General features: G+C 36.9%; 6 protein-coding genes across 7 annotated transcripts; 2 read left to right on the top strand and 4 right to left on the bottom strand.

Moving 5' to 3' along the window:
* The first annotated feature begins 2,316 nt into the window (after positions 1–2,316).
* On the top strand, positions 2,317–3,265 carry LOC112315933 (olfactory receptor 51F2-like). Its single transcript, XM_053924430.1, is given in 2 exon segments — positions 2,317–2,747; positions 2,749–3,265. Coding segments are annotated over 2 exon segments (948 nt in total).
* Positions 3,266–7,321: 4,056 nt separating this feature from the next.
* LOC123477899 (olfactory receptor 51F1-like) lies at positions 7,322–8,301 on the bottom strand. Its single transcript, XM_045181818.3, is given in 2 exon segments — positions 7,322–7,882; positions 7,884–8,301. Coding segments are annotated over 2 exon segments (960 nt in total). The 5' UTR covers positions 8,283–8,301.
* An 11,520-nt stretch (positions 8,302–19,821) lies between these two features.
* On the bottom strand, positions 19,822–25,091 carry LOC112316048 (olfactory receptor 51F1). Its single transcript, XM_024572749.3, has 2 exons — positions 24,971–25,091; positions 19,822–20,987 (listed from the first exon to the last, which is right to left on the bottom strand). The coding sequence occupies exons 1-2, from the start codon at positions 25,051–25,053 to the stop codon at positions 20,000–20,002; spliced, it is 1,071 nt and encodes a 356-aa protein (XP_024428517.2). The 5' UTR covers positions 25,054–25,091; the 3' UTR covers positions 19,822–19,999.
* A 6,387-nt stretch (positions 25,092–31,478) lies between these two features.
* LOC112315934 (olfactory receptor 51F1) lies at positions 31,479–32,446 on the top strand. Its single transcript, XM_024572595.3, has one exon. It carries the CDS (start codon positions 31,479–31,481, stop codon positions 32,424–32,426), a length of 948 nt encoding a protein of 315 aa, XP_024428363.2. The 3' UTR covers positions 32,427–32,446.
* A 6,730-nt stretch (positions 32,447–39,176) lies between these two features.
* Positions 39,177–40,715, bottom strand: LOC112315935 (olfactory receptor 51F1). Its single transcript, XM_024572596.3, has 2 exons — positions 40,700–40,715; positions 39,177–40,170 (listed from the first exon to the last, which is right to left on the bottom strand). Exon 2 carries the CDS (start codon positions 40,126–40,128, stop codon positions 39,181–39,183), a length of 948 nt encoding a protein of 315 aa, XP_024428364.2. The 5' UTR covers positions 40,129–40,170; positions 40,700–40,715; the 3' UTR covers positions 39,177–39,180.
* Positions 40,716–54,366: 13,651 nt separating this feature from the next.
* On the bottom strand, positions 54,367–59,433 carry OR52R1 (olfactory receptor family 52 subfamily R member 1). 2 transcript variants are annotated; one of them, XM_045181980.2, is made up of 3 exons: positions 59,396–59,433; positions 57,168–57,262; positions 54,367–56,420 (listed from the first exon to the last, which is right to left on the bottom strand). In XM_045181980.2, exons 2-3 carry the CDS (start codon positions 57,176–57,178, stop codon positions 55,436–55,438), a joined length of 996 nt encoding a protein of 331 aa, XP_045037915.2. In that variant the 5' UTR covers positions 57,179–57,262; positions 59,396–59,433; the 3' UTR covers positions 54,367–55,435. The 2 variants fall into 2 exon arrangements, with proteins under 2 accessions (XP_045037915.2, XP_024428533.3); XM_024572765.3 differs by lacking the exon at positions 59,396–59,433 and adding an exon at positions 59,159–59,224.
* Between the last annotated feature and the right edge of the window lie 7,175 nt (positions 59,434–66,608).

The following is a 66,608-nucleotide window of genomic DNA, read 5'->3' as shown; positions in this document are numbered from 1 at the left end:
TTTTCTGGTTGGATGTTTGTTTCTTCCTTCTGGTCCACACCATTGATTTGAGTCCCAGTTTCCTTCTCATCACTATTGGTTCCCTGTACATTTTCCTTTGTTTCTCTTAGCATAGGCTTCATTTTTTCATCTGTTTTTCGAATAGATTCAACCAAGTCTGTGAGCATATTGATAACCAGTGCTTTGAACTGTGCATCTGATAGGTTGGCTATCTCTTCGTCGCTTAGTTGTATTTTTTCTGGAGCTTTGAAGTGTTCTGTCATTTGGGCCATTTTTTTTTTTTTGTCTTGACGCATCTGTTACTTTAAGGGGCAGAGCCTTAGGTGTTCACTGGGGCGGGGTAACGCTGGTCTGGTCGCTGCGCTGTGACGCTGTACGTGGGGGAGGGGCCGAGTGGGAGCAATGGCGCCCGCCTCACTCTCCTCCGGATTTCAGTCTTTCACTCCGCTACCCACAATCAAACTGGGCCCCTCTGGTGCTGGTTCTCGAGTGGGTGGGCCTGTGCACACTCTAGGCCCCTGTGGGTCTCTCCAACAACCTCTCCTGTGAGGCTGGGAGTCTCTCCTGCTGCCGCCCCAACCCCCAGGGGCGCTTTCAATCAGAGGTTTGAGGCTTTATTTCCCCGAGCTGGAGCCCTGGGTTGGGAGGTCTGCTTCGCTCCCCGCCGTTCGTCCTGTTTATCTGTGGGCGAATGTGGTGCCCACAGATAGAGGGTGCTACCCGCTGGGTTTATGTTCTCCGCCACTCTGAGTCTGGCCCTCTGGGTTTATCTGTGCAAATGTGGGGCCGCAGGGTCTGCTAGTGCTCGGACTGCCTTCGCCATTTGTCCCACACTCCGCCAGACTCAGTCCTGCCACAGCCACGAGAGTCCTCTCCACCCCAGTGCCCGTCTCCGCCCCTCCTACCAGTCTGGATGAATGTCCATTTTCTATTTCCTTGGTGTCGGTGCCCCCCGCTGTTCGATTCTCTGTCAGTTCTGGTTGTGCGAGGAGGCGCAGTGTGTCCACCTACGCCGCCATCTTGGTTCTCCTAATTCCAAAATTGATGGAAAAGCCAGGTGGTAGTGCTATCTTTGGAAAGAAGCAGGAGTTCTTCTTCTGAATAAGGGAAGAATTAAGAAAAGTTGGGAAAATCATAGCTGTGGAGAAATAAGAAACCAAATGAAGAAGAATTAATCAGGGGGCCTGCCTATGAGAAAGAATATTCCCATCTTTTCTCTCAACTATCAGATGATAAAACACATAAATAAGTGTAAGGAGTATGCAAATAGAAGTGTAAAAGGAAGTGTAAAAATGATTGTATAATGTTTTAACTTTAATTTTTTAAGTGGCAATAGCTAATATTTAGTGACCTTTTACATCACAGTGCAATAGCCAAGTTTTTCACATACATTAACTAATTTAACCCTCACAATAATTCTGTGGCATATGTATACTATTAATACTTTAGAGATGGAGAACTTCAGGAACACACAGTTCAGTGATTTATCATGTGGATTACTCGGCCAATGAATATATCACTTCATGCTTGAACCCGTAACAGTTTAGAATATATAATCCTAAAAAATTGATTTGGGATGCCAAATAAAAATTTGTAATATCAGAATATTCATAATACTGACCTTTGAGACCCTCTGTACTCAAATAGTTCTGTTTGTAATTGTCTTGATTGTTTAGACTTGTTACGTGGTATGAAAGTTAATTAGGTGCAATTCAAGTTATGATATTACAAATAGGATGCATGTTCATACAGGATATAATCACAACTACTAACAGCTACTAGGGGTTCAGTAAATGTTATCTTTTTATTATGATTAGATATAATCAACCGGATTGACAGAAAGTATCCTGGTGATGAAGAAAATATTCCTTTTTGGGTCACCAGAAGTTACCTTACGTTATTGCCTATATTGAATTACAGCATATACTGTTTGCTGTTCATCTAAAATGTCATACAACTCTATAGACATAATTCAACAATGTTCATTGACTGCCTGCCAAGTGAAGTCAAGAAGTAATGGGTATAATCTCCCTGAACAGACATGTGACTTTAAATAAAATGGGCCACTGTTAGATTTGTTTGTGTACAAATCCTGTATCCTCATATAATTGTTCATTTCCTATTTTCTGCTCCTTAATGAGATGTGGTCTTAGTTTTCTTTTTTTAACACTCTTTACACACTTTATATATAATATAGATATTATAGTTTTTGAATGTTTACCCAATGAAATAATTAATTTCAAGTACTGTATTATAAAGTGATATAATTTATCTTTGCAGGATGCTCAGTTTAAGATTCTACAGTTTGAGTTCAACATGACAGCTTTCCAGAATACCACATCCTCTTCCATCATTTTCCTGCTAACTGGTGTTCCTGGGCTGGAAGCCTTCCACACCTGGATCTCCATTCCCTTCTGCTTCCTCTATGTAACCGCCCTCTCAGGAAACAGCCTGATTCTCTTTGCCATTGTCACTCAGCCCAGCCTCCACGAACCCATGTACTATTTCCTCTCCATGCTGTCCACCACTGACCTCAGCTTGTCCATATCCACTCTAGTCACCATGTTGGGTATATTCTGGTTCAACGCCAGGAAGATCAGCTTTAATGCCTGCTTGTCACAGATGTTTTTCATTCAACTTTTTACTGTCATGGAATCTTCAGTGCTGTTGGCCATGGCTTTTGATCGTTTTGTAGCCATTTCTAATCCTCTTAGATATGCCTCTATCTTAACTGATCTTAAAACAGCACATTGGAGTAGCAATCATCACCAGAGGGACACTAATATTGACTCCTATGGTGCTGCTTCTTAAAAGACTGTCCTACTGCCGCAGCCATGTGCTGCACCACTCCTACTGCTTCCACCCCGATGTGATGAAGCTCTCCTGCACAGACACCAGGATTAACAGTGCAGTTGGGTTGACAGCCCTGATCACCACTGCTGGGGTAGACTCAGTCTTTATCATCCTTTCTTATGTTTTGATCATTAAGACTGTCCTCAGCATTGCATCCCCAGAAGAGAGGAAGAAAGCCTTCAGCACGTGCATCTCCCATATTGGGGCTGTTGCTGTTTTCTATATCCCACTGATCAGTCTGTCCTTTGTCCACAGGTTTGGAAAATGGGCCCCACCCTATGTACATACTCTGATTGCCAATGCCTACCTGCTGATCCCCCCAGTGATGAACCCCATCATCTACAGTGTGCAGACCAAACAGATACGTAGGGCTGTGCTGAAAGTTCTCCATCCCATGGCAGCAAAGAACTAGATGGTTTTTTAAATTTCCTATTTCTGGTCATTGCATAGATGAGTAAAATGCCACTTACAGCAGTTAAAATGTTGAGTCTCAGGCTTGGGACAAAAGCATTCTTAAAGGTCACTTTAGGTAAGAAGACTGGTCCACAGAAATAAACTTAGGTTTGAAATTCTCTATCCCTATTTTCTTCAGGTAGGCAAGTTTACCTGTGGCCTAAACTGTGGCAAAAATAGGGCTAGATTAGAATTAGAGAAACAGAAGTAAAATGATTGGATATTTTACTAGCGTTCTCTAATCCAAGACCTCAGAACTTTGGACACCCCGTAGAGTAGCCTCCTCTTCCCCTTCAGTATTCTCCTGTGCTTATTTTGGACTACAGTTTTGTCTATCAATGTTATTTGATCTTCTTTCTATATTTCACAGATTCCCCAAATTTATATCTTACTGATTATATTTGAACTTATATTCTGGTGTTAATATTAAATTATCTTTTTCCAAACATATTTTCTTTTTTTTTTAAGGTAAGAGTAGTTTGGGCACATGTACTCTCTCCGCCTTCCTCATGTAATCTCCAATATTCTTCATTTTTAACAATATATTACAGTTTTATTATATTGTAATTTAATTCACATAGTGTATAATCCCCCTATTTAATATGCAAAAGGTTAATATTTTATAGTATATTACAGAGTTGTGCACCTATTGTCACAGTAAATTTTAGATTATTTTTATAATACACAAATGGAGCTCTGTACCCATGAGCTGTCATATCTCATTACCTTCCATCATATCCAGCCCTAGGCATCTACTAAGCTACTTTCTGTCTCCATAAATTTGCCTATTTTGGACATTTTGTATAAATTGACTCATATAAAATGTAGTCTTTTGTTACTGGCTTTTTCAATTAGCAAAATATTTTCAGGGGTCATCCATTTTATGGTAAGTGCAAGTACATCACCCTTTTCATTGGCAAATATTCCATTGTATGAATCTCTCGTGTCGTATGTAGCTGATTTTTAGTTAATGAACACCTGAGTGGCAGCACCATTTGTTTATTTTTGTACTCTCAATTCTGTTCCATTGATCGCTGTGTCTATCCTATGAAGTACCACATTGTCTGCATGACTAGATTTGTGGTAAAATTTTAAATTGTTAAGTGCGAATCCTCCAATGTTGCTCTTTTTTTTCCATGATGATTTTAGCTGTTCTAGGTGTCTTAAAACTCCACAGGTATTTGGGACCAGCTGTCCATTTATGCAAAGAAACAAACTTAAATTCTGATAAGGATCGCATTACATCTATAAATCAGTTTGGTGAATATAGCTGTGTTAACAATATTAAGTCTTCAAATCCATAAATATGGCATATCTTTCCATTTACTTAGGGATTTAAAAATGTCTTTGAAACAGTTATTTTTGTGTGTCTGTGTGCGCATATTGTTCTTGGCATGAAAATGTTGCACCTCCTTGGCTAAATTCATTTGCAAGTGTTTTTATTATTTTTGATACTATGGTAAATAAATGTTTTTCTTAATTTTGGTTTTTGATTTGTTCATTGCTAGTGTATAGAAATATAATTAATTTTTTATATATTGCTATTGTGCAACTTTAAGTTATTTAGTAGTTTTATAACTTGAAGTCCATTTCTTAGAATGTTTTATGCAAAAAATCAGGTCATATGCTTATAGAAATAGTTTTACTTCCTTCTTTACAATCTGGATAGATTTTATTTCATTGCTTTTTCTAATTGACTGGTTAGAATGTATATAATGTGGAATAAATTGGTGAAAGTGGACATTCTTGCTTTGTTTATCATATTAGGGGAAAGCATTCAGTCTTCATCATTTAGTATAATGTCACTTGTAGATTTTTCATAGACATCTGTTATCAGATGAGGAAATTCCTTTTTCTACCTAGTTTTTAAATGTTTTTATCGTAAATTGATGTTGAATTTTGTCCAAAGGTTTTTCTGCATCTATTCACCTATTGGGATTATCATGTGGCTTTTGTCCTTCATTCTGTTGTTTCTGCCAATGTTAAATCAACCTTGCATTTTTGGGATGATCCCACTTGGTCATGATATATAACCCTTTTTATAAGCTGCTGGATTTTGTCTGCTAGTATTTATTTCACTGAGGAGATTTACATCTATATTCATAAAATATACAGGTTTCTAATATTCTCTCCTACATAAAATGGCTTCATAGAAGGATTTGGAGTGTGTTCCTTCCTCTTCTTTTCTTTGGAAAAGTTGTAAAAAATTGATATTTTTTTAGGTATTTAGTGAATTCATCCATTTAAACATGGTGAATCCATCCATCTAGATCTAGATTTAGTGAATCCATTTAGACCTGTGTGTTTCTTCTTTGGAAGTAATTGGTAAAATTATTAATTCAGTGTCATCAAAAGAACCAACTTTTGGTTTGTTGACATGATCTATTATTTATTAAATTCTCTATTTTATTAATTTCCACCAATATAGTCATTATTATTTTTTCCTTTTTCTTTACTTAAGTTTCATTTCCCCTTTTTCTCTCCAGTGTCTTAAAGTGGAAGTTTAGGTAATTGATTTTAGATATTTCCTTTTTTAATAGAGGCATCTATGACTATAAATTTTCCTATAAGCATTCTTTTGTTTTACCTTATATTTTTATTCATCTCAAACTATTTTCTAATTCCCTTTGTGATTTCCTTTTTGGACTATTAATTATTTATGAATGTATTGTTTAATTTTCAAATATGTGTGAAATTTTAAATTTTCATTATTGATTTATAACTTAATTTCATCTTGGCTCACTTCCCTTGGAGCTACACCCTTGCTTTACATGCATGGCACTAGACAGGATCACATGCAGTATTCTCAGCTTTTCAGCTGGCAGCTCTGCCTTGTAACAGAGCTGGGGAAAGGGTGATTGGCACTCCAGTGTTCTCTGACTGCCATATCTGGAATTGAGCCTCTGCTATATATATAAGTGGAGCTGAGTGGATAAAGAGAGCTGCTGACTTCTTGACTACACTCACCAAGAATTTAGCTTCCATAATTGGAGCTGGGATATGAGGAATGAGAAATACTGTGGCCTGCCCTTCCTCAGAGATTCTATAGCCATACACTGAGAGCTGGTGGGGGTGGGGGTGGAATGGCGAAGTGGGGAAGGAAGCCCTGTGTTCTTGGCTACACCTACTTGGAGTGGAGCTATCAATAGGCCGAGCTGTGGGGAAAGAGAGAGTCAAAAGCTGGCTGCAATTCAAGTGAACGAAGACTCTCGCTGTTCTCACGGTGATTTAACAGATTTTCTTAAATAAATAGTCTTTCATTCGCAGCATGCACTCAGGGCAATTTCCAGGGCAAATTCATGTACCTGTGTCTATATATAATGTTCGCTATTTATAATAGTTTCCCTGGGGATTGTCCCAGGTTGGATTACACTTTCCTTTTGTATATTCTTATTACTCCTTCTGCTCATATGTGTAAATTGTAACATGTCACCCAAGTACTTCAGATTTTGATTGATTACTGTTCTTATATACATATTTCACTAATTGTGACAATATCATGTTTGTCTCTGACACTTTACCATATTGTACAATGTTCAGAAATAGTAGACACTCAGTAAATTAAAAAATGAATTGATGGTAATTAAATTATGCACAAGAATTCTAAATAAGGATCTAATTTAATCTAAGATTAAATAAAACTTAACTCTTTATTATGTATACTTTAAGAAAACAAAACAGGACAGAAAGACATGAGTTAAGTATAGATTTAGAAGCTTGGTCTAGTGGGAAAGTGTTCATTTTATCCATTGCCATTCATGCTTTCAAAACTTTACTAACATTTTCATAATATTAGGATATTTCATTGGGCATTCCTAAGGAGTACTTGTAGATTAGTAATAGTTCTATTGAAAATAAAAAATACATTTCTGCCAAACAGCATCCCCCACCCAGCCTATCCCACCTTACCTAGTTTTTCAGATTTTGGGGCACTTGTAGAAAAGATATTATTGATTAAACACTAGGTCTGGGAAGTGATAACTAAGGAGTAGATTTTATTGTAGAGGTGTTAGATTCAGACCTCAGACACCCTGGGAAAGAGGAATTTTTTAATGGCTCTATGGATCTGCTTGGTTTTCACCCTATAAGTAATGGGATTCATCACTGGTGGAATAAGCAAATACACATTGGCCATAAGAGTGTGTACATAAGGAGGTGCCTTTCCCCCAAACCTATGGACAAAGCCCAAGCTAATGAGAGGGATGTAGAAGATGGCAGAAGCACCTGTGTGGGAGATACAAGTGCTAAAAGCCTTATACCACTCTTCTGGGGAAGCAATGCTTAAAATGGTCTTGATAATCAGGATACAGGAGAGAAGGATAAAGATGGAGTCCACTTCTGCAGTGACTATGAGGGCAAAAAGCCCTAAAACACTGTTGATCTTATTGTCAGAACATGAGAGCTGGCTTACATCAGGGTGGAAACAGTAAGCATGATGGAGTACCTGGCTTTGGCAGAAGGGTAGTTTTTTAAGAAGCAGCACCAGAGGCGTTAAGATCACTGTCCCCCTGACAAGAACGGCAAACCACACTTTGGTGATTCTGGACTCAGTTAAGATGGTATCGTTTCTCAGTGTGGTTACAAATGGCAATGAAGCGGTCAGAAGCCGTTGCTAGGAGCACCGAAGACTCCATGACAGTAAAGAGTTGAATGAAGAAAGTCTGGACAACACAGGCATGGAAAGTGATCTGTCTTGCACTGAACCAGAAGATGCCAGCATAGTGAAATACCCAGTGTATTGTTGAAATACACAAGCCCAGGCCAGTGGTTGAGAGCATAGAGGGGAAATAGTAGGTAGGTTCACGGAGACTTGATTCAGTGATGATGACAAACAGGATTATGCCATTCCCAGAGGGGGCAGGTATGTGGCAACAGCAGAAAGGGATGGGGGTCCAGGCACTGGCGGCTTCTAGTCCTGGAACTCCTGTCAGGAAAAAGATCAGAGAAGAGGAAGTGATGTTAGGAAAAGATGACATGATTACTACAGAATAATAATTCAATTGAAATAAACTGTCTTAGAATAAGAAATGAAAACACAATTCAGCAGTTTTGTTATGACTTATATTAACTTTAGCTACATAAATCAAACTGGAGATTATTTTTTTCCCTTTGCCCTTCAGTTTTTATTTCTTTTCTTTTTGCTGTATTGATTTTTTTCTCCATGATTCTTGTTTACCAATTCACAATAGGGACTCTTTTTTTTTTTTTTCAAATCTCAGAGGTATTTTTTATTATCTTCCACTTCAGTCTGAAGCATTTTCTTTTCCCCCTCCATTGTACTCCTGGTATAGAGGAGACTTAGATCAAGATAATCTGAAAATACCACAAATATAATGAAGATCTCAAAATAATATTAGTTTTAAGAAGAATTATTATTTAACAAAAATGTGGATGTTGAAATATTTGTGTTAATACTAGTACATTATCATGGAACTGGCACATTTTAAAGCTATAAGCCTTTCAGAAAATAAATTTATTTAAGAAAATAATTTTATACAAGTTAAAAATATCCTATTTATTATTTCCTGGTCAATAGATCTTCTCTTTTGCTATGGTTGTTTTTAGTGTAGGGTTACGTTTCTGATCTTGATTTTTTAATTTTCTTATCTATTGTCTCTCTGTAGTTGTGTTGATACATAACTAATAAAGAACATTCTCTATAATATCACTTTCAACAGTTTGTCCTTCCAGAGTCAATTGTATTAAATTTCAGGGCTAAGAGTGAACTGGCTGTACAGTGGCCTGGTATTAGATACCTTCCTCTCCAGCCTCGTGTTTTTGCAATCATTGCTACCCTTTACTCATATACAGCCTCAGAACAATACACTTACAGAGCATGTCTTCATTAAGGTAAATAACACATTTGAGCTTTCACTCTAACATGAGATTGCATCTGGTATAAGACTTATTATGTAGGTGAGGTCCTGGGTAAGCTTTCTTCTTCCTTTCTCCTTTCCCATATTGACTTAATTCTTGTGATCCAGTTCCCTTATGTTCTGGAAATCTTGCTAAACTCTTCACTAAGCCCATGTGGTGGTACTCTGAATACTCTAAATTTTCTTCTTTTTGAGTCTCAAAGACTATTTGCTTTTCTCATAGCCTCAGCCATTGGCCGGCATCCAATTGGTCCTTCATGAACATTCAGAATCATGCCACTTACCACTTGATTTGGAGAACATACGAGGAGGGACCCCCCCAACCCCCTGAATTTATTTATAAAAAATTGTGTATTTATTCTCACATGTTTAAACTTCAGTCAATTTCAGAGTACTCTCCATTTGATGCAATACACCTGCCAAGACTTTTTTTCCACTTCTCAAAACAGTTTTTGAATTCATTGATTTTGACATTGTTTAGTGCTTCTGTTGATTTTTGTTTCACCTCTTCCACAGTAGCAGTGTTTTCCTTTGATGACTTTTTTTCATGCAGGGAAACAGAAAAAGGTCGCTCGGGAGGAGATCAGGTGAATAGGGAGGGTGGGGCATAGGGGTCACACTGCTTTTTGTTCAAAAACTGCTGAACACTCAGCGTGGTGTGGGCAGGTGCTCTTGTAAATCACCCGTCATGAAATGTGCAGACATGCTGAGAGTCTTTAAACAAATTCACTGAAGCAGAACACAGCCACTCACAATGATGCCAGCTTATTCACTGATACAGATGGGTTCCTAGAATGCTTACCTAGTGGGGGAAGCCTGTACTATAAGGGGCCCACCCTCCAGAAGGTAATTCTGGGGTTTTTTTTAGTCCCCCCTTATACTTCTGTAGCTTTGTTATACCTACCCAGTTTTACCTTCTTAGTTATTGAAACATATGCCTCCAAATCGTAGTCTATGACAGCTCTTGTACTTATTTTAGTGTTGACTACTTTTTGTTTAATCCTCAGCTACTATTGCTTTCTGGTCTCAAATTTTATACCTGCACTCACAGGCTACTGAGATCCCACCATATCTCCATGTGAGGCTGCTCAGTTTGGGTTCATCACGAAAGAGTCTCCTGCCTTTGGTGTTATCTAATGTTAATATTAAAGATGATTGAATTTCATAATATCCATTATTGTTTTCTTCTTCTATGCAATTACTGTTTAAAAAGACATCACAGAAATAAGCTTGTGGGCATTACTCAATATCCTAAATATATAAGAAATATAGAAATGGCCCCATACAGAAAATAATAAATGTACATTATAGTGATTATAATGTAGTTACTATGCTGTTTATAAGCTGATTCATGAAGTTAATAACTTCATAATTATTTGACTAAAAATTAAGTGAAAAACATCAATTTCAGACTCAATTTTCTAGCATAATTTAAAAATTAATATGCAAAAGTAAAAATCTCTTACTAGAAAATTTTAGTAAAACATTTTAAAGGTCATACATATAGCAAATGGGGGAAGGTCATAGTAGAAAAATAAGGAGCTTGAGGCTAAAACAATCAATCTAAATTTAAGCAGGTTTCATTTAAATAAAATAAATTAACAGGAAAGTCAATATTTAAAGCCAGTGTCCACAGGCAGGAAAATAACAGCAGTAGGGTTTAGGAAGAAATACAATTTGGGGCCCTGGCTGGTGTGGCTCAGTGGATTGAGTGCTGGTCTGTGAATCAAAGGGTTGCAGGTTTGTTACAGAACAGATGGGGGCGGGGTGAATAATATACCAAAAGGACTCCCCCTTTCTCTCTGGAGGTCCCCCCACCTACTAGATTCGCCTTGCCGGCTGCCAGAAGAAAGACGTCTCTCAGTGCCAGAGACTGGTGAAAAGGAAAGGAATTATTTATTTAAAAGTTATACAGACTTAGAGTAATGACTTAATGTCTTCATTAAAATACTAAAGTCCTTTAGAATACCCACAGATGCACACAGTCCTTCCTTTTCTCTCTGCCCAGTCTGGGGTACTGTATCTCAGGAAAAGAAGTAGAAGTCCATGATTCAGGCTCCTGGCACCATCAGCTGTGTCACTACCATGGGGCCTCCACTCTGCCAAAGCTGCGTGGTCCTCTCCCCCTGGGTATGGCTGCCATGCCTGGGTTTAAATCCCAGCGCCAGTCTTCCTCTGCAGCCCCATTTCCAACTCCTCCTGTAATCAGTTACACCAACCAGCATTCCTGTGTTCTTCCACCTTTACTGGGCTGCCATAGTCAGTCTGGGCAGGTGTGGCCCCATGGCATGGAGCCAATCTTCTCCAAGGTCTCATGCAGGTGCTATAACCAGGGGGAGGTGCCTCCCAGTTACATCTTGGGTGGAAGTCACTTGCATCCCCCTGGCTCAAAGCCTGGCCACAGCTATTTAACATATCCATGAAACCAGTTAAAGGTTATAGATATGTTAAATGACCATGCCAGAGGTTAGCTGCACAGCTATTGCTACACAAAACAGCTCTGAATGGCTTTGCTCCATGTGTCCCATCCCCCAAGCTCTGACTTGTGGAGGTGAGGACATCCTATATATATTTTTCTAATATTTCCTGGACACCTTGAGTTCTGGACCCCATTATAAATCCTTATTTGCCCCCCCCCCCCTTGGCTGTACCCTGTTATAGGTTCAATTCCCAGTGAGGGCACATGCCTGGGTTGTGAGCCAGGTCTTCAGTAGGTGGTGCTCAAGAAGCAACCACACCTTGATGTTTCTCTCCCTCTTTCTCCCTCCCTTCCCCTCTGTCTAAAAACAAATAAATAAAATATTTTTTAAAATAACAATTTTGGTTTTGGAAGCTTCCTTTAAGGTGCTCTAAGACATTGGCTTTAAATGTCTTCATTTACAACATTTTTGTGTAATACAGAATCCTAGAATTTTAGAATTAGAAAGTACCTTGGAAATATTTTAGTTCCTTCCACAAAATTACATTAACTTTATCAAATCATATTCCATTTGCCTAAAAACAAATTAATTTTATTAACCTTACTACTGTCAAGGTGAATTGAAGGAATAATGATGAGTGTATATATAAAAAAAGAACACTTGGAAATTATAAAGTTTATAATCAGCCAGGAGGAGAAAACTAAGCACAAAGAGATGGCTGTGTTTGAATGACTGAAGTATTATATTTGAGAAGAATTCCATTTGACCTGTGTGCTGTACATAGGATAAACCCAGAACCAGCAGGAAGGGGCTAGTAAGATGTTAAGGAGTGCTCTCATGTGTGGAATGAGCCAGGAACAGTGTAGTAGTGACCTTCCAATACTACATGATACAACGGACACCTTGTCTAAACAGAACTGCTGAAAACAGGATGGGTGCATTCATTTAGTCTTTCAGCAAACGTATATAGCACATCTACTGTAGACCAGGACTAGAAAATTAAATGTTAAACACAACAATGTGCCTGGCCCTGAATACAGTTAGTCAACTAGAGAATACAGACAAATTAAGACAGCATTAGAGAGGGTAGAGAGTAAATCTAGAATGTATGAGGACAACAACAAGCTCTTTGTAGAAGATAAAAACTTGTTTTCCCTAATTTATGATGCCTAGATTGAAACCTGAATTCTGAGTTGTCAAGAAATGGATTTGTGTGCACATGTGTGTATGTGGATGTGATAGTTAATTTTATGTGCCAGCTTGACCAGGCCACAGAATGCCCAGTGAGGGTTAAACGTTGTTTCTGGGTTTGTCTGTGAGGGTGTTTCTGGACGACATCAGCATTTGAATCAGTAGATTTAGTAAAGCAGATTAGCTTCTCCAGTGTGGGTGGGCTTCATTCATTAGTAAAGTCCTGAATAGAATGAAAAGGCAGGGGAAGAGAGAATTCTCCATCTCCACCTCCAGGCTGATCTGGGCCATCAGTCCTCCTCTGTCCTTGAACTGAAACTTAAACCACCAGTGCTCCTGATTCTCCTGCCTTTGTACTTGAACTGGAACTCACACCATCAATTCCCCTGGTTCTTAGGCCTTCAGAGTCAGACTGGAATTGTACCACTAGCTTTTCTGGGTCTTCAGCTTGCAGATGGCACATCGTGGGATTTCTCAGTCTCCATAATGATGTGATTTCTCATAAAAATCTCCTTATCTTTATCTATCTATTATCTATCTATCATCTATCATCTATCTACCATCCATCTATCTAATTTATCTACCTACCTGTCATCTATCTCCTGTTGGTTCTGGATCTCTGAAGAACCCTGACTAATATAGTGTAAAAAGAGAAAAAGCATAATAGTAGCCACAATTTTGGGATAGAGGACTTAACAGAATATTTTTGTTGTTATTTCTCATTGGTAAATTGGAGATGATAATAGTTACAGTGACTTTGTGAGGTGATGACACCTGTCATTTTTAGAATCCCATGATGAGTCAGGCCTAGCACTATATGCTTCACATGAATTAGCTCATTTAATTAAAAAATCATATTGCTTATAAGATTCCAGTTAGATAGATCAACAATTTGTAATATTTAATACCCCCCAAAAGTTAGGCTTTAAATTTCATTTTTGTAAACTCAGAATTTGTGATAGTTTCACCATGCTCCGTATCAATGCTTCTCCATGGTGGTAATCCTGGTAGAATACCACTAAAAGAATACACTTTTGTGTTACATATACATATCAATTACTGAAATTTTAAGAATTCATATTATTTTTTCCCTTCAATAGCCATATACTCTCATTGTTCCTTGTCTCTAGGTAGACATAAAAATGCATAGATATTAGGGTTTCAAACACTTGATGTTTGATAGATTTGTTTTTTGCTTTGTAATTTTTGTTGCTCTATTTAAATCTTATTTCCTTGTTAACATTCTAAGGAGATAGCAAGCCATTATTTCCTTACATGTTAAATTATTAAGGCTACTGGTAAAATTAATGGTGTATTCTATATAATTAGACCTACTGGAGTCATAGATTTGAGCTATATATACTTCAATTAGATCTACTCATTTTTATAGCCTTTGCTGACTTATTTAATATGTTAATTGTTGTCAAATTCATCTCTTTGTTATCAACCTGACATGAATGTCTTAATATCTTTAAGACTTCCAGTCTATTATTCTTAATGAAGCAACATTATTCTCACTAGAAGAAAAGGAAATAAAATCTCATGCCCTGATGCTAATAGATTATTTTTAATTTTGGACGTTATTTGTCTCTTTGAAGCTCAACCCTGGGATTTGAGCATCTACCCCAGACATCCCATAGTCTGTGTTTTCACTTACAGAAATCCTATTGTCCTTGCTTTATATGGCAGAATTCTACACTGGAAACTCAAATTAAGTTTTTAAGCTATTTGGAATCTCCATGTCTAGCACCATGGATAATAAATTTTAGACATATTATCTAATTTAAGGAATACCAGGTAGATTTCAAATTGACCACATACCCTGGATTTTTTAATCTTCAGAATTGTTTATGATTTTTTTTCAGAATGGAAATTCAGTACATTGGAAAGAATCCTTATTCTTTCTTTCTAAGCTGTGCTGAAACAATAATAAAATACCAGGTCTGTCCTGTTGTAAATTCTTAAATCAAAGGCAATTCCACAGCATCTTGTGTTTGCACAGTTGTTATTTTAAAATTTTCTCTTAGAAATGCTTTCTCTAATAAGACCAAATCTCTTGTTGCCAAATGATCCCACATAAACCTCCTAACATTAATGCATGTCCATTGTCTCTCTGATATCCATGTACTACCATCAGGTGAAGACGATGAGGAAGAGACAGGGCTCTGAGGTCCAATTCAGCTCTATAGTGAGGGTATCTATGATGGATCCATTCTCAGGAGAGTCACTTACCTATCACGAAATCCTGTTCCTAAGGGGTCTTTCTGGCCAGTTGTATTTGCTTCTTTTGCTTTTGTGCTTCAGAGTCACTCTGCCTGCCTATTTTCTCCCCAACTGGTTTTATGTGCTATAATTGCTGATGTTTTTTTGACTTGCTATGATTAATATTGAAATATATGCCAGAAACATATAAATATTGAACAAATATAAAAAGAGCAAATATAGTTTTCATAACTATTTCAGGAAGGAAACCATTGAAATCATCTGATCTCTGCTGGGATTTTAGACCCAGTTATTCTACAGATAGAAAGACTTTGAATGGACACTAAAATTTATGTAGTGAATATTACATTCCTGTTGACTTACATTATTGATTCTAATAATATACATACCATGTTTTCAATTGTCATTTTTGAGGGGCTTCTATCATTTTCATTTTGCTTCTTCCTATCTCCTATCATATCAGATGGTTTATAATTTTACACTATGTTTGTAGTAAAGTAGAATTACTATTTAAAGATTTTTGTGATTTGAATTATTCAATGTATGTGTCCTTTATTCAGTTTTCTTGAAAGAGGGCATGTCTGTAATAAACATTTTAATGACACTACAACTTGGCAAACTATATTCTTCAATAAGCTAACTTAAAGCCAGAAACTATTCTTATTAATGCTTATGGTCTCTGTATCTGTCCTACTACCTGGTTTATAGTAGATGCTCAATATATGTTGTGTCAGAAGATGAAGAAGAATATAATGTGAGATTATGTGTTTGGTTTTATTAGTTCTACTTTTATGGTCACAAAACCCTGTGCTGGTAGTGCCTTGTGTGGTAAAGTGTGCCGCTGCCTTATCATTCTCTTTAAAGAAGTGAGTGTGTGAAGTAGGGTGGGGCTATCAGACTACCAAAATCTGGAGTATGGGGTGGCCAATGAGCTAAACTGTAGTAGAGTCTTTAGTGACTATAGCTGATGTGTGACAAGCCTGGGGAAATAATTCTTAGAGATACTATTCAATAGCATTTCTATGTCTATATATAGAAAACATTCCAGAAGTAGCTTACCAAATATATACTATACTTTTAAAGAGAACTAGCCAATGGGGTTTGGAACTGCATGGGACTAATGTCTAGGAAGGTGTTGAGTAGAATATATGAAGAGAGAAGAGCGATTAGGCAAGAATTCTAGGTAATTAGTAAGTTTTTCTTGTTGGTTTTAATGTACGAGGTCTGTCCAGAAAGAGTTCAGTTATTGTTAATATAACGAGAACAGTTTGCACAACATTGATGTAACCTGGCAGCCAAGGAGAAATGGACGGGAATGTGCTTAGGTGAATAATGACGACTTCACTGTATTAGTCATTGGGGGTGGTAGATGCCATTGAGTGAACATGTGTACTGTGTGGCCATCACGTTCAAAATACTGAGCGAGTAGAGCAACGAATCTGCATCAAATTTTGCATTAAGCTTGAACATCCCTCCACAGAAACTATTTGGATAGTTCAGAAGGTCACAGCCATGGGCAACTGGTGATTGGCAGCTTCATCACAACAATGTGCCCACTCATGCATCACATCTGGTGCAGTCATTTGGTGAAACAAATCACCCAAGTCAGTCCCCACTATAGCCCAGACCGGGTGCTCTGTGGCTTCTGGTTTTTCCAAAAACTAAAATCACCTTTGAAAGGAAAGAGATTTCAGACTATCAATGAGATTCGGGAAAATACAATAGGGTAGCTGATGGTGATTGGGAGAACTGTGTGAGGTCCCAAGGTGCCTACTTATAGGGGACTGAGGTATCATTGTCCTATGTACAATGTTTCTTGTATCTTACATCTTCTTCAATAAATGTCTCTATTTTTCATATAACATGGATGGATACCTTCTGGACAGAACTTGTACTTCTTAAAATAATAGGCAAAATATCCCTAAGAAATTTTTTTACTGTCTATAACACATTTGATAAATTTTGCATTAAATTTTATATTCCCCATATCTATGGATGTAAATGCAAAAAGCATAGGATAAATATCACACTTATAGAGGCTTGCTATGGAGAAGTTAGAAAAACTGAACTTGAGGGAATATATCAATGAGGACTTTGGCACTTTCTATAAAATCTTTTATTAATGACAGCATATTTATTGTTTTTCATGTAACTAAAATTTAAATTAAAAACATTGTTCTGATTAGTTTATGAAAAACAAAAGTAGGAAAAAGGATGGGTTTTTAGACCTAGAAACCTATAAGAAAACTCTGATTTAGTTTAAAGGTTTTAGTGTCCTAGACTAAGTCTAAGAGTAGAGATGAAATATTTCCATATTAGAATGCAAACAAATATGGTACAGATTCATTGGATGTAGGAGCAAAGGGTGAGTGGATATTATTTTTTGTCTTTGGCACCTGGGAATTTTTTAGAAATTATATAATAGCAATTAGTTCTGGGAAATCTCTTGTTCATGAAAAAATGACTTGAATTATTCTTAGTCAAATTGGGCCCAGTGCAAACTGGGATAAGTTCTGGAGACTGAGATCACAGGCTCCAAAATTGCCTTTTGCCTATATATGTTTGGAAAGTCAGAGCCATGATTGTTATATAATAGAGATAGAAAAGCTGACATCAGTTATAAGACAAATTTCTTACACTATACATGCCAAACATTGAAATGAATGACTCATCACTGAAATTATTCAGCTGACCTGACTATTTAATAGTGTATTGTGTTCAGTTTAATTTGACAGCTATCATTGAGTATCTGTTATGTTAAAAGTATTTTTTAGGTATTGTAGCAGCACCGAAGAAAATAAAGGCATTTAGTTTTACATAAACATACATTTTCTTTTCTGTTTCTGTAATTGTTTTACATAAACATACATTTTTTTTCTGTTTTTGTAATTGTTTTTCAGTTATATTTGTCTCCATTTTTCCCCCTGTTGCTCTCCCCCACCCTGCCAGCCTCTGCTCCCAAAGGCAATCCCTAGCCCATTGCCCCTGTCCCTGGGTCCTTTGTACATATTCCTTGACTTGACACTTCCCTATCTTTCCCCCGTTACTCCCCTCTTCCCTGCCTCTGGTCTCTGTCAGTTTATTCTTTATTTCCATGTCTCCAGTTCTTTTTTGCTTGTTTGTTTTGTTGATAGGTTCACTTATGTGAGATTATATGATATTTGTATTTCACTTAGCATAATACTTTCCATTTCCATCCATGCTAACACGAAGGGTAAGAATTCCTTCTTTCTTCCTGCTGCGTAGTATTCCATTGTGTAAATGTACCACAGTTTTTGGATCCATTCATTTACTGATGGGCGCTTAAGCTGTTTCTAGCACTTGACTATTGTAAATAATGCTGCTATGACCATAGGGGTGCATAGGTTATTTTGACCTGGTGTTTCAGGATTCTTAGGGTATAATCCCAGCAGTGGTATTGCTGGGTCAAAAGGCAGTTCCATTTTTAGTCTTCTGAGGACATTCCATACTGTTTTCCACAGTGACTGCATTCCCACCAACAATATACTGGGGTACTGGGGTTCCCTTTTCTCCACAACCTCGCTAGCACTTGTTGTTTGTTGATTTGTTACTGATGGCCATTTGGACTGGTATGAAGTTGTATTTCACTGTGGTTTTAATTTGCATCTCTCTGATAGCTAGTGATATTAGGAATCCTTTCATATATCTCTGGGCCCTCTGTATGTCCTCCTGGGAGAAGTGTCTCTTCAGGTCCTTTGCCCATTTTTAAATTGGATTGTTTGTCTTCCTGGTGTGGAGTCATGTGAGTTCTTTATGTTTTTTGGAGCTCAAACTCTTGTCCAAGGTATTATTGGCCAATATGTTTTCCTATATAGTTGGTTCCCTTTTCATTTTGCTGATGTTTTCTTCAGCCTTGCAGAAACCTTTTAATTTAATGTAGTCCCATTTGTTTATTTTTTCCTTTATATCCCTTACCCTAGGGGACATATTGGTGAAATATTGGTGGGGTGGGATATCTGAAATTTTCCTGCTATGCTCTTCTCTAGGACTTTTGTGTGTCATTTTTTATATTTAAGTATTTTATCTATCTTGAGTTTATTTTTGTGGTTGATGTAAGTTAGTGGTCTAGTTTCATTTTTTTGCATATTTCTGTCCAGATCTCTCAACACCATTTATTAAGAGGCTATTTTTACTCCATTTTATGCTTGTGCCCTCTTTGTCAAATATTAATGGACCATAGGGCATTTTTTTAATTTAAGAAATTTAAAGCTTTATGGAAGTACTACTGCTACCCTATGTATATAAAACAGTCAAAAACACATAAATGAAAAAATAGAACAAGATCACTATAAAAGGCCAATTATAAGAAGAAAAGATCAGATATCACTGAGGCAATCATAAAATTTAATGAAGAAGATATTGAAGGATGAGCTTTGACATATAGGTAGAATTTCAAGGTGGAGGAGTGGGTGTCAAGGTTGCAGTGAAGGCAACGGTGAAGCCTGCTTTTAGGAAAGCTGCATGTTGGAGCAGTTAGCCAACTGGTTTTCTTGGACTGCAGAGTATGTAAAAACAGAAAGAGATAGATTAAAATTTAAAGGAGAGGCGAACCCAAATTTTGGAAGACTTTACCATAGACAGGCGGTCCTGTTTCATTTAGTTGTTGGATGAGAAATAAACATGGAAGAGATGCTTATTGGTTTGTTTATACATTTTATTTGAGCTAGATATTTAGAAAGTTATTTAAAAGTGAATGACAATAGTTTGAGACAGAAACAGCAGAGATGGGAGATCAGTTAATCTTTACAGGAATAGGGTAACTGAGTAGTAGTGGGAATCTGAATTAGTATTTTAGTATAGAATATATAAGAGTACCTTAGGTAGTATTAGCTACATTGTAGAGACATTTGAATTTAGATAATGTCTAGTTCCATCCAACTCTAAAATTGCATGGGTTTATAACTCCAAATTCTGTCAAGTTTTCATTTTCTTTGAGATGAGTTTTAATGAGAACAATAATTGTTAAATATTAGTTCTCTTGGAACATAGAAGTTTGAACATAGCTTTTTGAATCTGCTTTGTTTTTGCACTATAGATGATGGGATTCATCACAGGGGGAATGAGCAAGTATACATTAGCAATTAGTGTGGGCACATAGGGTGGAGCACGTTTTCCAAATCTGTGAACAAAAGACAGGCTGATCAAAGGGATGTAGAATATGGCCACAGCAGTGATATGAGAAATGCAGGTGCTGAAAGCCTTTTTCCTCTCCTCTGGGGATGCAATGTTGAGAACCGAGCGAATGATCAAGACATAGGAAAGCAGGATAAAGATAGAGTCTACCCCAGCAGTAGAGATTATTGCAGTTAATCCAAAAGCACTATTGATCTTTGTATCTGAACATGAGAGCTTCATCACATCAGGGTGGAAACAATAGGAGTGATGGAGCACATGGCTGCGGCAGAATGATAGGCGCTTAAGAAGTAGGACTAGTGGTGTCAGAATGACAGTCCCCCTGGTAATGACCGCCAAACCAATCTGAGCAATCCTTGCATGAGTTAGAATTGTAGCATATCTCAAGGGGTTAGAAATGGCCACAAAACGATCAAAGGCCATAGCCAGGAGCACCGAGGATTCCATGAATGTAAAGAGGTGAATGAAGAACATCTGTGATAAGCAGGCATTGAAGCTGATTTTTCGTGTATTGACCCAGAATATTCCCAGTACCGTCCCCAGTGTAGATAGGCACAAGCCAATGTCAGTGGTGGACAACATGGAGAGGAAATAGTACATGGGCTCATGCAGGCTTTGCTCGGTGAGGACTGTGAACAGGATCAAGGTGTTCCCGGAGAGGGCAGTTACATAGAGGCAGCAGAAGGGGATGGAGATCCAGGCATGGGCCCATTCAAGTCCAGGGACCCCAGTCAAGAAGAAGGTAGGGAAAGTGGAGTTATAGTAGGTTAACATTATGGTCTGAAGGAGCTGAATTCTCTTGAAAGATCTTGACTTTCTAAATTCAGAATTTAAAAATTATTTTTAGTTAAAGTTTGGTTTACATTTAGTTCAAAAAACTTTAGAGTACAACTCAATGAAGTTTGATATCTATATGCATTCCTGTAACAACTTCCAAGATTAACTGATAAAACATTACCGCCAACCCAGGAGACTTCCTAATGCCTTATACTCATCAATGTCCCCTTCTATTGTAAACATTCTTTTGACTTAAGTTACCCTAATTACCTTTCTCTGTTCTTGATCTTGATATAAATAAAATCATGCAGTATGTTTTATTGAATTTTGCTTCTTTCACTCAATAGCATATTTGAAGGATTCACTACTGAAATGGAATATTTATTTAAGTTCAATTTACTTAGCTAAATTTATTTGGTATTTACCATTTACCATCTTGTACTCATCAATATTTTTGTTATATTTTTAGCCTTTAAGCGAGTTATAAATTTATACTTAATATGTTCTCATGAGAATAAAGAGTTATATTTGGCTAATTGCTTAGTAGAATTTTTTGCTTATAGTAGATGTGGAATATGTTTTTTCTAATTAATTTATATCTTATTTGCCATTTCTGAAATTTCCTATTTAACTGTGAGTAGGACTTGGTCTGAAAAATAATTAACTAATTTTGCCTTGGAAATTCAGAACTATTAAACTCAGATTCTAAGTAAAAATTCATTTTAACTTAGTGGGGAATCACCTCTTTTCAGGAAATCCACTACGGATATCATTACAATAATTTAGTATGTTTTTGGAAACAAATAAAACCCTGGGACAGACTTAAAAATATGGGGAGAGGCCTAGGTAAACATTTAGTTAAATATAAAGGAAGCTTCTTAAACCAGAAGTAATAGAGTAAGTTATTGAATAAGTGGAGTTGGGCAAACTATATCTGAAAAAATATAATAAAGCATATACCACAATATATATTTAAATTATTTCCTGATGGTTATTTACTTATGAATAAATCACATCTAATGTGAATTAAACTCAGGGAAATATACAATCTTGAATGAGAAAGAATTTTCTAATAATAACACAAAATATATAAACCAAAGAGATAAAGATTAATATATTCAATTTGACAAAATACAAAGAATTGTTCTATGGCTTAAAACCCCTTTATTAAAGGGATAGTTACAAATTGGGAGACATATTTGAAGCATACACAACATTCAGCTGAATAATGGGCTTACTGTGCAACAGTGAAGACAATAAAAAAATGAGCAAAAGACGTTAAAGTGGAATTCCCCAAAGAAGAACTGCTAGTAAAACAGGAAAAATATTTGATTTTACCATCAGCCAAAGGAATACTAATTAAAACAATTGTTTTTAATCAATTAAATTATAAAGATTAGTAAGGATTGTTGGACTAAAAGAAAACTTCACTCTTACATGGTGGAGAGAGATCAGGTAAAAGGTCCATTTGTCATTATTTGTTCAAAAATTAAAGACTTAATTTCCTTTGAATTAACAACTTAATTCCTCAGAAATTACCAATAGTGATAACAACAGCCACTGAGGCCAGTGTGCATATATATCAATAATTACTTTAATAATTTGGTACTGTTTATTTTGTACACTTAACCCGCAAAAAGCTTTTATTTTCAATGTCATAGATATTTATAGACAGATTAATATACCTGTCTATATATATAGACAGATTAGTATATATGAGATTGTGCTAAATTCCTTAAATTTGACACTGGCCTCATTCCTTATTATACTAAAAAATCATGGAGCTATTGTTTATTGAGAGATAAATAACATCCATGTTTTCAATTTATTAGTTTCTTTGACATTTTTGAATGACTTAGGAAATTCAGAAAATTCATTTCTGAATTTTATTCTGCTATTTTGTTCCTTCATTTAATTCAAGAGCACTCTCAGGCATCTCTAAAAAAGTAGTAAGATTTCTACTCTGACAGAAGTGCATGTGTAACTTCACCAGCTTGCCTGGGGTTGTTCCTCAGCATCACTGTGCTGTCTGCAGTGGACAAAGTGGAAACCGGGAGGCTAACATGTGCTTGGAATCAGGCAGGACCAGATAGTGTGGAATGGATCTCTGTTTTGTGATCTCCACCTCCCAGTCAACCTCACTCTACTAGACTCAATTTCTCAATAAAATGCTAGGGTGTGTAATTGGACATAAGTTGGAATATGTACCTGAGGTTTTAGAAAAAGAAGACAAGTAACTTCATTCTCATTTAGTTTTTTAGAAGCATGAGTAATCCAGAAAAGGGCAAAACATCTCTAATCTTTTAGAAATAAGAATATGAAGTCTGGTTTTCTAGATTACTAGATGTCTCTCATATATGCTAACTGAAATAAGCCAGGCGGTGAAAGACACATACCATATGACCTCACCTATAAGTGGAACCTAATCAACAAAACAAACAAGTGAGCAACATAGAACCAGAGACATTGAAATTAAGAACAAACTGACAGTAACCAGAGGGAGTGGGGAAGGAATAACTGGGCAGGGGGAGGGAAGGAAGGGTTGTCAAGAATTAAGGGTGGGAGGTGGGGATAGGTGGGGTGGGAGGGAGTGGTGGGGAGAAAATGGAGACAACTGTACCTGAACAACAATAAAAAAATAAAAATTAAAAAATTAAAAAAAATTTCTGAACATGAGAATGTATTATAGCCCCAATTTAAAAGATGTTAATTAAAATAAATATTTACTGAATGGAAAAGAAAATAAAGGAAGGTCTGGAGTTATATCCTGCTGCAGAGAAAACTCAGTTACGGTCACATGATGATTTGTCCAAACAATGGATACCAACGCAATCTCTGGAATGACATGATGATTTTCCTATAAGGGAAAATGCCATGAATTCAAGTAATCAAATGTATTTGCTTAATTGATTCATCTATTCCCAGAGAACTGTTTGAGCAAGTCCTTCATTTTATTTTCCTAAACTTAGAAACAGTGTTTGTGGGACAACACAAAGTAAACCACCTCAGTGGAGGTGCAGCTGTGACTGTATCCTTTGAATGTGCTGGCGGGAGGCACTGCAGCCTCAACATCTGGGGCCGGGACTAAAGATAAACTAGGTGAGAGGTTGTGTGGTAAATGAGAGGGTAGTTTTAATGTTTTTATAGAAAAGAGAAGGTAATATTTAGCTAGGTTCTCTGCTAGATATCTTTACATGTTGTTACTTTAATTTAGCAACACCATTAGTGGGCTTTGACTAACATTTTTAGTTTTCAGGTGAGAGGACCTAGGTTCAGAGGGACGAACTCATTGAAGGCTCCCATTGATGGATATAATGGAGCCAGAGTATGTTTCCAGGGCTTTCTGACTCTGGAAGTATTATCACTTTACTGTGCACACTGCTACTGGTACTCAGACAAAATTAAAAGGAAATAAAGCAGATTCCTGCAGACCAAGAAGATCAAATGGGATAAATGCACTGCAGTAAGTGTAAACCAAGTAGAAATGTAAGTTAAACAGCACTGAGGATATGCCAGTGATTGTTTTTGGGGGTTTGGTTATTATATGTGTCAGGAAATACATACATATAAGTAGCACAATTTTACTTATGCTATGATTAGCATAAAATTTTACTTTGCTATGATTATCTAAACAGATGAAAACAAAACATTTATATGAGATTTGGAATTTCTTTTGTTAATTTTTATTTTTCAATTACAGTTTACATTCAATATTATTTTGTATTAATTTCAGGTGTACACCAGAGTGGTTAGGCATACTTTACAAAGTGGTCCCCCAGTTTTTTCAGTACCCGCCCGGCAGTGTACATAATCATTACAACACTATTGACTATATTCCCTATGCTGTCCCTTACATCCCTGGGACTATTTTATGACTGCCAATTTGTAGTTTTTAGGGATTTGGAATTTCTTAATAGGTTGTCAGGTCCATTGAAGTGAGCAAAACAGTGGAAAGTAAGTATAATCAGAAGCTTGGAGGGTTTGGAGGTCAGAGAATAGGGGAAAGAGAGGAAAGGGTCTTACCTTTTAAGATGCGGAAAATTAGAATGGATACAAATATAGATATTGAAGGAGCAATTCCAGAAGACAAGGTGAATTATTGTCATTAACTTCACTTCCAAAAAATTCTTCCTCCTATTTATCTAAGCTAAATTATGTGTGATGCAGCTTAAAGTCACCAGAAACATTTTATTCTAGACACAAACAAGTACTATTTCTGATCTGAGAGTAGCTACTTGCCTTGGCCTTTAGACAGGGAGGAGGGACTTCTCTTACCCTTATTTAACAAAGGTTAAATGAGGATCTCCCATTTACCTCTATGAATGGAAAATTTTTATCAGGGTCCCTGATGGTGTAACCATTTACCCAACTGAGATAAATACATCCTTGGGGGATTCCCACGCCGTTCTGTTGTGCTTCACCTGTCTGCCCCCTGGGCGAGTTTGCTGGCACCAGGAAATGTGGATGCTCAGGTAAGTGGAAAAGAGCCAAACAAAGAGCCATCCACATAGTGACACAGTAACTCTGTGTTTACCTGTTTTAATTGAAAATAAAATTGAATCTTTACTGGAACATGGTTATAGCATTTATTTTTGAATTTATTTCTGAATTTTATTCTGCTACATGTTTCTTATAAATAATCTATTAAGCAGATCTTTGTGTACAAATACGTGGAATGACAGATGCTATGAAAGTGTCTCCAGATAGTGGCATAATTTCAGGCATATAATACATATGCATTAAATGTTGTTAAAGTGAGCAAAAGGATTTCTACAAATCTGAAGCAAGTGGTAAAACATAATTACAAAGTCAAGGGGCTCCATAGGGGTCCCCTTTTAATAGAAGAAGGGTGTGCCTGCCCACTGTGTGCATGTGGTTGGCTGGGCAGGACTGCTCAGTGCAGCTCCAGTTACCTGTTGCTTCTCGTGGGAGGAAGGGCATGGGGCTTGTTGGTTGGCCATGTGGCTTCCAGGACCTGCTAGCTTGGGAACACTCAGACCGTCGACCCCCAACTGGGCTAGCAAGGGAAGGAATAAAAGGGGTGAGTGTCAATACTCCCTCCATTTAAATCTTCTGCCCCCAAATCCTGTGCACTGGGAAAGTGCTCAGCTTGCCAGCCAATCCAGGCCAATGTCCACCATACCTGTCAGCCAACACAGGATCTCTGCATGGAATGAAGCTATGTTCACCTCCATGATACACATGTGTTGTGACCTTTTCAGCCTTGGCATACTCTGTGAAAGGTTCCTCTGGGCTGTGTCGAGAGACATGCTAGTTGTTTACCCTTCCTTGGGGGTAGGGGAGTCTGTCATATGGTTTTGGGTGCATTTTTCAGTCTTGCTGCCTTTGGCACTTCCTGACTCCTCTCAGGGGTTGTTGGGAACCACCCTGCCTGGTTTCAGAAGCTGTAACCCCCCCATGGCTGAGGCTGAGTCAAAAGACCTAGGAAGCATAAGCCACTAAGGAGACAAAACTTATTCTCCCTGCAGGGGTGCAGTCTCTGCCCCCTTTACTTCACCCTGCTTGGCCCCGGAAGATGGCTGGATAGTCAATGATGGGTAAGATTCCTCAAGGAAGGGACAACTTAAGACAGGCACAGTTGTGAAGGGTCATCAGGGAAGGACTTTGGGGACTATAGAAAAGGGGTGATGGACCTTCACCCTTTGGCTTTGTTATAGACTGAGTCCTCATTGTAATTGTAAGAAATCTCTTGATCTCTTGGCTGCCCCCATCCCCCACTTGATTCAGGTCTGAAACAATGTTGAAGGGAGGTGCAGCCCTGGGCAGGAAAGGGCAGTTCCCTGGGGCGATCAGGCCTAAGAAAGAATGCATAAAATCTGTAAAATCTGCTTTGCTAAGAATGCCCTCAATTTAAATGATAAGGGTCCAAGCATAAAATGAATTTATTTCCCAAAGTTTTATGGCCCTTTGGTGTCACTCTATCTATCTGACCCTGACCCAGAATAAGCCCTTATAGTTCTTTGAATGTAACAATCAATTCCTTGATCATCACTACCTGACAATGGTTGATGAGCTTTACATATATGCCCTATGCAAACTAAACCCAATGAATGTCCATTGAGAAAGAGGCTTAAGGCCCTTCTCCTCTGAGAGACTGGTCAACCTCTCCTCCCCAAGCGGATCATGTCTTGGTAGATTTATTCTCATTTGCGGCAGCCTGGGGGAGCTCTGTGGGTCCCTCTCCTCTGCTCAGTAATCTAGCCAGATCCCCTCTGTTACAAGATTAAGTGGAAGCAACTTTTAGGAAAGAAAAATAAGTTGGTTCTCAAGGTTTGTATTAACACCTGTATAGTGATTAACGTTTATAAAGTAATTTCAGGTGCATTATCTTCTTTAGTCTTGGTTGTTCAGGCTAAAACAAACATGTTTTATTACCTGACATTCATTTATAAACCAAGTGTTTTACACAAAATCAGTGATTAACAGTGTTTATTGACTTCATTTATCCCTTACACTTGAAGATCTATTTCACAGTCTAGAAAAGAGAATCATATAAACAAGCAAAACAGAAGTCATTTTATTCAACTCCATTTGGTTGGTGGTTAGGTCAACTAGTTAATAAAGTTGGTTACATATATAAGTCATAAAAATAATTTTAATCTACACTGAACATTTTCTTTGAACCTAAAACTTATATATGTGTCAGATTTATTTGTCATCATTTGATGTAGAGTTAGGGACTTCTAATGTAGTTCTGCAAATTGGAATGTCATATTATCTTCCATTCATAAACCATATCTAATATACTGTATATAATTTCCATTACAATGATATAATGACTGAGAAAAAGCAAGTAGGGTACAATTCATTTATTGAGGGCATTGAGGACTTGTGAATTGGACAATGAGCTATGAGTATTCAAGTGGGTGCTAGCATCAGTCAGTAGGTTTTGCAGGAGGAATAAATATTGGTGATTAGTTTAGCAAACTTATTCAGTGGAACTGTCGTAGAAATCTTTTTTTTTAAGTACTTCATTGCAGTATGATTGACACATAAAACTGTGTATATAGTGTGTACAACTTGATGAATTTGAGGATAAGTGTACAACTGTGAAACCATCAAGGCCATAATCATATTCATCATCTCCCAGTTTCCTCCTATCCCCTCTATTATTATTTAATTTTTTGTGGTAAGAACACAACATAATATTTATCTTAGCAAATTTAAGTGTATACTACAGTATTAACTCTTTGAAGGCAATAGCAGTGAAACTCATTCTTTGACACTGACTTGTAAAATTTTACACAATGATCTGTTCATAGTTTATCCTTGTTGTTGAAGTGTTGGTGCACACATTTGATAGGGGTTCCAGATATGTTCATAGGACTTGAATTGACCACTCTGCCATTGAGAGTTCTCATACAAGGAAAGGAAGTTATGTGGGGAAAAGGCTAAATATAAATTAAGGAAAAATAACTAAATTGGGAACAGTTTACTGGTTTAATTGATATCCAGACAAACACAAGACTCTCTGCTGGTATGAGGCTTCTCTCTAAAGGAAAACATAATATTTGGCAGTGTGTCTTAACTTTTTCTATGAGTGTAGCATTGCTGGACTTACAGAGTAATCTGCCTCTTTTACTCAACTACTCAAGATAAACACCCAACCTTTTGGGCAAAATCCCTCATGAGTCCAGGACATTAAACTTGATATCCCAGGAAAACTACAAGTATGAGAGCCAGAACACATGAATGTGAGAACTCATTATTCATCAACAGTGAGGTCAGCCATGAGAAAAATGGGGCCCATTTAATAGATATGAAACCAACCCATTTCTTGGGGGAAAGCTAGTGAGTCATTGAATAGAGCTGGATTTGAGAGTGGATGTCGTCCTTGCTATAGGTCGTTGCAGCAAGGAAAAAACAGGGTTTGCAGAGTGGGGTATGTATTCCTTCTATCTTCATTGTCACCACAATTATTCAATTGTTCCAGTGAACATTTGTTTGCTTTCCTGTCTTCCCAGCATACTGATAATCCAGAGACAACGACATGCACGACATGCACGTCTCTATTCCCCAGTGACAGAGCAATGTCTAAACATTCATTTATATGATAATTTGGTTTATGTGCGTGGCATTTAAGGTCCCTGTGGACCACTTGCCACTTGAGCTAGTAGCTAAAACCCTTCTGAGATTACTCAGCATTGTCCTATATTTATAGATGAAAAGTTTTTCTCTTTTTATGGCTCCAGGGAAATTTAAGTTTTACCGATAGCCCCACAGCTCATATACCACTTTATTATAAAGTTCATGGCTCCAGAGCTATAACTTGTTCTCAGAAAAGGCTCTGTATGAAGATGGTAAGGAGGCAGAGAAAGGTGTTAATTGTGTTGATACTGTAGTTTGTTATCTACTCACAAAGATTCATATGGGCTTACAGAAAAGTCAGGTAATGCCAGGGTCCTCCTTATACTCAGGGAGCCACATAACATGCAGGTATCTGAACATTACTAGTTAAGTAGAGTATTGTAATAATTTTTCACCACCTGAATGAAAACCCTGGGAACTGTGGATTAAAAAGAAACTAGAAACTTGCATAAAGGGAATGATAACATGTAAACTTATTACAGGGTATTTACTCTCAGGTAGTTCACTTTACCTAGTATTTTAAAGATGTTAATTGAAAAATATTAATATTATAATAAGTAATACCACTATTATTTGATTTTTGTCTTCCTAAAATTGATTTTAATAATGTAAATGTATTTTAAATATTATTTTTAAATTTTTAATTGAACAAGACTTTATAACATTTCTGTGTGTATTGATTCAACGGCCTCTTCTGTCTGCAATGTCTACTGAAAACCTGTACTTTATCTTCAAACCTGCATCCATCTCTTCATACTCCTTGAACTGTAGTAAATTTCTCCCTAATAATTCACAGGAAAAATAGGAACTGGTTAAAAAAGAAGAAAATTCTAACATGTGGTATAACTTTAATGACTCTTCAAGACTTTATGATAAGTGCAATAAGCCATCACAAAAGATCAACTACTTCATGACTACACTTATATGAGTTACTTAGAGTAGTCAAAGTCACAGGGAGAGAAAACGGAGTGGTGGTTGCCAGAGGCTGGGAAGGGGGAAAATAAAAAGATACTGTTTAATGGGCACAGAGTTTCATTTTTATGAGATGAAAAGATGTATATAAGATGGATGGTGGCAATGGTTGTCCAACATTACGAGTGTATTTAATATCACTGAACCGCACACCTAAAAATGGTTGCTGGAAAATTCTATGTTTGGTGTATTTGACCACGATAAATAGATTTTTTTAAAAAGTAGCACTGGGTGGTATTTGCCTTTGATAACCATCCACCAACTTACTCATTTCTCACTTACTAGTGTCACCAGAAATGATGATCCTCATCTTTTTGAGAGCTAATTATTATTAAGCTGTATATCCAATCACCCACTATTTTCCTAAGGAATTTTCTACATCAATTAATTCCTAGCATTCTGTATTTCTAGTCTCTCCCCATGTATTGTATGTATCTTTAACATCAGTTTGAAAATATGTACATTTGTCTAGGTTTTTCCATTCTTAGAAAAATCTTAAACGTACCTTACGGTCTTCTTAGGTCATGGCTATTTTTCTCCTTGCCTTCCTTGACATGTTTTCAAAAATATTAGACACTCTACTCCCTCTACTTATTTTCTATTCATTCCTAAAGCCACTGTAGCAGGTCATCATCTCTCAATGCTTGACTTCAACTACTTTTTAGGGTCACGAATGTGTTCTCAGAAGCATTTGAACATTTTATCCTTAGAAGACTTGACCACTCAGGCAACTCAGCACAGTCAGTCATGTAATTCCCTATTCTGCCACCACGCTCCCTTGATTTCAAGGTTCCTGCACGGTTGCCTATATTTATCTTGCTTTATTGTATGTAGACCTTTCCAATAATTTCTATGAAATTCCATCTTCACCAGTTTTCTCTTATAAATCTAATTTCTGAGGTTGTTCATGTCCACTGTTGGATTAAAGTGGTACTTATACGATGACAACTTCCAAATGTACATCATCAACAAAAATATGGAAATGTTGTCAGATAAATCCCTGCATGAGCACTGCAGACCCATAGATATCTTTAAGTGGGCTTCTATTAGTCATTGCACATGCAAGTCATTCAAAATAAATGCGTTGGTGTCATTCATATCTCTAATGATTTAATCTTGTGATTTAATGGAGCGTTAAATTCTGTCAGTATAGAAAATAATTATCTTATAATATTTATAATGTTATATTGGCATATTTACCTTGGACTTGAGAGTAAATACACAGACACACATTCCCACATGCATACATATTCATATAACACACACACATATATACGTAATAAAATAGAGTTTGATTCAGGGCATTCTCAATGATAGAGTACTTATCTATATTTTTAGATAAATTTCTTAACCTAGAGAAAATTTACCTAGATATTTTGTGTAACCGTGTAACTTCTTATTTCCATAGGATGAGAGCACTGTAAGAACAAAGGCTACAGATCTACAAAACATGGGGATCTTAAGTAACCTGACGTCTACATTTCCAACTTTCTTGTTGACCAGCATTCCTGGCCTGGAGTCTGCCCACGCCTGGATCTCCATCCCCTTCTGCTGTCTGTATGCCATTGCCCTCTCTGGGAACAGCATGATCCTGTTTGTCATCATTACCCACCAGAGTCTCCATGAGCCCATGTACTATTTCCTCTCCATGCTGTCAGCTACTGACTTGGGCTTGACTGTGTCTACAGTGCCAACGACATTAGTTGTCCTTTGGTTTAATGCAAGAGAAATTAGTCTAGATAGCTGCATTATCCAAATGTTTTTTCTTCATGGACTTACATTTATAGAATCCGGGGTGCTAGTGGCTATGGCCTTTGACCGCTATGTGGCAATCTGTGACCCTCTCAGGTACACTACTATTCTCACTAATTTCAGGATTATTCAGATGGGCACCTTGATGGTTATACGTACTGTAGTATTAATAGTGCCACTACTCTTGCTCCTGAAGCCCCTGTATTTCTGTAGAGCAAATGTCCTTTCCCATTCTTACTGTTACCATCCAGATGTGATTAAGTTAGCATGTTCAGATACTCGGGCCAACAGTATCTGTGGATTAGTTGATCTCATCCTGACCACAGGGGTAGATACACCATGCATTGTCTTTTCTTATATCTTGATCATTCGCTCTGTGCTCAGTATGGCCTCCCCCAAAGAACGACACAAGGTCTTTAGTACTTGTACGTCCCACATTGGAGCAGTTGCTGTTTTCTGCATCCCCATGATGAGCTTGTCCTTGGTGCATCGCTATGGCCGATCAGCCCCCAAAGTGGTCCATTCAATGATGGCCAATATATACTTGCTTTTGCCCCCTGTGCTCAACCCCGTCATCTATAGTGTAAAAACAAAACAGATTCGCAAGGCTATCCTCAGTCTTCTCCTTACACATAAACAGAGGTGATTAATTTTGAGAAAAACCTGATAAAACTTACTTTTACTCTAGAAAGCAACCCTGGTAGGTGACTGCCTATTAGATTATTTTTCTCATTTTGTTCATTTGTTCAACAAACATTTATTTAGTAAGCATTTTTGTGTTTTCAGTTATGAAATATATGTATGATGTACCTCTAGAACTTTGCAGTCCAACAAGAATAGAAACAAAAAATGTAATAATTAAAATAAAAAAGTAATATTTATAGTAATTAACATTTATTGATTGTTTATTTTATATTAGGTATCCTACTAACTGTTTCTGAGATATATTCAATTTATTCTTCAAAACAACTCAATGAAACTAATTATTTTAGATATGAAGAAACTTAAGGTTATAGACATTTATTTCTTTATCAAAGGCCAGACAAAATTTAAAAATAGATTTACCAAGTGATCCAATGATTTCACCTGTGAGTATTTATTCAAAAAAATTGAAATCAAGGTCTCTAAGAGATGTCTGCATTCCCAGGTTTACTGCAAATAAGTCTTCATACTTATAAGTTTGGTATACATTTTTACGTAAGTGGAAAAAGAGGAGGACAAGAGACTCAATGAGGATGTCAGCAAATAGTTTCAGCATTTCCATTGCTTGGAGAAGCTGCATAGTAGAGTTCTAAGACTCCAGTGTTATACAACTGGAAAAGTACTCTGCCATCTGTGTGGCTCCGAGCGAAGGCATCATAGCTAAGTGCATCATTTTCTTTATCTGCAGAATACAGTGATGAGCTAGATAATCTCTTAAAATGCTAAGGAAATGTACACAAGATTAGGACTTTGTATTTTCTTGGCTGGTGGAATTTGTTTACAATTTGGACAGCATGAGAAGCTAATGAAGGGCAATTTAAGAAATTTTGTGATTCCATAAGATTAACCTGACATTTGCATAGAAGATAAATTGCAATAAGGAGAGAATGGGGTTAGGGCTACCTGGTACAATGTGCCTAAGCAACGAGAGATTCTGAAGGCACAGAATTGTGGAGTTGGAAATGAGAAACTTTATTAAGTGCAGCATCAAAGAAGTTGTATTTATTACATATGGTAACAGTTTTGATGTTAAAGATAAAGAGATAGGCCAAAGGTGACATCAATAAATCAGGTTTGATAGGTTGAAAAAAAGGGTGGCATCACAAGGGAGATAAAAAAAAATTTAGTTTTGATCACATAAAATTTAAACAGAAAGACATGTTGCTGGGTGAGGGGAGCACTTGGTTAAGTTTTTTCAAAGAAGGAAATCTTTTAATCACTTTACAACTTTCATTATCAAAAATAAGTTCACTCATTAATAGACCAATTAGATTGTTTGTAAATAAGACAAAATAAATTTGATTTTGTACTTGCTGACTTTGAGGTACTGATGACATATATGGATTATTTTGGTAGAAAGACACAGTTTGAAATACTTCATGAGAATACATGTCCTCCAAGAGCATGTTTTATTTATTTTTACACAAGTAGTTGATAAGTATTCACTGAATGAATTGAATGAATAAATAATGAAATATAAATGTATAAATTTATAAAATTAACTTTGAAGAATGGATTTCTTTTCTGTCTAACACATGTAGGGCAATGAGTACAGAAGCATATTTATTTATTTGGAAAGATTTAATTTATTTATTTTTAGAGAGACGGGAAGGGAGGGAGAAAGAGAGGGAGAAAAGTATCAATGTGTGGTTGCTTCTCACATGCCCCCAACTGGGGACCTGGCCTGCAACCCAGGCATGTGCCCTGACTGGGAATTGAACCAGCAACCCTTTGGTTTGCAGGTCAGTGTTCAATCCACTGAGACATACCAGCCAGGATGGAAACATATATTTAAATTACTATAGACATTATGTACTTGTTTTTGTGTATTTTTTATTGTCATAAATGCCTCAGATTGAAAATTATTCATTTTTAAAATTTTAATGATATATAGCACTATTTGTTCTTAGTAGCAAAGTATTAATAGTAAATTAAATTTATAAAACAGCAATTGTCAGGATAAGTAATTACTTAATATAATGAAGAAGAAAATTTTATGAAGAATTTAAATTATACATGAGGTACATTTCATAATTTCAATGCCTTATAAAGTAAGTTTTTTATCTTTATTACTTTCTAATCTTTGCTTCAAAATTATATGAATCTGCTCTGTAGGCCTGCAGGAGAGATATGACATGCTAATGCATGTGTTTACACTTCCTAATTTCATATAACTATTCTGTTATTCATCTAATCAGTGACTTTGTAATCGTTGGTACATTTGCCTTGAGCAGTTGTACCAAAAGAGAAACTTAAAGTTTAAGATATTCTTCTGTTTGGTCAATTATTTAGTCCCTGGGATCACGACCATTGCCTTACAGGCATTTGTCACCACGCAAAAGGTCTTAATGCGCCCAGTTGGTGACTAAAGAGTGTCTATGAGACTGGTGTTGGGTAGTTCTGTGGCAAAACATATTTCTTTTTTTCTTTATAAACATTTAAAAAAATTTTCAATTAGAGTTTTGACATTCAATATTATATCAGTTCCAGGTGTACAGCGTAGTGGTTAAACCTAAGCCCCAAACTAAAAAGGGGGCTCAATACACCAGGCCTGCACAAGTGAACCTGACTAGTCAGAGCTGGAGGCTTAGCCACCTGACACAAGCAGGGCCAATCAGGTGCTCTCTCATGAGTATTTTTAACATTATATTTCAAAATAATTTCTCAGTAAAAAAAGGCTGCAAAGAGAATACTCATACATCCTCCACTCTGATACTTTATTTCCTGAGCATCGGACACTTCAAGGGAGACACATGAAGAGGAAATGACACACTCTTAAACTTCTCCTGGGCAGCCTGGCCACTCTGGCTTCTCTGTCTGAAGGTTCAGTTGTGTGGCTTCTCCTTGTATTGCCCTCAGAATTTTTCTTTCTTTTGAGATGTACTGGTTATTAAAATGTGATCTTCACACCGTAGGCCATGAAGGAAAACAGTGCCAGCTGCTGAGCTCATAAGCCCATCATTACATTTGAAGGAGGCCACATGTCCTGTGAGCTTCTCCAGACAATGACTGGGTGCTGCAGGGAAACTAAGGCAGGTGCTTTTCAGGAGGGCACAGGACTCGTCTGACAGGTGACTCTGACTTGAGGATACTTCAATGGCCTTTGCTAACCTGTGAAGAATTGCATTATATAGTGGGATGATAACTTTCCACCAAAACCATTTTTTGCTTTCTCTACTTAACTCAAGGTGAAGTTTACATCAATGTATGACAGTTCATCCAGCCTCCTTCTTGTCCATTTTTCTTTTCTTCTTGTAGCAAATGTTACATAGCCCCTTGTTGGCTGCTTGTGTATTTTGCCTCAAGGATGTCATGCTCTATTCACCACATGCAAAACTACTTGTACACTAAGATCTCTTGCTTGCCCTTTGGACCTTGTTGGTTCTTATGATTTTAGTAATTCACCACCACTATTTGACTTCTACTATGTCAAGGCCTCCTCATATGCATGGATATTCATGAGCCTGGCTCTATGACTCCATCTCCTTCCGTCCTTCCTGGTCAGCAGATAAGGGCCACTTCTCAAGTTATTAGTGATGCTTTTTATGATTTATACAGCTCATTCCTAATGGCCTTGATGAATGGTGTGGGCCTTTCATGGAATGCACCTTTAGGTGGGTCTTCTGGCCCTGTATAATTTATCTATTCCCCATGCTCATTTTCCTCAGAGGCTTTATTCTATTGGTAAAAGAATGATTCATAAAAGGAGTGGAACTATGAATACAATGCAGACTAAAAGCAAAAGGGGAAGGCACGTGGTATCTCAGAGTGGAAAACAGCATGATTCACCTTGAAGATAATAGTTGAATGAGAGGGATGATGAGAATACAAGCCAAGATGCAAACCTGATTAATGAACAAAGTGAGAAGGTAATTTACTTCAAGGCTGAGAAATTTCATTAGGTCCATCCTTCTAAAGGAAATATTTTCACTCATTTTTCCATAAATCGATCAGATGGCAATATACTAGATGGATCAAACAAACAGAACAGTCAGAGAATACAACATATGTACATAATGATAGAATCAGGAATCACATAGTGTATGGAAAAATATAATGCACACAGTGGTATGTCTTCCCATGCACACAGCTATTTCTTTCTTTCTTGTCACTCTCTTTTATTTCTACCTGTGACCTATGGAATGAGCTAGTCAGATCCTCAAGACTCTCCTATTAGAGTCCTTTTAACAGTGTTTTCTTGAACTATTGAGATTTATTAGAATGCTAATTAAATAATTTTACCTCAATCCCATTCTATATATTAAGCCAAGCACTAGTTTACTCCTTTGCGAGAGGGGGAGTGGGCAGGGCAGCGGAGAACAATGCGGGAAAAATTGGGACAACTGTAATTGAACAACAATAAAAAACATTTAAAAAGAAGGAAAAAAAGAACTATACAAAGTAACATGTCTACATACTGTCCTGGGCATTTTGTAGAACAACAATATAATTCAAGCCAAATAAAATGATCCAAGCTTTTGCTTGCACTTTATAGGAGTCTCCAAATATATCAAGAATATTTCTGCTCTGCCATCATCTTGTTCTTTTGCTCACTTCTAGCCAGAGGTCTCCATAGATACCTAACGTGTTTTTGTTTGTTTTATAGAGATTCTGCTAGGAGCACACTTTGCAATGCTGTAGCTCTTTGAGCACGTCAAAGTAAAAGTCCCTCGACTTTAATATTTTACGTGTTTTATCTTTCTGAAGCTCCAAGCAGCTAAGAGGCATGTAGAACTACCAGAACTATATGTGGGAGACATATAATATTCAGGAAGCAGAACTAAATTTATAAACCAAATCTAATCAGTTCCATTATAAAATACTGTTGTTCAAGCAAAAGATGTTCCTTAAGCAACTAGTATAAATATTTTTACCTAAATTCACTTAGAAAAATCTGATGGATAGAGAAAACAAAAGAAAAATATAACAAAAGATTTTGTTTTCATATTTTTCAATGCTATGTCCAGATAGGACCTGTAAATTTAAAACACAGGAGAATATTCTTCCATGAAAATAAAATGATGAATCAGTATTTCTTACATTCTTCCATGGAGTTACCTCTAGTACTATTGTTTTGCATTTCCCTTTGGAATCACTTCAGCTTAGATACTTATGCAAACAAGGGGTATAATTTGGTATTATAAACTATCACAAAGCTTAATGCATTATTTTAGAATTTGTCTATGTTGCTATGTTGTCACACATTTGCCATTAAGTTTCTTGAGTGCAAGGAGTACATTTTTACTTTCATTTTTCTATTGCTTTTCACAAGGCCAAACATAAGGTAGACCCCCATTCCCTGGTGTGCTGGTAAACTGTATCTCTGAAAACAAACAAAGAAACAAATGTCCTCTTCACGTGCAGTGTTTGCCAGTTCTCATGGTACGAACAATGACAATTTCAGCTGCCAGCACAGCGTTACTGAACACAGAGTTGTGATGAAAATACACACCATGGATTCTTGCAAGCTGGAGTGAGTGCCCCCACTCTGCTGCCCCTGTGTCTGCGGGAGATAAGGAGCACCCCTCCTACTGATTAATTTTCCAACTGCAACAAAATTGATGTGACTTCCATTGAGTTTCTATTTCAATTTTTTCTCTGAGTTTTTCTACCATTTTACTCAGCTGAGTTGTAAGTTTCTGCCTGCTTCTCAAATTGATACAGTTATGTGAGTCTCTTTCCAGGGGTCTAATGGCTTATGTCTAGCTATGTATAACTGTTTATTGGCTGAACACCATGAATTCTTTACTTCAGTTCTTTGATTGGTTAAGAGAGCCATGCAGGCCCTTCACGGCACCTCTGATATTTATGGAAAATAAATGAGTGTGTTTGTATGTGATTTTTCTGTGGAGAAGGGTTCATGAGGTTTATTAGATTCCAAAAGGACCATTGGGCAGAAAATGGTTATGAGCCTCTACCCCTGACCTCCTTACATTCTATTACTACATGATCCTTCTCAGTCCTCCAGAGTTCCCATTTCCTGTGGAGAATTACCAAATATCCCTAATCCTCACAGCTTTAACTATTGATTATCAAGTACTAGATACTGATCTATGGTTTACTTTGTGACATGTCTATACCTACTTTTTGTGATATTAATAATTAAGAAAACAAACAAAAGTGTACTCTAAGGAAGCCATTGTGACCATTTAAAACCACGATGTACGGAAATAAAAATCTAGTCTTTACTTTTGACCACACAGCATATTTCCTAGATGCTTTTGGCAGAGTATGCAATACATTAGTAAAGAGAATAGTGTCTAAGATACAGAAAGTCTAGAGTCAAATGAACCCTGCTCTGTTACACATCTGGCCTTTGATGAATAAATATGTCTCTAGGCTTTAGTGTCTTCAAGTCTAAGATAATTAATAGTTCCATTGAGTTGTTTTGAAGAATAAATTGAATATATCTCAGAAACAGTAGGATACCTAGCATAAAAAACAATCAATAAATGTTAATTACCATGAATATTATTTTTATTATTTCATTATTACATTTTTTTGTTTCTATTTTTGTTGGACTGCAAAGTTCTTGAGGTATATCATACATATATTTCATAACTAAAAACACAGAAATGCTTACCAAATGTTTGTTGAACAAATGAACAAAATGAGAAAAATGATCTAATAGGCAGTCACCTACCAGGGTTGCCTTTTTAGAGTGAAAGTAAGTTTTATCAAGTTTTTCTCAAAATTAATCACCTGTGTTTACTTGCAGGGAGAAGACTGAGGATAGCCTTGCGAATCTGTTTTGTTTTTACACTATAGATGACGGGGTTGAGCACAGGGGGCAAAAGCAAGTATATATTGGCCATCATTGAATGGACCACTTTGGGGGCTGATCGGCCATAGCGATGCACCAAGGACAAGCTCATCATGGGGATGCAGAAAACAGCAACTGCTCCAATGTGGGACGTACAAGTGCTAAAGACCTTGTGTCGTTCTTTGGGGGAGGTCATTCTGAGCACAGTGAGAATGATCAAGATATAAGAAAGGACAATGCATAGTGTATCCACCCCTGTGGTCAGGATGACACCAATTAAACCAAAGATGCTGTTGGCCCGAGTATCTGAACATGCTAACTTAATCACATCTGGATGGTAACAGTAAGGATGGGAAAGGACATTTGCTCTACAGAAATACAGGGGCTTAAGCAGCAAGAGTACTGGCACTATTAATACTACAGTACGTATAACCATCAAGGTGCCCATCTGAATAATCCTGAAATTAGTGAGAATAGTAGTGTACCTGAGAGGGTAAGAGATTGCCACGTAGCGGTCAAAAGCCATAGCCAGTAGCACCCCAGATTCCATGACAGTAAATCCATGAAGAAAAAACATCTGAGTTATGCAGCTATCTAGACTAATTTCTCTTGCATTAAACCAAAGGACAACTAATGTCGTTGGCACTGTAGACACAGTCAAGCCCAAGTCAGTAGCTGACAGCATGGAGAGGAAATAGTACATGGGCTCATGGAGACTCTGGTGGGTAATGATGACAAACAGGATCATGCTGTTCCCAGAGAGGGCAATGGCATACAGACAGCAGAAGGGGATGGAGATCCAGGCGTGGGCAGACTCCAGGCCAGGAATGCTGGTCAACAAGAAAGTTGGAAATGTAGACGTCAGGTTACTTAAGATCCCCATGTTTTGTAGATCTGTAGCCTTTGTTCTTACAGTGCTCTCATCCTATGGAAATAAGAAATTACACGGTTACACAAAATATCTAGGTAAATTTTCTTTGGGTTAGGAGAGGTGTCTAAGTTCAAAAAGAACTTTCTTTAATTGAGAAAACTCTAAATTGAACTTTGACATTCATCTGCATTCATATCAGGTAATTTAGCTGTATACATACACATTTTAAATCTTAAACTCAAAGAAAGTATGTCTGTATGACTTTAAACATTTTGTTGATAATTATTTCCTATATTAACACAATAAAGCTCCATTAGATTATAAGATTCCATGAATAAAGACTTTGTTAAGAAATGTAATTACATTCAGTTTTAAATATCATATATGAAATGACTAAAGGAAATCCATCTGAATATATCCTTAGGTCTTCAGTGCCCATGTTGGTATGAATCTCCAGGGGAAAATCTCCAGATTTGTGCTGGAGACAAAAAAATCAGATTTTTGGTCCTTCATTAACTATTTGGAAGTTGTGAATCATTTGAACCTAACAGAGTGGGTGAACGACCACAGAAAATGGACTTACAGTGAAAACCAGTGAAGATACAGTCCTGCAGAGTCTGGACACTTGACAAGAACTGCAAAATTCAAGAAAGCATGTTGACTCAGTGTTACAGGAACAATAATGAGGAATTGCTTTTGCAGTCAAGGGTACTAAAGGTTAAAAATTTTAAATGAAAGCCCATGCAATAGCTTCATTAATGACCTTGAAGAAAAGCAATTAAGGTCCACAACGAAGCTGAGACCCCGCTGCAGTAGCATGAGGAATAAATGGAAAAGCAAACAGTGGCGGCACCGTGTTTACATTTCTGGAAACTTGTCAGTGAAGGCAAGGAGAAAGGCCATGACTAAAAACGACTCTAAGGTGGATGGAGAACTTTTGCAAGATTGTAAAGACTTAGATAAATTTCTGCGTTTATAACCTGAGGTTAAAAGTACAGTAAATAATGAGAGTTTGAAAATATACAATGGTAGGGATTCATTGATACAGAAAATTCCTTAAGGAAGTAGCAGGTGACTGAGTTAGAGCATGACAGTAATTAGCCCTCAAGTAGATGACACAATGCAATATACCGATCATGTATCGTAGAAACGAGCACTTGAAACATATATAATCTCATTAACCAATGTCACCCCAATAAAGTTAATAAGAAAAGATGACAATCATCATTTCCACTGATGCTAGAGAGTAGTGACAAACAGGTAGGATAGCGGAGGGTTATGTGAGGGCATTATCTGCGAGTGCCACTTAAAATTTTTTCATTGTGGTCAAATACACCAGACATAAAATATACCATCATAACCATTTTGAAGTGTACAATTCAATGGTATTAAATATAGTCATGTTGTTGTGCAACCATTGCCATCAATGACCTCAACTCTTTTCATCTTGTAAAACTGAAAGTCTATAGCCATTTAAACAATAACTCCCCATTTCCCAATTCCCAGCAGTCTCTGAAAACTACCATCCTACTTTCTCTCTCTCTGGTTTTGACTATTCTAAATATCTCATATAATTGGAGTCATGCAGTATGTGCTTTTTGTGATAGCTTATTTCCCTTAGCATAATGTCCACATGGTTCATCCATGCTGTAGAATATGTGAGAATTTCTTTCCTTTTTAACCAGCGCCCATTTTTTTGTGCTGCATGAGTTATTAAAGTGGTATTCACTGCTGTTCCAGGAGCATGAAGTGATGGATGCTAGTTTGAAGATAAGGTAGAGGTTCCCAGTAGGTATTGCAGAGAAAAGGAGACGCAGTGGAATACACAGAATGCTAAATACACACAGAATGTTAAAATGCTGTGAAGTCTTGTTCAATTAAAATTTAAAAAATAATATTTAAACGAATGCATTTACATTGTTAAAATCAATCCATCCTAGGAAGACTTAAAATCAAATAATAGCTATATTAATTAGTACTATATTAATATTTTTAAGTTAAACATTTAAAAATTGTAGGTGAAATTTACTTCCTGAGAGTCAATACCCTATAATAAGTATACATGTTACCATTCCCTTTATGCAAATTTCTAGTTACATTTTTTTAGTTTAATACATATTATTTACTGACTGTATTTTCTGTGCCAGATATGGGTGAGATATAAAAATGGACAAGGTCATTTTTTTTATGCTTCAGGAACTTACAGGTTTTGTGGAATAGTGGTATGGGAATTGTTAGTTGTGAAATAATATAGTAAGAACTATTTTATTTTCATTTTTAACTTCATTACAGTTACCTTTTTAATCTGGAGTTCCTAAGGTTTTCATTCAGTCTGAGAAAAACCATTACAATAGTTAACTGGAGTCTAGCAGGGTTCGGCAATTTGTGTGTTACATGGACCTGAGGACAGCGGGGACCGGAAGATTGCCTGACTTTTTACCAGCTCGCATGAATATTTGTGAGTAGGTAACCATCAAAACACAAAGTTAACACAATGAACACCTTTCTCTACCTTCTTACCAGCTTAATGTGCAAATGGGAGCCTTTTTTGTCTTCACTAGCAGAGAGAAAACAAGTTACAGTTCTGGAACCAAGGACTTTATAGTAAAGTGGGATTGAGCTGTGGGACCATTGGCAAAATGAGAATCTCCCTGGAGTCACAGACAGAGAATTCTCTCCATCTATTAATACAGGACAATGCTGTATAATTTCAGAAGGGTTTTATCAATTAACTCAAGTAACAAGTGTTCCAGGGGACCTTAAATGCAAATAAACCAAATCATCCATATGGATGGATGTTTAGACATTGCTCTGTCACTGGGGAATAAAGAGATGCATGTCATTGTCTCTGTATTATCAGCATTCTGGGAAGATAGGAAAGCAAACTAATGTTTCCTGGAACAATTACGGTGACATTAAAGAGTGAAGAAATTTGCAAACCGGTCTCTAAGCCCCTGTTTCTTTATGACTGCATTGATCCGTAGGGAGGATGATACATTCACTCCTGAATCCATCTTTGTCCAGCCACTCACTGGCTTTTCCCCAAGAAATGGGTCGGCTCCTGATATATAAATTGGGTCCCATTTTGCTAGTGGCTGGAGTCACTATGTGTAAATAATGAGTTCCCATGTAAATGTATTCTTACTCTGCTGTTTTTCTGTGGTCATAAGTTGAAGGACCTAGACTATGGGGAGAATTTGCCCACCCTTGTCAATGTGGGCAGTTGGGTAGGGATGCAATTACTTTACAGGCCTAGCAATTCTGGATTCATAGATGAGGGAAGGACCAACACCAAACGATATGTTTCTCCTTTGTAGAGAAACCCCCAATTTGCCTAGGTATCAATAAAATCAGTAATGTGTTTCTCATTTAGCTATTTTTTTTAAAAATTTCTGTTTGGCTAACATTCTTACGCTTTCTTGTTTGAGAACTCTTTAACAGCAGAAAATGCTAGGGGTTAACTCCGAACGCCGTAACTCTACCTGCAACCCCTGCCAAGCGTCTGAACTGATACTTCAACAGTCAAAATGAAGTGTGAGCAAATTATTGTGCAAAGTCTTATTAGTCAGTGTGAAAGAATGAAAAATTTCAGTACTGTTGTTTTATTTGATTTCTTTGCCTTTGTGGTGGGTGTTTCCTGGTACCTCACTGAGGTTATAATTTTCATTTTCATTATGATTAACCAAGGGGAACAGCTTTTGATATATTTTATGTTGTTCGAATATCTTCTTTTACAAAATGCTTTTCCAAGTTTTTTGTAAGGAAAGTTAGCTTAGTTTTCTAGAAAAAATATAATACAAATGACACAGTTAGAATGGTGACAAAAACAGGGAGGAATGCTGACTAACTAATTTCAGCAACAGAAGGTTACTTGTTTCTGCGGCTATTGGACGAAGCCTGATCTTCCCAAATGTTTTGTCTATATTCAATTGAGCTGTGTTCCTTTATGTCCTCATCCCTTATTCATGCCTTTCCTCCCATATGGTTATCCGATAGATGTGGCACCAGTTACTGAAGTGAATATTTTTTGTTATTGCACTGTGAGATCACTTTCGGTATATGTCAGATAACTCTGTGGGTTTGTTTCTGGATTTTCTGTTGTGTTCTATCTGTCTCGTGGGCTCTCCTTGCACTGATACTTCACTGCCTTTCTACTGTGCTTTGGTGCCTGGCAGTGTGAGTCCTTTCAGTTTTATTCTTGGGTAACAGCACTAATGTTTCTAGATTCTTCACCTTTCTATATAAATTTTAGAATAACTTCTGCAAGAAAATCTTCTGAGATCTTGATTGGGATTGAATAAGATCTATTGATTGTTTCTGGAAGAACTAATCTATTTACAATATAGAACCTTATAATTCATGAACATGAGAAATACCAGCATTTATATATCTTCTTTAATTTCTCTTGCTGGTGCTTAATAGGTTTTTCTATTGTTAGCTTTTACATGCATTTGATTTTTTTAAGTTGTATAATTTCTCATGCTATTTTATATGATACAATATCAGAATTTTACTTTCTTATTAATTGTTGATTTGTAGAAATACCATTGTTATTTTAAGATTGTTTTGTATTCAGTTATCTTGGATAATGATACTAATTACTAATAATCTCTTATTCATGTCATTTTATCTAATACTGTGTGTGGTTTTTTCTTTCTGATTATGTAAATGAACAATCATGTCATCTGTGAATAATTTGTTTTACTTTATCTTCTTTACAATGCTGCAATCTTTTACTTTTTTTTTTTGCCTCATTATGCTTAAGGTCTCTGATTCAAAGTTAAGTAGAAGTGGTGATGGTAGGTACTACCATCCTGTGCCCAAACAGAAGAAACATTTTCAGCATTTCAACATTAATCATGATTTTTAATGAGTAAGTTTCTGATTCAGTTTATTGTGTTAACATAAATATTGAAATAAACATTTTTGTATTTATTGAAAAAACATAATTTTTCTCTTTGTTCTATTAATGTGGTAAAATATATTAAATGATTGTTGAATACTCTTACTGGGTTATTTTTGATAATACTTGTTTGGGATTTTTGCCACTATGTTGATGATAAATTTGATTTTAATTTTTGTTGTTTGACAGTAACCTTCAAAGATTTTGTGGCCTCACAAAATAAATTAGGAAGCATTTTTTTCCCGCCCCCTCAGTAGATTCATCACTTCAATCTCTGCCTTCGTGTTCACTTGTTCTCCCTGGGTGCTTGCCTCTGTGTCCACATTTCCCCTTTTTAAAAGGATACCAGTCATATTGGATCAGGGCTCACCCTAATGGCCTCATTTTAAATTGATTACCTCTGTAAAGACCTCATCTTCAAATGAGTTCTTAAAATATGTATTTCTAGAAGAAACTAAAAGCTAAGTTTTAACTCTGTTAAAATGCTTGGATTCAGGATAGAGTTTGTTTGCTAGGTTCCTCTTTCAATAGCAGTCAGCCTCTGATGCCATCATTGGGGGCTAGGCCCCCTTGTGTCTTTCCAAGGTGGGAGGATCCCAATTCTAGATCTGTTTCCTGTTCTCTATCAGCCGTGCTGTGGTGGTTGTGAGGAGCAACCCCTCTCTGGGATGTGGCCTGCAGTGATTACTCCTTTGAACCACATATTTCTTCCTGGTCCTGCAAGCTTTCATGGTGGAGATCCTCCTACTTCCACCTAACCTGAGATGTTGTCTATCACATTGGTTCCAAGCCCATAAAATCAACTACTGTAAGTAACGCTACTATGCCAGCTCTGCTTCACCCATACTTTCTCTTTTTTCAGTCAGGGCAGTCTCATGCCATCTGGGTGTTAGATGTGTCCATCTGCTTTCCATCCCACCATATTATTTGGTTTCGATAATTGGCCGCCCATCTGGGAGCAGCTGTGATAACACATGTGCTGTCAGTGAGCCCCTTTGCTTCACATCCTCCTGGTTGCCCTTCTGCCTCAACCAAATCATTCCCAGAAGGCTGGCAATTATGAGATCTGGATGATTAGAAAATTTCCTGAACAGAAAACCACTTACCATGTGTTAATAAATACACACATTTTTCTTAACTTAAACCTTAAAAATTGGGTTATATCCAGTTTCTCCTGATGGTAGTGTTTATAGATCACATTCCAAATTTAGTGAATAGAGAAAAAACATTTCAAACATTAAATCTCCAAGTGAAAATGAGTCACAGTAAATGCTACATTAACCATTGTCCTTCCCCTCCCCCACACATATAAGTCAATTGTGTCTAAAAAGTTTTATTGCTTGTGTGTGTATCTCAAAACTCTTTTTCTTTTATATACATTGAATTAAAATAAATTGGAAAAATAAAGAAAATCGGGTGAGAGAAGAAGTTTCCATGATTTGCCCCCTTGATCTAGGGCCAACTCTTCCTGTCAAGGTTTCACATGTTTCCCTGGGACCCAGATTCTCTCTGAGTCTCAGCAGGACAAGTCCCCAGTCTGAATTTGCCCATCAATCACACAGTGGATCCTCCCTGTGCAACAAGCTAAAACCTAAGATGCTAGGAAAAATCAAATCTGTATTTTGCCAGGCAACCACATTTCTCTCCATTGCCCCTTTGCTGTTCCTCCTGGATCTTACATGGTTCATTGTCTTTGCAAATGTTTTTTAAAATTGTTTTGTAATTAAATATCAAAATAATTAAATTTGTAATTAAACATGATAGCATAAAGTTGTTCAGACAGAATTAGTGTCATTTTTAATTATATTTTTCCATTACTATTTATCCTCTCTATACTCCCTTTCCCCCACAATCATCACACTGTTGTCTGTGTCCATGAGTCCTTTTTCCTTTTTCCTCAATCCCTCCATACCCTACCTTCCCCCTCTTATCTGTCATCCTGTTCTCTATCTATGAATCTGTCTCTATTTTGCTTGTTAGTTCAGTTTGTTCATTAGATTCCACATAGGAGTGAATGAAATAATGTGGTATTTGCCATTCTCTGGTTGGCTTCAATTTCACTAGGTATAATCTGTTTATTCAGATTCTCTGATTCTTCCTTATTTAGTTTTGGGAGATTTTATGTTTCTATGAATTTATCCAATTCAGGTTGTCCAATTTGTTGCTTATAATATTTTCTTACACTCCTCTGATTTTTTTTGGTGTCAGTTGTTAGTTCTCCTCTTTCATTTCTAATTTTATTTATTTGTGTTCCCTCTCTTTTTTTCTTGATGAGTCTGGTTAAAGGTTTGTCAATCTTGTTTATTTTTTCAAAGAACCAGCTCTTGGATTCATTGAGCTTTTGTATCATTTTTAAAGATTTTTTTTCATTTCTTTTTGTCCTGTTCTTTATTATTTCCTTTCTTCAATTCACTTTGTGATTTGTTTATTTTCTTTTTCAAGTTCCTTTAAGTGTAAAGTTAAATTCTTTATTTGAGCTTTTTCTTATTTCTTGAGATAAGCCTGTAATGCTATGAATTTCCCTCTTAGAATTGCTTTCCCTATGTCTGAAAGATTTGGGGTTGTTGTATTCTCATTTTCCTTTGTTTCAAGGTATTGCTTTCTTCCTTGATCTCATTCTTGACCCATTCATCATTTATTAACATGTTATTTAGTTTCCATGTCTTTATGTGTTTTTCAGTTTTTTTCTTGTGATCGTTTTCTAGTTTCATAGCATTGTGGTTTGAGAAGATACTTGATATGATTTCAATCTTCTCAAATTTATTGAGACTTGTTTCGTGTTCTAATATTTGTTCTTCCTTAGAAAACTGTCTATGTGCACTTGGAAAGTATGTATATGCTGCTTCTCTGGGATGAAGTGCTCTGAAGATATCAATTACATGCATTTGGTCTAGTGTGCCATTTAAAGCCACTGTCTTCTTGTTGATTTTCTGTCTGGAAAATCTATCCATTGAAGTCAATGGGGAGTTAAAATACCCCACTATGATTGCATTTCTGTTGATCTCTCCCTTTATGTCAATCAGGATTTGCTTCACATACTTAGGTGCTCCTATGTTGGGTGCATAAATGTTTACTAGGGTTATATCCTCTTGTTGGATTGTTCCCTTTACCGTTATCTAGTGTCTTCCTTTGTCTCTTACTATAGCCTTGGTTTTAAAGTCTATTTTGTCAGATATAAGTATTGCTACCCTAGTTTTTTTCCTTTCCATTTGCATGAAATATCTTTTTCTATCCCTTTACTTTTAGTCTCTGTGTGTCTTTCAATCTGAAGTGTCTTGGAGATAGCATATATATGGGTCTTGTTTTCTTATCTGTTCAAATACTCTGTGTCTTTTGGTTGTAGCATTTAAGCCATTTACATTTAAAGTGATTATAGATACACACATATTTATTGCCATTGTATTTTTAAACTATTTTTCCTATGTCTTTTTTCTTTTTCTTAAAGCAAGTCCTTTAACATTTGTTGCAGTGTTGGTTTGGTGTTAACAAACTCATTTAGCTTTTTCTTTTCTAGAAAGCTGATTATTTCTCCTTCAATTTTAAATGATAGCCTTGCTGGGTAAAGTAGCCTGGGTTGTAGGTTCTTGCTTTGAATATCACCTTGAATATTTCATGCCAATCCCTTCTGGACTGAAATGCTTCTGTTGAGAAGCCAGATGACAGATTACCTCCCTTGTAGGTAACTAACTGTTTTTCTATTGTGGCTTTTTGGATTCTCTCCTTGTCTTTAAGCTTTGCCATTTTAATTATGATGTGGATTATGATTTTAATTATGGGGAGACCCATGTAGGCTTCTTTGGGTACATCTCTTTTGGGACTCTGCACTTCCTAGATGTCAGTGTCTTTTCTTCCACCAGATTAGGGAAGTTTTTGGTCATTATTTCTTTAAAGAGGTTCTTGATCCCTTGCTCCCTCTCTTCTCCTTCTGATATTCTCATGATGTAGATGTTGTTATGCTTCTGTTATCCCAAAGGTTTCTTAAGCTGTCCTTATTTTTTTAAATTCTTTTTTCTTTTTTCTGTTCTGCTTGGGTGTTTTTTTCTACCTTGTCTTCCACATTTCTGGTTTGATCTTCTGTCTCATCTAACCTGTTTATTCCTTCCAGTGTATTATTTATTTCAGATATTGCATTTTTATGGTTTCTATGTCTTTTATCATGCTTTCGAGTATCCTTATAATCCTTGCTCTAAACTCTATATCTGATAAATTGCTTGCCTCCATTTCAATTAGTTCTTCTTCTGTATCATTTTCTTGTTCTTTCATCTGGGTCCTGTTTCTTTGTCTTCCCATTTTGGCTGCCTCTTTGATTTGTTTCTATGTATTAGGTAGATCTACAAAGGCTGTGGTTGAGATCCATGTCAGATGCTGTCTGTGACTGGCCCTGGACATCCTGTTCGGACCTATCAGAGATCTACAGCTTGTGGATTCCTCTGCTGGGCCTGGGTATTTGCAGAAATAACCAGGCTGTGCACCAAGGCTGGCTTTTACCAGTACTGGGCCCAATGGAGGGTCAGGTAAAGTCTCAGAACTCCTAGAGATGTGCTGTAGCTGTTAGGCTTAATCACAGCCTGATTTATACTCCTCTGGGTGGGGCTAGTGGGATTCCTGTGGATGGGGCTATTGCTTTCCCTCAGGCTAATGCTGCTTGAAGGGGAGTGCTCTGTGAGAGAAAGGTGGCTTCTGAAGTATAGGCAATGAGTTAGCACTGGGATCTTGGTGGCTGATGCTTCAGCTCTCTCCCCAGTATCACCACCTAGACTCTCCTTATGTGACTCTTATCTGCTCTACCCTTCCTCTACTGGAATCCAGGGTAAGTGGTTGCAAATTAAATTTTTTGTGTTGGCCCATTGAGAGGCTCTCTGCATCACTAGCTGTCCCTCCCTGGCAGACAGAAACCCTATCGCTTTTCACAACCAGGTGTTATTTGGGTTCTTTTCCTGATTCTAATGCTCTATGTTGGGGAGCCCACCTTTGGGTTTAGACCCCACACTTCTCAGGGGGATCCACCTCTCTGGCCACTGAAATTTCTCTGGCACTTCAGCTGCCAGCCATGCAAAACCAGTCAGCCCTCTTGGCCTCTTCTGTACTCCTACCAGTCTCATTGTGATGAAGCGGTTTCCTCCGTAAGTCCTTGGTTATAAGGCTTCTCTCCAGATAGATTTCATGGTTATTCAGGATGATATTTCTTTAACTTAGTTGTCATTCCAGTTAGGTCCTAAGAGGAGGTTAGTGTAGCTTCCACTTACTCCTCTGCCATTTTGGGTCTCATGACTATTTCTTTAGTAGCTGCTGCTTAAAGCATTGTTATTGCCAGTGAGTCAATAACTCAATAATGCAGTTTAGTTTCATGTCCTCTTTTGCCTTGTGAAAATTAGAGCACTTGAGAAACCAAAAAATGATTTATTATCTTTTTAAAATCCTACATGAGACCTTTTTAGAATATAGTATCCCTCATTCATTTATTTGTTCATGTAACAAATATTTAAGCACTTACCATTCCAGGCTGCTAAGTATTGGATATGCAGCAATAAGAATGATTTGGTGGCTGCCTTAGAAAATTCTCTACCAGTAGAAAGACAGTAAAAAACGTGGCTGTTGAGGATTAGTAAGACAAAAAGACACATAGAAGTATAACTATTGACAAAAATTACTAAATGAAGGCATGACCCCCTCCCATGTGGATTCAAGGACACCAGCTTCAAAAATAAGTTTTATCGGTAATTCAAGCCACCACCCCAATTGGTACAGAGTCTATACCAACACATTATGGACTTCTCTATTTCTTTTCCAGAACAACATTCACTCTTCCCCAACAACTCTTCCCCTCCTGACATCGTGCTTACACCTCCCTGCTGCAGTGACCATGCACATTTTACTGCTGTTTCCGGTGATAAGAGAACTGTTGCAGATCTGGTTCACAACATCCACTGAGCCTTTTCTACTGGAAACCAATTAAATGGAGGCCTGTCTCAATCCCCTCCCCACTGGCCTTGATCCTCTTTTAAAACATGAAGTTTAAAATGAGGCTGTCAGATTTAAGAAACAAATTTGCACAAATCTCTTTTAAATATTATATTATTTTATTTTTCAATTATAGTTTACCTTCAATATTATTGTGTATTTGTTTCAGGTGTACAGCATAATGGTTAGACAATCATATAGTTTACAAAGTGATCCCCCTGATAGTTCACAAATTTCTTTTTCAATCTTCTCTTAGGGTGCATTTCTGTACAACTCCAGGGACATCATTAATATGGAATATCATGTGGATGTCTTTTCAGAATTAAACAATCCACAACTCTTTATTTACAAGCCCCCCGAAGACCTGCAGCTGATTTCTTCTTACCTAGGGGTCTGGGATTTTTTGTTTGTTTGTTTGTTTTTTGTTTATATGTTGTTAATTTTTTTGTTAGTTTTTTCTCTACTTTCTGGCTCTGCTGTACATTCTGGCTCTGAAATACACCCATGGATGTTACTGAGATTATTTCACTTCTGTTTCCTCATCTACAAACTGTAACTGGGTAATTACAACCACTTGTACATATGCACATGCAGTGAGGCCTGTAAGAAATATCGGGGGTGGTAACTATCTGGCGGGGGTCCAGATGTTAGAGAATCCCCAATCTTTTCCATGATGGCCTATACTTAAGATAGACAATTGAGAATCAGGACCCCAAAACTGAGACTACATGTTTATCTGGGATGGAGCTGGGGTGAAAGATGTGATCTGCAGTCAGGCATGGTACCTCCTTGGGACTTTCTGTGCCTCCTCAGGCACTGGGAGATAGAGCAGCATGAATCAAAGACTTCAGGTTTAGCAGACTGAGAATAAACATTAAAACCCACCATCAGATCCTTAGGGTGTAAAGGAGTGAATGTGATGACAGCAGATTGTACCAGGTGTTTTGAGAACATAGAGGAGAAGTTTATAGGATGAAAGATAAAAGTTTAATCTCCACAACTCCAGCACCAAGCACCGTATTGTCACACATTAAATGGAAGAAGCAATGTTTGTTGAATTTGAATGTGGTGTGTCATTATACTGATAAATACTGTGTTTAGCTCTGTGCAGAGTAGACAATACAGATGAAATATTTCTCTTTTGAAGTTACTTTAGAAAAAAGCCCTAAAAGCATGGCTCAGCTCTGAGTAATGTTTAAAAAGTAGGAGAAGCTGACCTGCCGAGGACTGCTTTTTGTTAAGTTCTGTCTGGTCTCAGTCACTATGTTACATTAGAGATGTGTTACTTGAGAGAAAAGAGGCATGGTGATGACGCTGTCCCTCTTAAACAGGGGAAATTGAGCCCCTCATTCAAAGTGCTCACTTGGTAAGTTTTGCAAATCATTACAGAGAAGCTTGAGGTTAGTTACAAACCTGATGCCCCAGACCCACGGATTTAGGTCATATTGAAGGCAATCATCTGTTTTCACTGATTCATAATACTTAAGCTTACTTCTAATCATGGTAGACCTACACGACTTCAGTAATTATTGGTTTTTTATATTGAAGCTGGAATTGTAAGTATTTGGTGTGCTTATTTTGGTAGCCTTATATTAATCAGATGCTCTGATTGCCAGTTTCTCCTGTCCTCCACTCTACTCCCATCCTCTTACAGAGTGCTAAGTGCAGAATAATTGCTCAATAGATAAATTATATATGTTCCAAATATTTTATATTTCTTAACAAAAAGAAGTGAATGAGGGAAAAATTTTATTTACATAACAGATTTATCTTATTTGACTAACAACATCCTTCCAAATTTCCATGGGAATAATTAAAGGAGCTCTTAGGACTGAGAAGTCTGGTAACCAGTTCTGTAAAAGTAGGGCAAAAATAAACTTGTAGGTACCATCTTGTGGTCAGTAGTGGAATTGTTGGGACAATGAGATTAGGCACATGTGATTAAATCATTCATTCATGTTGCTGGTGTTTTTTGCAGTAGGCTAGGTTTGGGACTAGAATAGTGAGCATGTATGCAGTGTTTCTATGGAATTTCTATTCAAGTCAGAGGAACAGATGATAAATAATTAATTTAAATAATTACATACTGTGCTAAGATAAGGAGGAAATAAAATATTTGTGTTGAAAGAAAATTGTAGGTGGCAGGATCTAATTGAGATACATAGGTTAAGAAATATGTTGCTAATCAGGTGGTATTAGTTGAGACCTAAAGGATGATTAGAGGGAGATAGAATGTCCTAGAAAAGAATAATGGGGCAAAGTGGGATGATTAAGAGCAAAGCACTAAGATAGTGAGTGGTTGATGTGTTTGGAAATAAAGAAGACTAGAAGGCCTGAAGCAAAGGAGAAAAGTAACAATATACCAATTAAAATATGTTGAAAAAATATAATATGCTACTCAGCAATAATAGGAAATGAACTACTTCTACGTGTAAGTGTATGGGTCAATATGAAAAATCTTTATACTGAGCAGAAAACACCACACTAAAAAAATGTATCATTTATTCCTTTATTTTATAAAAAAGTTCTAGTGAGAGAAAAATTAATTTATAGTGAAAGAAATCATGTCAGCACCTGCCTGTTTGGGGTGGAAGGAAGTGATTGACAACAAAGAAGTAGGAGAAATCTTTATGACGTGATGGAAATGTTCTATAGTTTAACTAGGCTGGTAGCTATACAGGCATTTATGTGTGTCAGAATTCACCAAACTGCATTACAATATTTGAATTTTATTATCACAAGTTATACAATAATGAAGTTAGTTTGAAAAAGAAAAAAACATGGAGACTTGCAGTCATTAACTGGTTTGTTGATAAGGGAATCAAGTTCTCTTACAGCTATAAAATTTGGGAATTATGAAAAGGATCCTGCAGAATACTGATTAACTTCTGGGGGCAATTTTAGGCTCCAATAGCTATTTCTTTTGGGAGAAACAAACATGTTGCTGAGTCCTCTTAAACGTGGATAAAGGTGGTGTTGGTTTTAGTAATATAAGAGCCTGAATTCTGGAACCTTCTTTACTATTGTCTTTGACAGGAGAGTGGTGAATGAAGACAAAAACACAAATGTAAGGATGGCAACCTTGCAAAAGGTTACTAATATTCTTATTACTTTTTTGAGGTGATGTTATGCAAATGTCCAAACTTACCAAAATGTATGCACATATTAAATATGTGCAAAATTGTTCATATTAAACATACCTTAATAAAGTTGAAAACATGAACAAAAGCAAACATAGTTTTGTAAAAGAGCTTAAAGGTTTAATTTAAAAGATAACGGAATATTAACAAATGTTATTATAATTTGTAGTGAGTTTTTCACTACCTTTAACCATATAGTATCTTCAGAAGAGAATCTTCCTCATTATACTCTTAAACTTCTTCATTCTGAAATCCATTGTCATTGGGAAATCAGCAAATTTTGTAAAGAGAGACCACTCAGAATACTTAATCCTAATTGTTAGCAGTCTCAATTAGTTGAGATTCTGAAAATTTTACATCGAAATTTTAAGCTTGTCTGGAACTTAATCTATTCTATAGCCACTCATCCTTGCAAATTGCCCACTGCACTCCTCTAGACTTTGGCGCTTAACCTCTTCTGTACTCTTTTGTTTTGTTTCAATTAATTGTTTTCATATTAAAGTTAAAGTTCCTCAGTTGAAGATAATTTTAAAACAATAAGTAAAGTTCAAAATATTTAAAATACCACAAACTCATTACTCTGAGTAGCTGTTATTAACATTTGAATGTATTTTCTGAATCTTTTTCTGTGTATATGTATTCCTTTCTAGGATTGGCAACAGCCTTATGGGAATTTTTTTTCTTTTAATATTGTACCTTGATCATTTTCATATCCTTAGACACTCTTTACAAATGTAGTAGTTAAATGATACATAACACTTGCTTGCTCATTGCTTCATCTGGTTTCTCACAGATTAATGTTTGAATGTTTTTCTCTTTTGATTTTTATAAATAATAAATCTATACATGTCTTTGTATTTTTTCCTAAAATTTTATTTCTATAAAAAGATTCCAATATAGGAAAAATATATACATTTTTAACCATTTTGATGGAAATTTCTATACTCCTTTTTAACAAGGTATACCAACTTATCCTTCTATAAACAATTTACAAGCAATTTTCACCTTAGTGGTCTATATAAGGTGATATTCTCTTCAAATATTCACTAATTTTAGAAGTAAACATTATTTTTACTGTTTTCTTGTGATGATGAACATAGATCAACTAAGCATTTATCAACTGCATCTCAGAGAGAACTCTCATTCTGGGCATCTGAAAACAGTTTGCTTTTGCTTTTGTAAGGTTGCCTACCTCTGAGCCAGTTGTTCACGGAAATGACTTACTGATGATATATGATGGCCAGGCAAACTTTCTGCATTTCTCTCCCCAGATTGGTAGGGCAATTGGGTTGGTTGTGATGCCGTGTCCTTGGGCTCATGGGTCTCTACAACATCCTTGAATAACCCTGTCCCTGATTTGCTTGGTTCTAACTCCGTAGATGATGGGGTTGAGCATGGGAGGAGCCAGTAGATAGAGATTAGCCAACATAATGTGTATCACTCTGGGCACATGATGACCGAAGCGGTGGGTGAGAAAAGTAAAGAGGGCTGGGATGTAAAAGGCCAAGATGACACAGATATGGGAAGCACATGTGCCAAAAGCCTTGAGTCGGGCTTCCCTAGAGGGCAGCCCTAGCACAGTCCTCAAGATCATTATATAGGATATACTGATGACAAGCATATCGAAGCCAACCACTGAGAAGGCCGCAAAGAGCCCATATGCACGATTGATTCTAGTATCGGCACACACCAACTTCAGCACAGCCATGTGCTCACAGTATGACTGAGGAATCACCTGGTTGGGGCAGAAGGGCATGCTAGAGATCATAAAGCAGAAGGGGCTTACCCACAACAGCCCTCTCATCATCACAGCTGCCCCCAGTTTACCTACTACAGATGGGGTCAGGATACTAGAGTGATGAAGTGGGAAGCAGATAGCCACATAACGATCCAAGGCCATAGCCATGAGCACCCCAGACTCCACAGAAGAAAAGGCATGGATGAAGAACACCTGGGTGAGGCAGGCATGATATTCAATGTCATGAGCATGGAACCAGAGAATAGCCAGCATTTTAGGTTGGGTGGAGGAAGAGAGGACCAGGTCAGTAATAGCCAGCATGGCCAGAAAGAGGTACATGGGCTCATGCAGGGTGTGGTCTGTTCGAATTATGTGAAGCACAGTGATATTGCCAACTATAGCCACAATATACATGGCACAAAATGGAAAGGCAATCCAAAACTGGGAATTCTCGAGTCCTGGGATCCCAAGCAGGATGAAGGACACAGGATGAGAAGAGCTGTTCCCTGAAGCCAACATCATGGGATGGTTGAATTGTTCTCCATTGGGAAGGGAATGTACTCTGCACAAATGATAACAGTCAAATCAAAAGATGTATTATTCATCATATTTTGGAGGGAGCAGTTGAATAATAGGGGAATTTGGTTTAATGATAAAATGGAATAATTTCAACTACTTTAACAAATAAAATTTTGCAATGTAGAATGACACTACCCTGGATTATTCATATTTATGCTATTCAAAATGGGGTCAGAACATACTAGCTATAAGTATGATTTTTAAAAAATAAGAATCAAATTTTTCTTGAAAGTATAATCTGCTAAGGGAAAGCTATCTTGACTTATAATGTCATGGTAATTCTCACCATTTTATTCTTTAGAACTAACACCTGATTTGTTTAAACTTTGCCCTAGGTCCTTTTTATCCCTCTGTGTAGGCCACTTAGGAAACTTTCAGGGAGGAAGCCAGTCAGGAAACACAATAAATTAGAGCCAAGTGCCTGACTCCACACCCTGTGCTTTGGTCGTACACACTACTGCCTCTGCTAGATAATGATTGATTGGGACACTTGCCCTTGTGGAGTAAAGCAGACATCATTGTCTTATCATGACAAAGGCAGATATGAAAGGTACTTACAAAATTATATATGAATATTATAGACAGATCTGCCTTTGAACCCAGAATCTCTGCCACTTCACTGGAATGGCTGCAGAATATGCTCCAGGTTGGTCTTCTTTGTATGGGGTGCTTTCTATAAGATGGCATCTTTATTAGTTTCTGCCTATATGAGCCTTGATGGGGAACTTACCTATTCTTCATACTTTTTTGGGGGGTGGTGGTGGTGACTCTTCTCAGCCACGGTTCAGCTATCCACAGTATGTTGTCCCATTCAAAAGCTAGTTTCTAGCCATCAGAGAGATGCAAATTAAAACCACAATGAGGTACCATCTCACACCAGTCAGAGTGGCCAACATAAACAAATCAACAAACAAATGTTGGAGAGGATGTGGAGAAAAGGGAACCCTAGTACATTGTTGGTGGGAATGCGAAATGGTGCGGCCACTGTGGAAAACAGTATGGAATTTTCCTCAGAAAACTAAAAATGGAACTGCTTTGACCCAGCAATTCTGCTGCTGGGATTATACCCTAAGAACCCTGAAACACCCATCCAAAAGAACCTATGCACCCCAATGTTCATAGCAGCACAATTTATAATAGCCAAGTACTGGAAGCAACCGAAGTGCCCATCAGCAAATGAGTGGATCCAAAAACTGTGGTACATTTACACAATGGAATTCTACGCAGCAGAGAGAAAGAAGGAGCTTATACCCTTTCCTTTGCAACAGCATGGATGGAACTGGAGAGCATTATGCTAAGTGAAATAAGCCAGATGGTGAGGGACAAATACCATATGATCTCACCTTTAACTGGGACATAATCAATAAAACAAACAAACAAACAAAATATAACCAGAGACATTGAAATTAAGAACAATGTAACAATAGCCAGAGGGGAGTGGGGAAGGGATAGTGGGAAGAGGGGTTTACAGGAGCTACTATAACGGACACATGGACAAAATCAAGGGGGAGGGTGGAGGTCGGGAAGGGAGGTGGGTTTGGCTGGGATGGGGTGGAGGGATGGGGAGAAAATGAAGACAACTGTAATTGAATAACAATAAAAATTACCTCCCCCCCCAAAAAAACCCCAAAAGTTAGTTTCTCTCCTCTGCTTCATGCATACCCCAGACTCTCCAATGGCCTTCTCACAGACCAGACCTCAGACTCTCCAATGGCCTTCTCACAGACCAGACCTCTCTCCCATAAGAGATGCTTCTCAGCTTCATCATTCCATTGCCTCTGGTTTTCTGGTCTAAGGTTTTCTTTCTTGGGTGACCAATGAAGGGGTAAAGCTGACCTGGGACCCAAGTTGAAGTAGGATGTGGATGCCCTTGAGAGGAGCCTCCTTTCTCTCTGCCTTTTCTGCTGCTGTCCCATTGAATCTGGTGCCCTCAGTATCAGCAATTCTGTTATCTTTTTTTTTTCTCTCAGACTTACACACTCAATGCATGCAGAGTTCAGGCTATAAGTCATGGAGAGTGGAATCCTCAATCAGCTTTGTGCAGTGTGTGAGGTTTTCAGTAATGTTTTTGAGGAGAAGCACAGGTTATCAGCTTGCATCTGGGTTAAGGGATGGAACTGTTCATTCCAAACAGGGTAGGGAAAAGAATAGTATTATCCTTCCCCTTTTTGCACCACGTTCCTTCCTCCCTTCCTTGATTTTAAATATGTTCTCCCTTCCCACCCTCCTTGGGCTAGAACGCTTGTGAGCATAATACATATGGAAGGTGAAATTAAGTCATCTTTTACAAGCATTATAGCTAGGGTGATCACACATTGAATTTCAGGTTCAATTTTTCTTTCCCCCCAAATACAATCTAACTTGTGAGAACTTGGCATAGCTTTTGGTTCAGTAAATATGGTTATGAGAATTATATTCTCACAATAATGGAGCTCTGCTTTCATCTGTGAATATGGGCTTAATCCAGCTGTGCTACCCCCTGGCTCTGGGGGGGCTCAATTACTCCACTTATTATATACAAATAGTTATGTTCATTAGTTCAATGGTGTTGTTCAAACTTAAGAGGATGAAAGATAAAATGGGCTGAGGTCTTGCTAAGAAATAGCTTCACGCATATTTAGATTCTATTTTCTCACTTTGGGGCATCTAAAACTACAGCAGGGAGCAACAACGCTGGAGCAGGGTGAGGTGCAGATACAACCTCCTTTGTGGAGGACTTACATATGGAGGTGGTCTTTCTATTTTTCTAGAGTTTCCCTGAAAGACAGTGCAAGCAGTGAACCTTTCACTCCCTCTCAGGAGGAAGGTCAGCAGCCATGGATCTCTGGACCAGGAGCCCCAGTGAACCAGGCCATCCTGCACAGTGCATGCCTTGCCTCCCTGCTCCTTTGAGCCTCTGTGAGTCCTACTGCTCTCTGGGAAGGGCAGAGATGACTGGGGGCACAGAGAACCACTCACCTTAAGCCTTGCATGACCATACGCAGTTCTAACTGGTTCCTGGGATTCAGCACTTAGCAGAGACCTCAGGTTAGAACCTATTTAAAGGTCTATTAACATCTGGCTTGTCTCTTTCCCCAAGCATTAGTTCTCCTGCTCCTCCTAAACCCCGCTGTCTCACACACTGACTTCCTCTGAGACTACAGACTAAAGCTGGAAGTATTAACCCCTAACTTTCCTCTCTCTTCTGTGTACACAAGTACAAAAGCAGGGATTTGAACGCATGTGTCAAAGGGTGTATTGTTGAGATTACATTCATGTGAGCTTACTTATATGAATATAATTTTTGCTAAATATACAGAGTATGTTTATTTACAATTGAAGAGATATTTCATGCAATGTGAAAGTGTGTTTATATATCATGTGGCCTTTATTTATGTAAGAATAAATCAATTCATTATTGAAAAAATAGTAAAGAAAACAGAAAGAGCTCCAAACATAATTAACTGATAGTCAACAGAGATATCGGTGCAATTCAGTGACAAAATGTCTCTACAGTACTAGAACAATTGGATGTCTGTATGAAAACCAAGTGAAACTCAACTCCTACTTTGATGTAACAAAGCCTTTATTTAAAATATAGTATACACCTAGATTTAAAAGTTAAAACTATAAAAATCTCAAAGAAGAAAAATAATCATGTCATGAACTTGAAAAAAAGCAAAAATTTTTTAGGCCACAAAAGGCATTAACTGTAAAAGAAATTCAACATTAAACTTCATTAAAAAAAATCTACTTCAAATGATACCATAATAAATGTGAAAAGGTAAGCCACAGATAGAGAAAATATGTACAACGCTTATAGGTTATAGTTAAAAAATAAAGTCTCACAATCAATTAGTAGCAACTCATTAAAATTGTAAGCAAGAAATTTAAAAAGGTACTTCACAAGGGAGGTAAATGAATGGATAATATGTATGAGAAAAGGTACTCAATATTATTATCACAGGGCAAGGAAAAAAAATCAAACCACCATGAGAACCAATAGAAACTCATTAGAATAATAAAATTAAACACAATGACAATACTAGGTATTGGGAAAAATGTGGGGCAATGGGAGTACCAGGTACTGAGCATAGCCACACCAGGAATATTCCTGGCAATTAACCTTATTAGAGTTAGACATATTTTTGACCAAGAATTTCACTTCTAGTTGCATACCCTAAATAAATGGTTTATATATACACTAAAAATGTTAAAGAATGTTTATCATAGCTGTATTCATAACAGGTAAAATGTGGAAACAATTGAAATATCTGTCAGTCAATTAGTTAAACACATACTGCTACATTTAGTCAGTAGAATACTAAATAAATAAGGAAAAAGAAGAAAGAATCAGGGGTAATGTCTATATAGAAATAATATTGTAGAATTTCAAAGCACCAACCATGAGAGGAGAGCTTAATGCTTTATAGTAGGGAGATGACCTACAAAGGAAGGGTAGTAAGTTTGGTTTTTCTCACAGACCTAGCTGTGACTAGGTGAGATTGTTTAATAGTTTCTAATGCCAGATTGCATTCTAAGGGTTTTAAAATTACGTAATTACTTATTCTCTACAACAACTCCATAATATAAATATCGACGTCCTCATTTTATGTAGAGAAACTAAGGCACAGAGAGGTTAAGTTTTTACAGTGTAGATATACAGACCCAGAATTTTAACTCTAGTCTTACTATTTTAAACCGAGTCTTAAAATGTTCAGCAAAATTATTTAAGCCTAAAAATTCTACATAAAGCCAATCTATCAATAAAGTATAAACAAATATATATATGACAGGAACACAGAAAATTTATCATTTTCTACATTCATTTTTTTTCTGAATAAAACTAGAGTATGTGTTTCAGCAAAATGAAACAGATATTCAATAAAGTTCAACTATTGCTAATGAAGTATGAGTGGAAATTATTTAGGGGTGCCATGTAAAGTAATACCAGGAAAACACCAATTAAATATGAGGGGAGCCCCCCAAAACTGGAAGTGTCTTCTGGAGGGTGGGCCCTTGTAGTACAGGCTTCCTCCACTAGGTGTGTGTTCTAGTGTGTTCTAGGAACCCATCTGTACCAGTGTACCAGCTGTTGATGTTGTGAGAGGCTGTCTTTGGCTTCAGTGAATTTTTTTTGAAGACTAAACGTGTCTGCCTGTTTTATGATGGATGATTTACAAGCACACCTGACCAAATCACACTATGGTTCATCAGTTTTTGACCAAAAAATGGTACAATGTGCCCAACCCTCCCTATTTACCTGATCTCTGCCCCGGCAACTTTTTTTTTGTTGTTGTTGTTTCTCAGGATGAAAAGAGTCCTTAAAGGGAAATGTTTTGCTGATGTGGAAGAGATGAAACAAAAAAAGGCAGAAGCACTGAAAGGCATCAAAATCAATGGGTACAGAAACTGTTTTGAGCAGTGGGAAGAAATACATCTATACATCTATAGATGTATTGCATCAAATGGAGAGTGCTTTAAAGGTGACTGAAGTTTAAACCTGTAAGAATGAATACCCAATTTTTAATAAATAAATTTGTTTTTTTGGCATGCTCCTTCATATGCTTTGAAAATGCAGAACATATTAAAGCTTTACACTAAATAATGGCCTCAGAGCAGAAGTGGTATCAGAAATTCAGAACTCAGGTTCCATCCCAGACATAATGAATTAGCATTTTCATTTTAACAAGGTCTTGGGAAGATTTGTATGGTCATTAATACTATTTTGAGTGAATAGTAGTAACTTAGTAGGAAAATGCTGAAGAGAGCCTGTTTTATCCACCTGCCAGGCAAAATGGAGGATAATTTGAATTCCATAGAAAACAGAAAATAGTCTTTAAAAAGCAAGAACCAATGTAAATTAAATATACATTTGACATAATTGAATCAATGTACAAGGAAAGAATCAATTTTATTTTGATGAATACATGCTTCTTTTAACAGCTATATGTGGTTAGCAATTTAGGATGATATACCATTCTTTTTTAGTCACACCATGTATTCTAGATTTTGCATTGTGTAATTTTTTTTAAAGTCAAGTATCAGTAATGTTTGTTTAATCCTATTTCAATAGAAATTTATTTGCTTTAAAGTTCGAACAATTGAAACACAAATATACAATATTTAATCACAGTGCCAAGGCTGTATATAAATTTATATATCTTATCCAGGAAAATCTAGGTGACTAAATTTGAGCAGGAAAAAGAGAAGAAGTGAGTGTAAGGGCATTTTTTGCGTGCACCCAACATAGCAGTAAATAAAAGTATGAAGTTAGTGGAAAAAAAGAATATTTTTATTCAGTAAAAGTAATACAAAAATAATAAAATAATTAAAAATGAGATGGTAAACATGTTATTTAGACCTGCTTTAGTCTGGTGTGGTGAACCTCTTGGGAAATTCTAGTTCTTACACCTAGGATCACACTGCTCATCTGATTATAACATCTCCAAGCCCTAGGGGTTTCTTGGCAGCAGGGTTAATTCAGGGCCCCTTACAGAAGACCAGGGTCAAGAGCCACCTGCATATGTCCTTGGCTGGGCAGAGAGTGGAAAGGCTGCTCTCGCTTTGTTGGGAGTCAGGTATGAAGCTAGGGCCAGAAATAGCAGCCCAAGAAGAAGGAATGGGTGAGAGCTAACCTGGCGGGCAAAAGATAGACCAGAGGGAGGGATGGGGAGTGGGAAGCAGGTACTTGGAGACAAAGGACTGTAAATCAGAGATAGAAGAGTAGAGATATTGGGAAGAGAGGTTCAGAGTGAAAGGCTCAAAGGGAGGGTTATGAGAATTCGTGGGAGATCAGTAAGCAGTTTGCAAACAAACATTTCTTTCCAGGAGAAAAGGCCAAAGCCAGTTAAGTCAAGAAAGGGAAGTATGTTGTGATTCTGTGTTACCCAAATTTGACACTTACTATAAATTTTATTGTTGTTTCACTCAGCTTTTAAATTTGGCAGATTTCTATAACCCTATTTTCTAGAAAACAAGCTTTTTGAGTTCTTTCACTTGGCATCAGCTCCATCTTTTTACAAGATCCTCATAGTCTGAGCTTCCTAATAGCTTTCTTAATAGAACCCATTTATATTTAGAAAGAAGGACTTCAGATACCTCTTCACATTTGACCATTGAAGAAACAACTAGAACAGGTATCAGAGATATTTCTAAAGTCCAAGGTTTACAGATGAGGAATCTTAAGTGGGAATGAGTATACAAGGTCCTGCCTCCTGTCAATGTTTGTAGCCAGGACTTTTATCTTCATCTCTGGAGATAGAATAATACATCCCAGTGTCCCCCGTTTCCTTCATGACCGAAACCTTTGCACACAGAAATCTATTTAGTGTTATTGTTTCCTGTTCTCAGCTCCTTCACAGACCGTCAAGGAGTCTGTCAAACCACAGGCTGTCATCAGGCAAAAACAGACACACGGTCTCGTTTAATGCAAAGGCACTAACTGGTTTTTGGGTCTTGGCCTTTTAATGTGTGTATGGCATGCCGCCCGTCTGATTTTGTTTACAGATAACCTTTGCACTCAGTATGTAGTTAAGATGGATGTAGTGTTCCGTATGAATATTTTTGGGGGGCTCCAGACACTTTACAGTTTTTATTTCATCTGCTCTTTACAACCATTCTGCAAGTTACCATCAGCATTTTTTGAATGAAGAAACTGAGGCTGTAAAGAATTAAATAATTTTCCCAAAATTGTATAATTAGTAAGTACTGAATTTGTCTTTTTAATTGAATTTATTGGGGTGACATTGGTTAATAAAATCACATAGGTTTCAGGTGCACAATTCTACAACACCTCATCTGTATATTATATTATGTATTCACCACCCCAAGTCAAATCTCCTTCCATCACATTTATCCCCCTTTACCCTTTTCTACCTCCCCTCCCCCCTCCTTCCCTCTGGTAATCACCATACTATTGTCTGTGTCTGTGAATCTTTTGTTTTTCTTTGCTAAATCCCTTTGCTCTTATCACCAAGCCCCCAAACCTTCCCCTCTGACAGCTGTCAGTCTGTTCTCTGTATCCATGAGTCTGTCTCCACTTTCTTAGTTTATTTTGTTCATTAGATTCCAGTATAAGTAAAATCATATGGAGTTACCTCAAAAAATTGAAAATGGAACTGCCTTATGAGTCAGGAATTCCACTTCTGGGAATATATCCAAAGAAACCTGAAACACCAATTGAAAAGAGTATATGCACCCCTATGTTCAGTGCAGATTATTTACAGTAGCCAAGATTTGGAAGGAGCCCAAGTGCCCATCAGTAGATAAGTGGATAAAAAGTGGACATCACCTATTGTTTTCAATATTGTACTGAATGTATTTGCACATTTTAATACATTTTAAGATCCATCTGTCACTATTCATTAAAAACTCAATTGTGTTATTGGTTGATAATACTTTAAATTTGTGTGAATGTTAATGACAGAATTCACATTTTTTTACTATTGAATATTCCTATTTTCGCAAAAGGAATAAAGCACTTTATGCTCAGCAGTAAATTTTTACAGACCTCACCTTTCCCTGCCAAACTCAAACTTTTTATTTTTTATTTTTATTTTTATCATTTATGCTGTTACAGCTGTTCCCACTTTTTCTCCCTTTCCCCACCTCTACCCAGCCCCATCCCAAGCCAATCCCTATATTGTTGTGGGTTCCCATGGGTGGCAAACACAAACTTTTGTTAGACCAATGTCTTTTATAATTTTGTAGCTATTGAAATAAATGTTTATTTTTATAAAGTTTCCTCAGTGGCTAATTTGATGGACTGATGGATTTTGTGAACAGGGATAGCTATTAATTTGTGATACTGATTTTCTATCTGATCACTTTTGTGGAGTCTATTTTAAGAGTTTGTAATCTATTCTCTTGGATTTTTCAGGTAAAAAAATCAATTAAAATCTAAAAAAACATTTTTGTTTTCTTTCAAAAGTAACACTATCTCCTTTTACTTGGTTGTCTTTTTTCATTTACTGAGACTGTTCCATAAATTGTTGACTAATAGTTGCAATAGTAGGTATTCTTATCTTGTCACTGATTTTAATACAAATTCTTTTAATAGGTCACCAGTAAATATGTTTGCTCCACATTTTTGGAATATAGCTTTTATTTGGGAACTAATTTTCTTCCTAAATATTAAGAATTTGACTATGAATTGCCATTACATTTTCTAATTTTTTAATCTCTCTTCATAAAGACACATCTTTTAAAAAAAGATTTATTTATTTATTTGTTTTTAGACAAAGGGGAAGGGAGGGAGAAAGAGAGGGAGAGAAACGTCCCTGTGTAGTTGCCTCTCACGCGCCCCCTACTGGGGACTGGTCCAGCAACCCAATCATGCTCCCTTACTGGGAATTGAGCTGGTGACCCTTTGGTTCATAGGCCTGCATCAATCCTCTGAGCCATACAAGCCAGGGCAAAAAACACGTCTTTTTAAACCTAGTAACATAGTCATACCATTGATGGATTTCGTAAGCTGAGTATTTTTTCATTCATAACATAAAGCCTACTGTGTCAAAGTGCAATATTCTTTAAGAGCACAGTTACATCTGACTCGCTAAAATGTTATTTATGATGTTTGCATAGGTCATCAATAACTAACTAGATGAATAACTTCTCATCTTTTTTTGTTTTTATATGCTCTAAAATAGCATTTCTCAACCTCATCCCTATTGACATTTTGGGCAGAATAATTCTCTGTTGTTTTGTGCATTATAGGATGTAAGCATCCCTGGTGTCCACACAGTGGATGCCAGTAGTGTTTCCTCCTGAGCTGTGATCCTCCTGAACTGTGACAGGAAAACTCTCCAGGTATTGGGTGGAATCTTTTCTGTCATTGTCATTTTTTCTCTGCTGAATTTAATTTCTTGGGCTAGTTTGGTGATTGAGATTTTCCTATAAAATTATCCATTTTATATCTTTTATCAAATATAATGTTATACTTATGCATCTATTTCATTATATTTAAAGTTTTATTTCTCTACTTTAATTATTATGCAATTAATCATGCTTTTTCTAAAGTTTTCTTGATCACTCCTGAAAAAAGTTCACGTATTTTCTTTTTAAATAATCAACTTTAGTTTTATGTCAACTCATTTGTGCTTTTTATTTTTGTTAATTGCCTCTTTTGACATTTATTTAGGTATTTCTTAGCATCATATATTGAAAACTTAAAAAAGTAATATTTCAAATC

Source organism: Desmodus rotundus, chromosome 5 (genome assembly GCF_022682495.2).
Source record: "Desmodus rotundus isolate HL8 chromosome 5, HLdesRot8A.1, whole genome shotgun sequence".
Lineage (NCBI taxonomy): Eukaryota > Metazoa > Chordata > Mammalia > Chiroptera > Phyllostomidae > Desmodus > Desmodus rotundus.
Note: the sequence above shows the minus strand (reverse complement) of the source record. Positions and strands in the feature narration are given on the sequence as shown.

Coding starts and splice junctions, on each gene's coding strand:
- LOC112316048 (XM_024572749.3), bottom strand. CDS start 25,053: ATGACAATAATTCACCTTGTCTTCTGGAATTGCTCCTTCAATATCTAT. Junction 20,988..24,970: donor AATTTTCCGCATCTTAAAAG/GTAAGACCCTTT, acceptor TTCTGAATTTAG/AAAGTCAAGATCTTTCAAGA.
- LOC112315934 (XM_024572595.3), top strand. CDS start 31,479: ATGGGGATCTTAAGTAACCTGACGTCTACATTTCCAACTTTCTTGTTG.
- LOC112315935 (XM_024572596.3), bottom strand. CDS start 40,128: ATGGGGATCTTAAGTAACCTGACGTCTACATTTCCAACTTTCTTGTTG.